General features: G+C 43.1%; 1 long non-coding RNA gene across 1 annotated transcript; it reads right to left on the reverse strand.

Annotated features, from left to right (window-relative positions):
* Positions 1-43,136: 43,136 nt before the first annotated feature.
* Positions 43,137-60,049, reverse strand: LOC125619467. The gene is made up of 3 exons (XR_007351026.1): positions 59,890-60,049; positions 57,757-57,817; positions 43,137-43,447 (listed from the first exon to the last, which is right to left on the reverse strand). It is a non-coding gene; the product is annotated as an uncharacterized LOC125619467 (long non-coding RNA).
* Between the last annotated feature and the right edge of the window lie 956 nt (positions 60,050-61,005).

Raw genomic sequence — 61,005 nt, forward strand, 5'->3', positions numbered from 1 at the left:
TGATACACAGTGTGCTCTTTTGATACATATATAATCATATAATGATGAATCAGAACATAATGTCTTCTAAATTAAACACTTTACATGTAGATATTTACAAATTTAAATGTAGTTATAAGAAATAATAGCAATCGCATGTATCCNTTTTTTTTTTTTTTTTTTTTTTGACAAATTGACCCTTTTATCATTTTATAATGTCCCTCTGCATCTCTGGTAATTTTCTTTGTATTGACATCTACTTTAATATTAATATAGCAGATTGGGCTTTCTGATAAATGCCTGTATAATATATCCTTCCTGTTTACGTTTTTGCCACTTCAACCATTTTACATTGTTGTACAACCATCACCACCATCCACCTCTAGAATTTTTCATCTTCCCAAACTGCAATTCTGTACCCTTGAAATCATAGATGCCTGTTTTCCCCTTTCCTCAGCCCCTGGCAGTCACCATTCTACTTCCTGTCTCTATGAATTTGATTACTGTGGGTACCTCAGGTAAGGGAAACCATGCAGTAGCTGGCTTAGTTCACCCAGCACCATGTTCTCAAGTTTCATCCATGTGGGAGCAAGTGTCAGGATTTCTTTCCTTTATAAGGATGAATATTATTCCATTGTATGTATATGCCATATTTTATTTGTCCCTTCATCCATTGATGGACTCATGGTTTGCTTCCACCTTTTGTCTGTTGTAAATAATGCTATTATGAAAATGAATGTACAAATATCTGTTCAAATTCTTTTGGGTCTGTACCCAGAAACAGAATTGATGGATCATATGACACTATCATGTTTGATTGAGCAACCACTGTTATTTTCCATTACAGTCGCACCATTTCACATTACCACTATCTGTTCAAAAGAGCTGCAATGCCTCCACATTTTTGCCAATATTTGTGAATATCTGATGTGTGTGTGTTTCCTGATAATAGCCATATTCATGGGTGTAGGGTGGTTTGATCCTTTTACTTTCAACCTGCCTTTATCATTATACTTGAAGTGAGTTTTTTACAGACAACATACAGTGTTACGGTTTAAATTTTGTATCCCCTAAAAAGTTCCCATGTGAGACAATGCAAGAAGGTTTGGAGGAGAAATGATTGGGCTATATCCTTAAACTAATCATTAAATTAATCCCTGATGGGATTAACTGAGTGGTGACTGGAGGCAGGTGGGGGGAGGCTAGAGAAAGTCGTTCATTGGAGGCATGGCTACGGGGTATATATTTTGTATCTGGGGAGTGAAGCCTCTCTCTCTACATTCTGCTGCTTTCCTCCACCGCACTCTCTGGCCATGATGTTCAGCCTCATCTGGAGCTTCGAGGAATGGAGCCTGCCTTCTATGCACTAAGACCTCTGAAATCATGAGCCCTTCAACTTTCCTCCTTTAAAACTGTCTGGTCAGATCTTTTAGTCACAACAGCAAAAAAGCTGACTAAAATATAGTTAGTTGATGGTTTTTGATACATTCGTGTAACCTCTGTCTTTTAATTGATATTTTTATACCACTTGTGGTTAATGTGATTATTAATGTTAGGGGCTGTCTGCTTTTTAATTTTTTTTTCTGTTTTCAATTTCTTTCTCTCCTCCCACCCCGTCCTTCTAGTGAGTTATTTGAATGTTTTATAGAATTCCATTTAGATTCATCTATAGTTTTGTAGTGTATCTCTTAGTATAATTTTTTTAGTGATTGTTCTAGGTACCACATTATACACATAATTTATCACAGTCTATTGGTGTTATTTTAGCAGCTTGAAATATAGAAACCTTACTTCCCCTTTGATTACACTCCTCTGTTTTTCAATATTACTACCTTAAATATTTTCTCTATGTACATTTAAACCACCTTACACAGTATTGTGATTTTTGCTTCAACCATCAAACATAATTCAGAAAACTCAAGAGGAGAGGTAAGGCCTATTGTAATTACCCATATTTTTGCTCACCAGGTTCTGTCTTTCTTCCTGATATTCTGAATTTCCCCCTTGTCCATTTTTCCTTCTGTGTAAAAAGTTCTTTTTTTTCCCCTCTTTTAAAGAATATGTTTGCTTGCAACAAATTCTATTAGTTTCCTTCATCTCAAAGTGTCTTTATTTACCCTTAATTACTAGGATATATTAGCTGGCTATAGAATTCTGACCATTCTTTTCTTTCAGCACATGTTTGTTTGTTTGTGGTGCTGGAGGTTAAACCCAGGGTCTTATATTTCTTTCAGCACTTAAAAATTAAGGCAATTCCTTCCGGCCTCCATAGTTTCTAATGAGAAACCAGTCATTCATATTGTTTTTGGTTTTGGTTTTTCCCTATAGGTAAGGGACCATTTTTCTCTGGATGCTCTCAGATATTTTACTTGTCATTAGCTTTCAGAAATTATTATATATGTTTTGGTGTTTCTTTCTTTGGGCTTATCCTATTTAGTATTTGCTCCGTTTCTGGAATCTATAGCTTTTTATTGCTTGGTAAACTTAGGAATTTTCCAGTAATTGTTTTTTAAACACATCTTTATTCCAACCATCTTTTTCCTCTCTTCCTGGAACTCCAGTGATATCAATTAGATCTTTTGTTATAGTCCCACAGAAGCTGTATTCATTTTTTGGAGTTTCCCCCCAGTCTATTTTCTCTGTGTTGCTCAGATAGGGTCATGTCTGTTGTTCTATCTCCAGCATACTCTTTCTTTCCTTTGCCCCCTCCATTCTATTGTTGAGCCCATCCACTGAGTTTTAAATTTTTGATATTGTATAAAAAATTCCACTTTGTTCTTTATATAATCAATGCCATTGTTGAGATTATCGGTTTCTTTGCTTAAGCTTTCTATTTTTTCTTTTGTTTCTAGCATGTTGATAATTACTAGTTGAAGCATTTTTATCATGGATGTATTAGAAGCATCATCAAATGATCCCAACATCTCTGTTGGGATCATCTGTGTTGATTCCACCAATTGTCTTTTCTTATTCAGTTTGAGATTTTCTTATTTTGGAGTATAATGGGTAATTTTCAATTGAAACCTGGGTGTCTTCATATTATTTTTTGCTTACCTGCCTTTCTTTGATACCATTCAAGCAGGGAGAAAGGGATTGTTCTGTCTTGTTATTGCTCTGTGAAGGTAGAATCCTAGGTTCCCCACGTAGCCTCCATTGACACAGGGGAATAGGAGGGCTCCTGACATCATTTCCACTGGCCCCATTGTGGGTATGGCCTCATGACCACTATACATTGGTGAAAGTCCTGACTCTCCACTAGGTCTCCCCTAACACCACCACAGCAAGGGGTGGGTGTGGGGAAGAGCATACATTATCAGCCTTGGCTAGGGTGGAAGTTCAGTCTTGCTTTGTGATTCACACTAATACTGTGGGGCAGTTGGGTGCACACTGCCAACCAACAAGAGTTAAAGTCACAGCTCCCTGCTTGGTCTTCTTTGATGCAGGGCTGCTGGAATGTTGGAGCTCCTCATTATGGCAGTTTGAGGGCAGAAGTCAGGGCTCCCTGCTGGCCTTTGGTAGCAAGGGTGGCGATGAGCCAGATTTTTTTCTGTGGCATTGACTGTAGTAGAGCTGTTGTTGTCTAAAAGTTTCTGTATTGCAAGACTACCCTTTCTCAGTTCTTTGGAGAAACAGCAGACTTTTGTAAGAACCTTCTTGTATGTATTAATTGCTGTTCCCAGGGTGCTGGCCTCTTTAGCTGAAAGTCTTAAATATATGCAGTAAAAAGAAAGCCCAGAGATCTCATCACTGTGTCATTCCTCAGGTTCAGAGTTCTTAGCCAGTCTGACTTCTTTCTATCTTTCAGAGTCATCTTTCATTTGTTTTATATATAATTCCCATGGTTTTAAGTTTTAAGGAGGAATAGAGAAAAGTATATCTTACTTCATCTTCCCAGAAGTCTGAGAAAATGACTTTTAGCAGGAGAATTTTTTAAAATGAGATTGATATCAAGAACAGCATAATCTTGTTTAGTCAAAGTCAATCAATACTATAGATATTTTGTATAGCCAAAGGCATAAGAATGAACAAACGCATTTTGCACTTTGTTCTATATCTGTGACATGTGAAAATTATTCCTCTGTGATCAAAAATGTCAGAAAAGCTGCATTTGATCCCCTCTTGAGACTCTCAAAGAAATTGTAGTTAATGCTCTGAGAAGATCTGTAGTATTAAGAATGTATTTAACTTTTTAATCTAGTGTTTCCAAAAATTTAACCAAACATGAAACATGCTTTTTTTATAATATCTAATAATATCCTGTAATAATGTGCACTTTGGAAATACTGAGCTGCCTAATCCAGAGAATTAGCTCAGGGCCCAGTCTCTGCAAGGGAGGGAACTGGCATTTTACTATAGCAGCTGTCCTCCTAGGTCCCCAAAAGGGTAAGACAGGCACAGTAGAGTACTGGGGGTGGGGGGAATACAGTCATCCTTCTTTTTACTTTTTTTTCTTTTAACTCTGTACACACTTCTACAAGGTAGGAAAGTATCACTGTCTCCATTTTTCAGGTGACTGGCAGAGGTAAGAAATGTAAGGAAATACTCCTAGAAGAACCAGATCTAGAACTACAGTCTTCAGACTAAAAAAGCCTTCCATAATTATTGAGTCCTTGAAATTACAGACTGGAGCTCTCTCTTGCCAGAGCCAGTGCAGTCTGAACTTCTGGGTCTGCCTTCTAGGATCCTGACTCTTCTCTGGACCTCCATACCTAAAAGACACCTGAGGAGCTTCTAGAACATTGCTTTCTGCTCACCTCCTCACACAGGGCTCTGCCAGGGATGGCCTTCCTGCTTTCCAGAAAGCTTTGTTCCTTAGAAAACAAGTGCTGTTTTCCAGAACAAAGCCTCGAGGGAGGTGAAGGGAAGCTAGAATCCTAAATACAGGATGAGGATCAAAATTGCTCCCTGACCCTTATTTCCTTCTCAGCCATCACAGTCCACTGTGTGACTCAAGAGAGGAAGTGGCTGGGACTTCAGAAAGTGGACTTACTAAGAAGAAAAAGGCAGCATGCCCCCACTCCAAGGACTACACAATAGAGACTTGTCTGCCATGTTGCTTCAGGGAATAAGGAGAAGGAAATGACCACTCTTATTTTGAGGAAGGTTCAGAATGAGGGCAAAGTTAGCACATAAAATGAGGCATAGGGTGATGCTGTAAAAATGAAAATTTGTTCCAGAGAAGAACTCCTTCTGAAAGATATTCATCTGCCTCCATGATTATGTCACAGCCCCCCTTCTCTCTACAAAAGGAGAGAGGAGGGCAATTCTTTGGAAAGGAAAGAGGTAAGAGAGACAACAGGAATTTCGTGGTTAACATTACTGGACTTTCCAGAAAATGGAATTTACTGTGACCCTGCAATTAGTTCTTCCTTCCTGTTTAGCAATTCTTCTTGCTACTAAAGGTATTAACTAAGTCATTACATTCTTAAATAATTCCCCCACTAGCCAGGCCTGGTTACTGCAATAGGAGTCATTGATGGCCACTCTTAAATTCTAGCTATAAACCCTAAGAGGGAAAATAGTGTCCGTTGTTTATTCTTTAGCTTAGATTCATTTTTCCAGCTTGACCAGATAGGCCTAAGGAATCAGATGTGGTCATACTGGAGTCATATTGGATTGGGAGGGATATCAGAAGTAAGAGTATGTCTTGGGAGAGACTCAGAAAGTCCCTGTGGTCAGTCTGGGGCCAGCAGGAGAGCCCTGAGTCCTTGAGGCAGGCCCTGGAGTCATGGTGAGATGAAAGCATAATTGTGAAGTCAGGTGAAGTCACCTCTCCCAACAGCGCTGGATCATGCTGGGCGGCAGCTGATCCTGCATAAACACTGCCCTTGGGTGGGGCCCAGAGGAAGGAACAAGGAGCGGCCCAGGACCCTGTCTAGACCCCGCCATCGCCACCTAGCGGCATGCAGGGGCAATTGCAGCACTTTCAAGGCAACTTCCTCCTGGGACTAGATCGCGTTTCCAAGTCCACCTTCAGCTCTAACTTTTCGTGATTTAAAAAGGGGGGGAGGGCATCTTTAATTTTTACATGCCTGTCTTTCTATTATATATTCATATCAACCGATTATAGAAATGTATGAAGTGAAAAGTGAAACCCGCTCCACGCAGATCATTGCTACCACTCCACCCCCACCCCGCCCACCCCTGCAGACCCAGGGTTTCATTTACAGACAATTGGAGCAAAGAGTTTAAGATCTTGAACTCCAGAACCAAATGACCCATGTCAAATCCATGCTCTGTTCCTTCCCAGCTGTGAGGCCTTGAACTCAGCTGTCTCAGCCTGCCTGTTTCCTCATCTGTAAAACTAGGCCAAGGATAGTATCTGTGATTCTGTGAATTATCACAAAGGAACGTGACCGTGTCTGACATGAGGTCCACGCACGCTTGCTGTTTGTATTGCCTCTGACCTCTGCTTACAGTAAGGGAACAGTAAACATAGCAGACCTGGGTGCTACCTTCAAGGTAAATTCAGCTCCTTGAATTTCCTTGACCTACTTGTTTGTTTTGTGCATCCCTGTGCAGACATTTCACAGAAGGAAAGAGATGCTGGTTGGAGCAGACGATGGAGAAGGAGCCACAGAGAACTGTATACATAGCGGTGTGCTGTCCCTTCAATGATGTGAATCCTCAAAAGGAAGCTGGAAGACCTGTTTTAAATGAATGTCTTAAAGAGGCATTAGGAAAGGGGGAAAAAGTAACCAAAGACAAAACTGAATTTCGTATTAATAATGATGTGTGGTTTTTTTTAAATCTGTTTCATGCAGATATTCTCAATCGGGCATTATTTGGCACTGAATATTTTATAGCAGAAAAATGTTTTGTGTCTGAAAGAGCAAACAAAATTTTTCTGCCCCCATGGCACTGTCTCAGATGGATTATGTTCTGCCTTCTTCACCCACATCCCAAATTAGCCAATGATATTTCCAGGCTCCCAGCAGCATTCTCACCTGAATGCATCCTATGGGGCCTCTTCAGTACATGATCTCAACAACTCAGCCCTGAGCTGATAATTTGGTGTCCTGTGACCTCAGATTTCTAGTCACTCCAATTAGCCAGGCCCTACAGAGGCTTTCCCTCCTATCTCTGAATTCTGGTTGCTCCTTCCTCTGGTTCCTCAATGCTTTGTATATATTACAGAGGGTCATGGGGCTGGAGAAACCAGGGGCTGGTTGGAGTCAGAACCTCACCTAACTTCCATAAGGGCTCAGCATCCTCATCTACAAAGTGTCCTAATACTAGTATGAGCCTCATAGGCTTTTGGCAAAGTTTAAGCAAGATGATATAAATAAAATGCCTAGCATCATATCTGATACCTGATGATTTTTTTTTAAATTCTCGTAAAATTTAACAATTCCTCTTGTTACTTCCCATTAGAATACATGTTAGTCAGGCTGTCAGTCTGCAAACTTGTAGATTGCAAACTTCTTAGTGGTCAGAATTATGTCTTTTCCATCTGATTTTCTATGGTTCTAGACTCCAGAACAGCAATAGTGTATAGTAGGTAGCCAGGGTATCCATTATGTACTGCCACAATTATGCTATGAAGTAAACCAAACTTAATATAGTAATCTCCTTAGTGCATGATTCAGCAATGAGGCTGTTTAAACCCAGCTCTGCTGGGTGGTTCTTCTAGTCTTGGCTGAGCTCAGCTATGGGTCGTAAATTACCAGCTCTGCTTCCAGGATGAAGGCAAGTGGGGGAGGGATAGGGCGTGTGTATCTCATCAGCCATGTCTGAGCCAGTTTACCAGAACCCAAGCCTGACAGGTTTCCTACAGAAAGTGGAAAAGCAAAAAGCCAGACAAATCTGGCACATTGTCACAAAATCTGGTACAGCAGGTCACAAAGCCAGCTGAGGTTCAAGGGAGAGAAAGACTTCATTTCCTACAGGGAAGGACATATTTTTAAAGGGCATGGATTCAGAAGGATTGAATTGTCACCAATTTTGTAATTTACCACACCATTTTTTTTTTTAAATAAAGGAGGTTAGTTAGAGAGAGAGAAATGAACCAAAAGGGCACTAAGAAAAAAAAGTCCAATTTATGTCCTCACATTCATGGGCAATGACACTTAGATTCTAAGTTGCTCAATACCAGCAATATGAAAATTGACCTCTCAAACCATTAAGTAGTTGAAAGTTCTCTAAGGTGTAGTAAAGAGAATATGTGCCAATTGGGGGACAAATAAAGACACTCCTCTCCTGGTGTCTTGGGAAGGCAGACGAGCCTGGATTTATGGAGGACACTCAGCCTCCTGACAGCAGGATAATTACAGACTCCAGCATCATTAATCAGCAATCCGCTAATAGCCAAGGGAGTCTATAAACCTCTAACTTGCTCCATTCCAAAATTGATTTGACTGAAAAACAATTATTCAAATTCCACATATCTGAGCATTTGGTTTAGGAGAAAGTAGAAAAAAAATATATTAAAGAGAAGTTTGTGTGTTTTTTTTTTTTATTAATCACCAGCTCCGAGCATCTTTTATTAGCCTTTTAGTAAAGTAATGAACCTTCTTTTGCATCACACAGACACACAAACACACACACACACACACACAACTTCTATCAGAGAGACTGTCACCAAGGATTCTACAGAATCTCAGACAATTCAATTCAAGGATGAACCAAAGGGCCCACTGACCTAAAAGATATGTTGCAAAGACACATGCACACAGCTAGGTGTCTTTCATGAAGCCAGTTTCCCAGATAGGTTCAGTAAGTCTCTACCTTCACGTAACCATCTTTTCCACAGGTTCTCCATCCTTCTGGGTCACCTTTCCCTTCACAGCAAATACAATAACACTGATGCTAAGACAAGTCCCATTGTACTTAATGTGGGAAGTCCAGCATCCTCCAGTGCTTCTGTGGACTTCCAGGGGCAGGGGCTCACATTCTTCTGGTCAGTGCTTGTTTATAGTCTGATGCCTCAGTGTACCCCACTTTCTGCAGTGCCCATTTCTTCCCTTTATTAAGGTGGTCTGCTATGACACAAAACCTCTTTTCCTTTTTTCCTGAAAAGTTCTCTGTACAAGAGTCACCTGGAACAGATTTTACTGAAGGTTTTGTGGCTGAAGTGGGCCGTTACAGATAGACGAACCGTAGACCCTCTGGACCACTGGGCCATCTGTTGGCCTGATCTGTCCTCTCATCTTCCCTTCCTGCTGGATGCCAACAAAACTTCAACATTTCTTCATTCCCAGAATCAATTTAGGCTTCCTTTCTTTTGTCCTTACCCATTTAGTTTAGGCCCAGTATCCTCTCCTCTCAGCAGCAGCGGGTATCTGTCATTCTGTTTCCCAAGTAAATGTGCAGTGTGCCCCTTAAGAACAATTCTTTCTTCCAAACCAAGAAAAATAATGCACTAAAATAATGTAACAAGTGTGTTCTATCATCAGTCTGTTCTTACTCAGGTCCCTCTGAGTAAGAAAGCTCAGAGGGACCTGTCTCACCCGATGCCTAACACCCATACCAAGAAAGTCATCCCTTCAAGTGAAGGGATTATATCCAGAAATATAATCAAACATTGTATCTGGGAGAAGTAGCCCACTAGTTCTCAAACTAAAAGTTCTCAAACTTTTGTATATATGAAAATCTTCTGGTGCACATGTAAAAATACAAATTCCCTGGTAGAATCCTGAGACAATTGAATCTGAAGACTTAGGTAGAGCCTAAGAATTTGAATTTTTATTTATTTATATATTAGTTGGTTTTTTGGGGGGAGGGGGTACCAGGAATTGAATCCAAAGGTGCTTAACCACGCATCACACCCCAGCCCTATTTATTTATTGGTACAAGGGATTGAACTCAAGGGCACTTAACCAATAAGCCACATCCCCAGCTCTTTTTTGTATTTTATTTAAAGACAGGATCTCACTGAGTTGCTTAGGGCCTTTCTAAATTGCTGAGGCTGGCTTTGAACTCACAATCCCCCTGCCTCAGCCTCCCAGACTGCTGGGATTATAGGTGTGCATCACCCCACCCAGCTGTATGTTTTTTTTCTTTTGAGACAGGGTCTCACTAAGTTTCTTAGGGCTTTGCTAAGTGGCTGAGGCTGGCCTCAAAACTTATGATCTTGGGCTAGGGTTATGGCTCAGTGGTAGAGCGCTTGTCTAGCATGTGTGAGGCATTGGGTTTGATTCTCAGCACCATATAAAAATGAAATATATTGTGTGACCACCTACAACTAAAAAACATTTTTTAAAAAAACAACTTGCGATCTTCCTGCCTCAGTCTCCAAGTTGCTGGTATTATAGGCATGTGCCACCAAATCAGGCAGAAATTTGCATTTTTAAAACATGTCCCACCTCCACCTCTTTCCCAGGCAATTCTGAATAAGGATCACCTGCCCATAAGGTTCGAAATGAAGCAATGGGAATCAGATTGCCATCTCTTTTAGTTTCCTAGGGTTTCTATATACAAATCACCACAAATTTGCAGTGGTTATTCACAATGGCTAAAAGGTGGAAGTGACCCCAAAGTTCATCAACAGATGTGTGAATAAATACAATGTGATACATCTATACAATGGAATATTATTCAGCCTTAGCCCATTATGTCCCATCTTCCTATGTAAAATAGAAATTTTGAGACTTAACCAGTTAAAGTAGAAGAAAATTCTGATACATACGATAACATGGACAAACCTTGAGGACATTATGCTAAGTGAAACAAGCCAGAGACAAAGGGATAGATATTGAGTGACTCCATTTAAACAAGGTACCTAGAATAGTCAGATTCATAGAGATAGAGAACATAACAGTAATTACTAGGAGATGGAGGGGAGAAGAGGGAAGGGTGGAGAGTTTAGCTTAGGGATGAAGAAAGTCTAGAGATGAATGGTGTGATGGTTACACAATATGAATGAGCTTCATGCCACCTAATGATATTTTAAAAAATGGGTAATATGGTAAATTTTATATTATGCTTATTTTAACATAATAATATTTTAAAACAAGCCCCAGAAATTTATTCTCCCACAGTTCTGGAGGTTAGAAGTTGAAAACCAGTATCATTGGGCACCATCAAGTGTCAGCAGGGCCTGCCTTCTCCAGAAGCTCCAGGGGAGATTCCTTCCTTGCCTCTTGCAACTCTGGTAGCCGCCAGAATTCTTGGTTTGTAGACACGTCACTATAATCCCTACCCCCATCTTTACATCACCTTCTCCTCTTCTCTCTGTGTAAAGTCTCCCTCTGCCTCCCTCCTGTAAGGACATTTAGGATGGGTTCACCCAGATAATCCAAGATAAGCTCCTATCAATCACATCTGCATAGTCCTTTTTCACCATACAAGTAAGTCACTGGTCTTATGAAATATGATGTAGGCATCCTATGCAGACCATTATTTAACCTATTATGCCATTTGTCAGGGTTCCCAAGAAATGGGGCCAAGAAGCAGGGAAAAGAACCAGAGAGAGTCAAGAGCTGGGATTTTGGCCATGGGGAAGCAGGTCCAGAGGAAGACAAGGCATCCTGCTCAGGTGAGGGCAGTCCTTTGTAGCTTCCTGGTATTAGGGGTGCTTCCCCAATTCAGGGAACAGTCTAGCTCAAAATGAGGCCACTTGTCAGGGAAGAGGGTGGCAAAAATGCAGCCAGTGTGCCAAGGTCCCTGCCCAGCCTCACAAATACTCCATGGCTGACCTGGTGAGAACCCAGGTACACCCAGCATCTCAAGCTATGGGATAGGAGGCAAGCTGGATATGACTACATCCCCCCTTATGCACACGTGGGTCCTGCTGACAGCAACCCACGTCTGAAGAAGGAACAAAGAGTCAAGTTTAGTTCCTACTTGGTGCCAAGCACAGGATCAGGTATTCCCCATCCTTAGTATCTAATCGCCACCCAGCTCCAGGAGGGTCACATCAGGGCTGCTTCCCAAATGAGGCACCCACTGCTCAGAAAGGAGAAGTAATTTGCTCACAATTATGTGTGTCCACATTCTGAGTCCTGGGAGTTCTGTTAAGGTGAAGGGCTCCAATTGGAGTTGGACAAACGTGAGGTCACTTCTTGGTCCTGCATGCATTGGCTATTGATCTCGGACACCATCTCACTGCCCCTATTACCTCATCTCTACACCAAAAAGCAATATAGTGACATGGTCTACCTGATAGGGTAGGGTTAAATATGAGGATAAACATAGATCTGAGCAAGAGTTTGGCACCAAAAAACACTCAGATAACTAATATTAACATTCCCAGTCCTGCTCAGGTGCAGGGGCATGGTCTGTGCCAGCCAGGCTCCTCCCTCCCCTGCCAGGTGGGGAGAACACAGGAGGGATACCGAGCAGGGCCTGGCTAGAAAGGGGAGTTATAAACAAAGGCACTCTTGGGTTTGGAACAACTGGACTCTGCTAGTCCCTGCCCCTTCTCCTCCATAGTGAGTCCACCATTAACCCTCAACAAAGTAGAGAGCAGGGAAGCCCCAATATAATTCCCCATTTGTCCTCTACCACCAATGCTGACATGAGTCTCAATGGGCTTGAAGGACTGTGTTGTTCTGCTTGCTCAGAGCTCTCAGCAAGCCCAGCCTCATGCCCAGTGCCAGCTGCAGCCATGGGGCTGGCAGCCAGACTGCAAAAAGCAGGGGTGACCCCATCCATGCCCTTGGCTGGCTAGGGGATTCTGCCTAGACAAGAAGTCCTTTCACAGCTGTGAGTCTAATTGCAGGACAGGCCTGTGGTTGTGCAAGTTGTTTAAAAGAGCTTTAGAAAACACAACTGGTCCAATAATCGCCCAACTAACATTGACTCTGGAGGTCACAAAGCCCTGGATGTCCACAGGGAAACCACTGTGGCCCTGCCTGAGGCATCTGAAGTCTGGCAGTGGGTGGATAAGGGAAGTTGCACTTCACACTCACACAGGAAGGAGGAATCTGCTCTTCATTGAGTGCTATTATATGCCAACCTCTGTCCTCCCCATCATAGAGGAGGGGCAGAGCCCTATAAAATGCCCTGTGACTCTGTCCAAAGGCCTCACTGAATTTGACCCAAATGAATGTTCTCCCCTCAGAAACAAACCTACCTGCTCCAACCTGGTATCTATGGTTCTCACTCTGAATCCCCTAACTTGCTTCTGTTTCTCTCCCCAGTCCTTCAGAGAGGGCAGTAGGAAGAGATCCAGGCTCCCCAAGAGCTCCTATGCTGTAAGCACATTCCTGTGTGCCTGGCCCAGATGTGAGTGGCCAGTGCACACTGGCCCAGCACTCACCTCCCAGCTCACAGCAGCTTGTTCTCTCTATTTATCAAAATTTTATGCATCTTAATGCTCATCCTTTAAAAATAAAAAGTCCTGCAGACACAGCAATATGCCCTGGGCCTGCTTTATCTTTGACATCAGGAACAAAACAGAATAAAAAAGCACTTCTGACTAATGGGCAAACTTTCTTCACTTTTATTAGAATTTTCTTAACTTCTTCAGACTATGGAGCTGCAAAGGGCCTTGAGAACATGAAGCCAATTCTTAGTTTTATAAATTAGGATCTGGAGCAAGGTCACCTCCCAAGATCTGCAGCTAGGACTGGAGCGGTAAATCTGCTCTCCGGATGACAGTCTCCATCGCAAGGTGCACAACTGCAGTCTTCTCAGAAGGACTCTCCTTCAATGAGGATGTCAGCCTTCATTTGGAGAAGTGGGAGTTTGCAGAACGGACTCCGGGGCCTGGGCTGGATAAAGGTGATACCTGGAAGAGGGTCAGGAGGCAAAACAGAAGTCACAAACATACCAATTGGAATAGCTTCACAGATACTGGCAGAGGGGAGAACCCAGATTCCAGCCCTGGGATGGCTCCGGACTTAGCTTTGAGGTTGGGAGGGACTCTGAGACGGGACCCTCCATTCCCACAGGGCTGCAGTCATGACAATGGCTAAGTGCCACTGTGTCTCTGGTTTCCCCTGTTCTTATGAAATTGGATAGCTGTCCAAGTTCTCAACTCTACCAAGTTCAGAATCTGCTTTTTTCCCCCTATTAATATGGAGTAGAAACTTATCATCTGGACCAAGATTAATTCTTTTCAAAATCAACATAAGCAGGTCTATTTTTGTATGTTTAATGATATGATAAGAACTGTTCCTCCCAAGCCACCCAAGGTTCTTCCCACCAAAGAAGTTGTTTACTCATGCAGACAAACTTTGTTAAAATACACACACACACACACACACACACATATGCTGGGCCAGTGTGCATATGTATTTTTTTTTCAACCTATCTGTGTTTTTCCCTTTCTGGTTTGGCCTGTGTAAGTGAAATAAGAAACTGCAAATTTAACTAATTTTGTAAATCCATCTAGCTCCATAATAAGCTACAAATCCTGCACTGGGGAGGGATAGGTTAGTCAATAGTCCTCACAGGTGGCCCTACTACTCTGGGCCTCAGTTTCTCCAATTATAAAAATCGATAGAAGATGGAACGATTTATCTAATGAAGCTTGATGTTCAAGGGCCCCACTTTCACAAGAAATTTCAAGGCCTGTAAGTAGTATATTTATAATTTTGTATTTTTTTTTTAAAGAAGGCACCCGAATTGCATATGCCTAAGACTGTAAAACCTGATCCATTCCCAGATGGTATCATTAAGCTAATTCAGAGGCACTAAAGATTTACAACATTTTGAAGAAGAAAAAAACTCTCCTTAAAAGACTGAAAACCATGCATCCTTATCAGTTTTTGAAACTATTTTTTTTAACCAATACTAAAGAGTTGGAGATGTTGGTAAGGCAGCAGCTAACACCAGATATTCATTAACATGATTCTATTGAAAAGCTACAGAGCTTTCGGTTACAATGGTGTCTATTATTAATGAAGAGATAAGGAGTTTCCACTGTGAAAAATAAAACTAAGCTCATACAAAATTCAATGTAGCTAATTTGAATTGAAGGTTGCAAAGCAGGAGGAAGCCAGGAAAGGTAGAAAAAAGAAGTAGGAAAGACTGTGAAGCAGTGAAGTATTGGGAGACTGGTCTCTAGAGAAAAAAAAATACTATCCCCTTATCTTGGGGCCTCTGCACACTATGGAGAAGACACTACCTGACCCCAGCTAATGTTCTATGTAGCAACTGAGGACACAATACAGAACAGACCCCCTTCTTTGCTAAAAAATTACAATGATGTGGTATAAGAGGATTCAATCATTCATTGTTCATTCAACAAATATTTTCATTATTTGTAGCTTCATGCTGGGGACATAATGATGAGCAAAGTAGACATAGCCCCTGTGTCCAGTCTGGAGGGAATGTGGCCCTGCAGAGGCTAGTGCGATTTAGTGTGATATGTGCTTTAGTGATGGAGACAGAGGATATTAGGGGAACCCAAAGAGGGGCATCTAATCCACTCAGGATCCAGAAAATCATGTGAGACCTGCAAGATGAGTAGGCATCCACTAGAAAAAGGAATGAGAAATGTGTTTTTGGCAGAACAGAAAGGGAAGCCGTGTTCTGAAGCACCATGGACTGTGTGTGTTGGTGTCGAGGGAGGAGGGTAGAGGAGGCATTATTTAAGCAGCTGCTAGGTCATATGGGTTTTGAAAGCCTTGGTAAAAAGTATGGACTTCACCTCAAATGACAGGAGACTGACTATGATAATGCCCAAATGGTGTGGGGGACTTTCTGCAAGATTGGGAACAAGGAGAGCCAGCTAGGGAGCCACAGCAATTGAGGCAAAAGATGATCATAATCCAAACAGAAAACACAACCACGTATGAAGGGATGGATATGGATTCAAAAATTATTTAAGAGGCACAATAGACATGCATTGATAGTTGGTTAGAAATGAGGTGTGAGGTGCCCAAGGAATCTAGGATGACCTCAGATGCATCTGACTTGAACAGTTGGGTGGCCAGATGGTAGGACCATTTGTGACTCCAGGAGGAGCCTGTTCAGTGCTTGCGAACTGAATCACCATTAGGCTAAAAGGAGGCTTCAGATTCCACAGCAGAAGGTCAAGTTGAAATGCCCAAGAAAGATGGACTTACTACAATATTGAGGTCAGGAGAGAGGAAGAAAAAGCAAGAGGTTGAGAAGTTCAGCTGAAAAGATGTTCAGATGAGAAAAGCAGGCTACAAAACCATATGTACACTAAGATACACACATATGCACAGAATGTGGACAAGGAAGAGATGGAGATGTCTCCATCAATGTTGTAGTTAATTTCTTAGATCACTGGTGACTTGTAGTTTTTATTTGTTTTGTTTTGTTTTTATTTTTCCGCTTGGCTGTATTTGAGAAATTAGAGATTACACAATAAGTGTGGGGTATTTTGTAATAAAAAAAATTATTTTTTGAAAAGTGATTATGTAGGTGAGTGAAACATTACTGAAAGGCTAAAGGCAATCCTAGCCAGGTGGGCGTAGTGGTGCACACTTAAAATCCCAGCTACTGGGAAGGTGGAGGCAGGACAATCACAAATTCATAATTTAACTTAAAAGAACTTAATTGAAAAGGGACTAAAGGAGGTAACATGATTTGCTGCCTCACAAACTTGGTTGGAATCATTTGCAATGTTTAAAATATACTGGGCCTAAATCCCATCTCCAGAGATTCTGATTCAATTGGCAAAAGGTGTTGCCTGAGCCCCGGAGATATTTTTTTTGAATGCTCCCCAGGTGATTTTAATGGCAGCAAAGGTGGAAAACCACTTAAGTAATTATGAGAAGTAAGAAGGATAATGTTTTAGACTGGCAGCCTGAGTTAATTAAAAATAAGCAAGAATCTTGAGAAGGTTCTCGTGGTCAGGCCCTGAAGCACAGTCTAAGGTTATTCATGAGACAGCATCCCAAGGCTGGGCATGTGGTTCATCACACAGCATGCTCTCAAATGACCGGTAAAGTGAGCTGAATTCAAACTAACATAAATAAATAAATAAATAAATAAATAAATAAATAAATAAATAAATAAATAAAGGAGCTCCAAGAAACTCTGCAAAAAAAAAAAAAAATGGACATTTTACAGGGAAAGAAAATCTGAGATCCTGAAGGCTTCTCCATAGTTCAGAACAGGTGGGAAATGTTAACGTATTCAAGGCAAGCAGCTGGAATATCCCTGGGTGTTAACTCAGCAAAGGGCAGCAACTCAGCTGAACACCTTCAATGCATGAAAGACAGCACATGGATTACTCACGAACATGAAGAAATGATTTTCAAACAATCTGTCACCAGAGTGTTAGCAGTGGTTGTCCATGCCAGACTGCAGTTTTCCTGGCAGGATCACCCTTCCAGGGACACTGGAGATGATGCCACCTTTGAATTCAGTTTCCTCCACAGTCTAGCCTTGATTTCTCAGGTAAGGTATCTCACACTCGGCATCTGTGAAAGAATACTGCTACTTTTTTTCATAGGTTTCCCAGGTTTAAATACTCAATAATTTGTGAAAGCAGCTAATTAGGCTTTTCAACATTTCCTGATTGCTAGAGTTTGAAATAGGAAGAGAGACTACAGAGCTGTTAAAGTCAGCTTGGGTGTGGGTGGTGGCTCAGTGGGAGAGCTTTTGTTCCGTGGGATTGAGGCCCTGTGCTCCATCTCCAGCACTGCAAAAGAAAACATCTGTGCGGGTCTTCTTGTCTCTCTTTCTTTCGCCTGTCATCTTCTTTTAATCTCAAAGGAAGGTGGCTAGAGTAGAATACTTCTTAGTAAATTAATGGCATAGAGTAGGTGGGCCTTTGAAAAACATAAAAATTTAAGACGCAGAACCAATGAACTCAAAATTTTATGTAAAATATCTTGATGTTAATAATCTGCAGACTGTTGACAATAGTTATTAAAATTGAAACTCTACAGAAAGGCTAACGGCAATCATAGCCAGGTGGGCGTAGTGGTGCACACTTAAAATCCCAGCTACTGGGAAGGTGGAGGCAGGACAATCACAAATTCCAGGATAACCTGAGATATTTTGCAAGACCCTGTCTCAAAATAAAAAGGGCTGGGGATGTAGCTCGGTGGTAGAACTCTTGCCTAGCACAAAGGTAGGCCCTAGGTTTGATCCCCAGTGTGAAAAGGAAAAAAAAAAAAATTGTAGTGATATGGAGAGAAGGGTTGCTTATATGTCATTAAACCTGAAATGCCTTTATTATAAGGTACACCATTTTATACATGATTAAGGAAAAGTGAAGTTCCTAAACTATGACATGATGCTTTCTTTACTCATATATTTTTTTCCTTATTGAGAGAACTTTTAGATTTATTTAAACATCTGTTGTTACATGTACCACTCTTGTATCTAAAAAAAAGAAATAAGCAAAATGAATTGGTTAAGGTGTTTCTCAAAACTTTGTCATTCCCATTCTTCTGAATCACTTTTTTGTCATCGATACCCACATTTTTTACACAGTGATGTCTCTAGGCTTTCGGGTGAATTGATGACATGATCTCATTTTCTCCTGTATTTTCTTATGAGCCTTTGAAATTTCTCTTTGCACACTTTTTTTGCCTAGTGTTTGATAGACAATGTCTTCGATATATCTTGATAACAAAACATAACTCAGCTTTATCTACTTGTGGCCGTCTTCCCTTCTGAAGTCCTGTAAAGCCTTGCTTCTCAAACTTCTGTGTTCATACAAATCACTTGGGAATCTTGTTACAGCAACTATAAGTCTGGGCTAGAGTTGCAATTCTGCCTTTCTCACAGGCTCCCAGATGAGGCCAATAGTGCTGGTCCCAGACCGACTTTAGGTAGCAAAGCTATAAAGCAATTGATCCAAGTGGTTGCTTTTTTTGTTTTTTTTGCAAGGAAATATGGGAGTGTGATTATTCCTCCGACAAATGTTTGTTTTGCTAATATCAAATTTATGCCCTGTTCCTCTGTTTCCAGTACTCTTCTGTGTGTGCAATAATTTTTCATTTCAATGCCAAATTGTAGTATAATCTTTTAGAAATCACTTAAATAGCAATGAAACTCAAGATGTATAGCATTAGCAATGCACATAATTCATTGAGGTGATGGCAGAGTGCAGAGTTAGGGCCAAGTTAAGGCTGCACAGTCAACGCTGCACCCCAAGGCCAACTGTAATGCACAACTGACTACAAGCTGCACCCCAATGTCAGATGCTAAAAAAACAGAAAATATATGGCTTCAGATCAAGGCAATACGGAGAAGCTGTTGCAAACCTCTGTACTATTTTAGCTTCTGCTCTTTGCAGTTTTTTTTTTCTTTTTCTATTTAAGAAAGTGCTGAAATCAGCATTAGGAAGTATGAGTGTATGAGTGAAAGCAACAATAACTCTAGCGTGCTTCTCACTCTCTGCTTTTAACCTTTCGGCTTCACCTTTGTGAGTAGAACACACAGGATGAAGCCTCTGAGGGTGAGCACCAGGAATTGTGTTTACAGATGACTTCCCAGCAGGCAGAGACACCTGAGCACTTCTTGAAAATTCCTAGCTCTGACCCAGCTGACTGAAGCAGCATCTCTGGGCCCCATCCAGGAAACCCTTCAAGTCCCCTAGGAGAGGCCGAGGCCACTCAAGATTGAGATCCACTGGTTTAGAGTCTTTGGACCTTTCAGCAGGATTTAATTCCTTCGTCTTTCATTAGAGGGCACCTACCATGTAGGCAACACTGCCAGGTGTTATGGGGTCCCAGCAGCACTCCTCCCCACCTGACGGAGCTTACACTCCAAATAGGATAAAAGAAAGAGAACACTATGGGCACTCAGAAGGGGAGAGGAAGAGGGTTGTTTTCAGTGGATATGATTTAAAACGGTTTTTGGAAGAAGGTGGGAAATGTGCACAGAATGAGAGTGAGACAATGTGCTTCAGGCAGGCGGCAGAGCATAAGCAAGGGCAAGGAGGCCAGCATGACAGAGTCCTGCGCCATGGACAGTAGGCCAGGTGTTCTAAAGAGATAGTTCAGGTAATAGAATCAGAAAATAGATGCTTAGAAAGTTAACTGAGAGTAAAATGGTGCCCCAGGAGAATTTGCCATTTTGTATCAATCCTTCCATCATTTGATTGGAGTTAATTTGTTATTTTACTTACTTTGCTGCTTCTTTTTCTTCCCTCTTCAAGTTCAGAGAGAGGAGACCCAGAGCCTGTGGTTTTTCATCAGGGCCTCAGGACACATCCCAATCTTTTCCTTGGTGCAGGCTTTCCTAAATGTACTTCTAAACGGCCTCCTCTGTCCAACTCCCCTGCCGTCAGCTGGTGCACAAGGAGAAATGCAAGCTCATTGCAATAGTAATCTGAGCAAAACACAACTAGAGAGGAAATTTTGCTGCTCTGTTGCAAATAGCATATGGTACATCCCAAAAGCCAAAAGAAATGATTTTTTAATCATCTGCTGTTCAGGATTATCCACGCTCCTTTTCCTTAGCGTGGATAATTGAAGGTTGGCTGTATTTGGATTTCAAAGTACTTTGGACTTTATTGAAAACCAAGGCGCCCAGTTGGCTCCCTGCCCCCAGTGGGTATCCATGCCTGTAATTAAATTGATCTGCAAAGGGAGGGCAAGGAGGTGCCTCTGACGTGAGTAGTTACCAGAGAAAGACAATTGACATGTTTGTGTGTTGCACATGTGTCCCACATGTGGGAACAAAATGATAGCAACTGCTTTCCTTCAGGAAAGAGGCCCCCTTGTGCTGTGGTCCTATGGTGCTCTTCTCTCTGGATATTTCAGATCTGCCCTCCAAACAAGGCTGCACACCTTTTAGAGTAAGACCTTACTATGGCTCCCATGGGTCTCACAGTGGTACAAGCAGAGACATTAGAGGGGATTTGTTTTTCAGATGGGCAAAATTAGCCAACACATGTACACACACATTCTGGGAGCTGAAATTTTAAGTCAAGGGAACCAATGAATTTAGCATGGTTAGAAAAACCCATTTTTTTTTCCATGCAGGTGTGTGCAATTTGTGTGTGAGAAGGAAAGTGGGCAGCCTCTTCAAGGATCTGTGGGCTCAGGAGCAGGAAGTATGTTGCTTCAAACAGAGCTCTCCCTAGATTCAGGGGACAGACGGGGTAAAAAGAAAAGGTGTGAAGCAGCCCTTCACCTGGATGTGTTTTCCATCTAGGCAAGAAGGAAGAACATTTTTAAAATAAAAACATAGGAGTCTGGGGTTGTGGCTCAGCAGGAAGGCGCTTGCCTAGCACGTGGGAGATGCTGGGTTCGATTATCAGCACCACATATAAATAAATAAACAAACAAATAAATGAAATAAAGGTATTGTGTCCAACTACAACTAAAAAAATTAAAAATAAAATAAAAATAAAAACATGGGAACGCACACAAATCAAGCAGTTGAGGATGTTCTCGGCAGCTGCAGGAGCTCCTTATGGATTGGAGGGTGGAGATATTGGGAGTGGGTGAGGGGCCAGGTTGTCACTGGTTGGGCTGCTGGCTAAGCCAACTTGGGGGCTGTGGAATCAAAGCATAGATATGTCAGAGCAGGGCTGGAACCCTGTTCTGGCTGGCCAGCTCAGGAGATGCATCAACTAAAGCGTCTTGGGCATTGTCAATGACTTATCTGCACCGTATGCCTCCCAGTTGCCAGTGGCCATAGACAGTGTTATTCTGCCTCACAGAGCCAAACTCAGTCCCCTGTTGAAAAGCAGAAGCTGGATGTGGGCATCATGTTTGGCCCCACTTTTTCTTTGCTGCAGACAGGACACACACACACCCCTTATCACTATCCCCCAAATCAAGCCTTAGCAGCCTCTCCCCACCATGCTCCCACCACGCTCCCCACCATCAGCATCCTGCTGCAGCCACACCCACATCTGGTTTGCCATCTGGCCCCAGCTGGCCCAGGAGAAAGGGCCAGAGTCCAAGAAGGCACAGCACATGTGCTGTGGCCAGGCCTGCCTCTCGCTTTCACTTCTCCAGCTCCTCAACCCACTTTCCTGCCGCACCCCTGAGACACTGCTCCACTTAACTTTATCATGTCACATGCTCCCATCAAGATTCCCTGCACTTTCTGGAGCTTATTACTGAATATTTATGCCTCTCCACTGTCCCTTGGCACCACACAAACACTGAGAGACGGCAACCCTGCACAGCCAGCTGGCTCGCCACTGAAATGAGAATGAGCGTCTGGGCAGGAAGGATAGCCATCCAAGGCGTCATTTTGTGCCCTCCTTGGAGAGGACAGCCCTGCCATTTTCATGATTAAACCCACTAACCACTCCCACCAGCCTCTGTGACAGCTTCTCCTGACCATAGTGGTTACTGATTAAAGAGAAGCTGGGTTATTTTTCTTAGAAGATAATTAAAACCAAACACACAGAGATAGAGAGTTCTGTCCACTGCAGTGTTCTTGATGGGAATTACAGATTGCTCAACCCATCTTTGTTGTGACACCAGGCATCCCTGGTCACCTAGGAGATGGTCCAGGGATATGTGCTAAGTCCAAGCAAGTGCGCATGTCATAGAGGTGCAGCCACTATGGTCTTGCCCTTCACTGAGCATATGTATTGAGTCCCCCGGAGCATCAGGCACTGTGCAGGTCCCTGAGTGCAGAAGCAAGATGTTCCCAGGCTCCCTCTGCACAGGGACCTGGCCAGTATGCATGGAGTGGCTAAAGGAAGGATTCAGGAAGTCCCCTCTCAGGCTGCTATATGATGGTTGGTTCTGCTCCAGACAAGGAGCCATCCATCAGCCTCCAAGGCACTCACTGTCCCTCTGGTTTGGGAACAGTGAACTGTCCATTGGCAGTTCTCCCACAGGAATAGCAAATCTGTGCTTCAAATAAAGTTTCCTCTTAAAATAATAATAATAATAATAATAATAATAATAATAATAATAATAAGGCACTACTACCCTGGTGTATGAAAAACATATGAAAAATGTGTGCCTGCCTTTTATGGCCTGGACTTTGACTCTCATTCATGCTGCTAAAGAAACGCTAGTGAGTGCACCCTGGATGGCTCAAGGATTTCTGCATGGAAGGATGTGGAGGCAGCGACTTGATCAGAAATTCTGGCCAGGTCTCTGCTCATTGAGCACACTGGTTATTTGGGAGATGCTGATGGAGGCTGGGAGGTTAAACCCTCTCCCATTGCTTCCAGCAGTCTTTGGCAGCACCCCAAATTGAGCATTTGTTTTGTGAACAAAGACAGCACAAGAAATCAGAGGAACCACTTTTTGGTTTTGACTATAATCAGCTGGGGGACTTTGCACCATCCCAGAATTTTTCTAAGCCTCAGGATTCTCATCTGTAAAGAAGTTGGGATTGGGCCACATCATCTGTTGGCCTTTGGGAAGCAAAATAAATTGGAGATTCAGTCCCTAAACCAGAAAAAGCTAATGATGGTGAACATATAGCACCAAAAGGAAAAATTGTACCTAACTGTAAATGGTGGAAGTAATGGAAAGTTCTTGCATTTTGTCCACAGGCATCTATCACTACTGCTTCTAGCAACAGCCCCAACACATTGCTTAAGCATTGTCTATTTAATCCTCACATAACACCAAAGTAGCTCTGCTTCCATGTTTCCCAGATGATTGCATTAAGGCTAAGGGGAAAAATTGAGTGACTTAGCCAAGGTGATAGTCCGTAAGGGTCATATGAAGGCTAAACTTAAGGTGGTCTGATCCCAATGCTGCCTTCAGTATTCATCCCCAGGGCCCCCAGAGGCTTTTCTCTGGGGAGGACAGCAGCCTTGCTGACTTGACAGAGCCTAGGTTAGGGATGGGTTAGCCTGAAGGCAGAGCAACCTGCCATTTGCGTTCTTTCTATTTATACAGGACTTTTTCTTCAAAGTACTCCACCTGTTTCTGCAAAATTACTATTACAAACCTTTACCAGGCAAGTCAAGAAGAGACAAGACACACAATGACAACAGATGTTCTCCAGCCTGAGGAACTGACGAGCGAGCGTCCCACTTCATCAGCTGATGGGGCTGACAGGGCCTAGGATTCACAGTGCGGGCCTCTGTGATTTTTCTGCAAGAAGTCATGTGGTGCCTCACAGATGTTTAATCCTTACTGTCCATTGGCCACAGCAACAGGGTACAAGGTGATGAAGCTCGTTATGTTGTGAAGAGTGGCGAACATCTTGCCCTGGTCCCTTGGGGCTCCTCCCCTGTGAGATCCACTGAGGAAGGCTTTTCTGAGCTGCATTCAGTCTCAGTTGCCTCCCCAACCCTGCCCCAAGGTGGGGCTTCATTTCTCTGAGCTGGGCTCACACGGACCTAAGTCCACCTCCTGGGCCTGAGGTCTTTCCGGCAGCCAGCTGCTGACTGCCCAGGTGTTTGTTCTCAGGAATGAGCCATGTGTTCTCACTATGCTAAGGCTTCCAAACGGCATCCAGCGGGTTAGTGGTAGAGGATGCAGGGAAAGACCCAGGGATGCCCTGGCTCCCCTGCAAGCCCAAGCTCTTAGTGAGGGGTGATGCTCCATTCATCCATGGTGGCATGCTTAGTAGTCCACCAGGAATCCTTTCTAGGCCTAGGTTAATGTCTTCCGCACCTCCCTGTCAGGCCATGGGGTTGCTACCTCACACCAGCCTACTCTGCACTCCTCCACCTGGACATGCAAAAATCCTTTGGATGGCGCTGCAGAATGGAACTTGGGAAACCACTCAGTGTGGAGTCTGAACTTAGCTACAAAAGATAAAATGACAGTATTCATCTGATAAAAGTATTGACTACCTTAAGCTGTTCTCAGACAAATAGTGTCTGGACATGCCAGATTTTGTCTGGCTTTTGACAGCACCCCTTAGGCTTGTACTAAATGACGATCTGGCTCCTGACCTCTCAGGATCAGAATTCCCATAACTCCTTGGTCTTCAAGGAGGGAGGCGCATCAGAACCAGGGAGTTCTGTGGGACAGGACCACACCCCAAAGTCTTTAATTAAAGGAAGGTTCTGCAGAATCAAGCATCTCAGGTTATCTCAGTTAACGACGAAGACAGTTTCACCACACAGCAGACTGTCGGCCAGCAGTTCTCAGCTGAACATCAGTGGACAATATATACTGCACAGCCAAAAGGAGCAAGAGACCAATGCTTCTCCCTGTTGTCTCTATTTTCTCCTTCACTGAGATGGAGAATCCCCTCATTATGTCTCTCTAGGATGGTCAAGTTCTCACCACCTGGGAACAAAGCAGCCCCTGGCATCTATAGGTGCCATTCATGGCCAGGTGACCATAGTGTTTGGCCAGGCTGCAGTGATGCCCAGCACACCCCCACTTCCGTGTTTGGCTCTGTGCCAGCCAGACCTCAGTAGCAGCTACCACCCTGAGACCAGAAGGACTCTATGCTATTGAACAGGGACCCCTCTCAGTCCCAGTGAGATCCAGGGGCAGGGTGGATATCTTTGGGAACAGCCTGGCTCTTGCAGGAAGAAAGTCATGCATCTATTCTCCTTGGACTAGTTAGCTCAAAGAAAGCAATGATAATCTTGCTATACAATGTTGTTTGAGGTATAAGATATGAATGCCATAATCAATATCTGACACCTTTTAAGCACTATTCTGAACACACCTGGCTATTAACGTATTAATCCCATTACAACTTTTTCAGGTAGATACTAAAATTATGACCTCTTTACAATTAATTGAGGCACAGAATTTGTACGTAATTTGTCTGTGATCACATGGCAATGAAGTAGAAGAGCTAGAAAGTAAGCCCTATTGTGGCCTGCTTCCAGAGGTCTCTGTAGCTTGGACATGAGAACAGGGTACCAGATGGAACTGAAGTTCTGACAGACAAGTCAGTGCTCAGGGATCTGTCCAGTTGGAGAGCAGTGGTGACAAGGGCACCATCTGCCTAATAGGATGGCTAGGGTAGTCAGGACCTCTGGGGTCAAGGTTTTCCTAACTGAGGTCATAGATATGTGATTGGGTGACATAAAAGTACCATCAGAGTGTTCTAAACAGGTGTACCTGGTAAAGCAGAGAGAAAACCCACCAGCCATGGACACCTGAAGTGTTGGGGTAACTTTAGCTTCTGCTTCCCATAGACACCACATCTTCTCTCTTCACATACACATAATGAAAACACACCTGCAAACACAAGCACACCACAAACACCACACAAACACACCTGCAAATAAGACAGCAGGAGAGAGGAATCAGAATCCAGCTCCAAGGAGCATTCCTGTCAGCCATCTCCTGCTCCAGGGCTGCTGGAGTGGTCTTAGGGGATCCCTGGTGCCTCTCACCTCTCCTTCAGCCAGGGATCTGGACACCTGGACAGCAGGCATTGAAGCCACAGAGGAGAACCAAACAAAACCTGCCTGATATAACCAAAGTTGGCGTTGTCTGCGTGTAATTCATAAGTGTGCTCTCACTGTGAGGCAAAAGCCACCCACCTTCTCTAACTGTGTGCATCTATTGGTGACAGCCCAACCCTGCTGAGACCTTCTGTAAGGGAATGAACTGGATGCATTGTTAGGAGTCACTGAACTGGATGCATTGTTAGGAGTCACTGCTCCTGCTGTAACAAGTGGGGAGTGGGAGACATTGAATGGTTCTGCTCAAGCAGAAGAGCAGAAGTAAGGGCAGAGGGCAGCTAAGGGAGGACAGAGGGAGGCAGGGTTTAAAGGAGGTTCAGAATGGGGAGGAGGTCAATGCTTCCCAGGAGGCTGAAAAGGTGGAGGCACAGCCACTCCTTTGGGTGGCCAGGGAGCAGTGGTAAAAAGGCAGCCTGACCCTTGGATGATAATGAGTAAAGCAGAGAACAGGAACTTCTCTAGGAACCAGGACATGCAGGGCCTGAGATGGAAGTAGGTAGACTCAGCTGACTGAGCAAGGAATCAGAAACTGGGGAAAGAACTCTGAGGAAGAGCAGTGTCCTGGGCTGGACAAACACATCTGAGTGAGCACTTACTGGGAAGGAGGTGAGAAAAAAAATGGAAGACAGTATTTCTGAGTTTCCACCCCAGATGGGGGCTGTGGAGGGAGGCTCCAGTGTCAATACAACATGTAAATGCCCCTTCCACAAACATACAACACGCACGCGCACACACACACACACACACACACACACACCCCTCCTGCAAAGATGCAACATATATGTATGCAAACAGATGGTCACACACATGCACAAACACCGTATCTGACTATGACCACATTCTTGAGGCCTGATTCTGGAACCGCGCCACCGTCTTACAAGGAATTTTAAAATTGCAGTGGCTATGTTCTGTTGAATAAAGTCCAATAAGGCTTCCTTGTTCTATTCTCCATTGAATGCTGGTGCAGTGAGGTTTTAGCTATTAGAATCACAAGCCATCTCAAATGACCATCTAGTACCTAAGGGAACAGGCCAGACCCCACCCAAGTCTTCCTCAGTGACTTGGTTACCTCATGAAAATTCTCTCCCTCAAAATCCCAGGAGAGTCGATGAGGTCTTCTTAGTGGGGAAATGGTGCCAGCTACAGAGATTTATAACCAGACTTGTAATCTTCCCCTCTTTGTTTATATTTATTTATCAGCACTTCAAGCATGGATTTTTATTGGAATCTATCACTTTAGATTCAACACCGGTCTTCTTGCTCCCTCATCATGGGAGAGAGAGCCACTATAAGGGTTGTATGTGCAGAGTGTAAACTCTACGGGGGCAGGCCAGGCACACTGCGTATTTTAAAAGAGAAATTAAAAGTTCAACAATCCAACAGTAGTTGGCCCAAAAGTTCAGAAAAGCACTCAAACCCCAAAGTGTCTGTCACCTACAGACCTCATCTCCTACAACCCATGTCTTTCAGGTCTTCATGTACAATGTATTAAGGACATGGGCTGGCAAGCTTTGGTCCTTTATTTGGAGAAAAATCAAACCCACTAATCAGCGAATGCATCCAGGATTCGCTGTCACAATCCATGTGTTGCTTTACTGAGTGGGCACCTTCCACCTCCCCAGGCCTCTCCTCTGGTGCCGTTGCCAAGCGGAGCAGGGAAAGATGATCCCTTTTAGCCATGACCTTTCTGCTAGGAAATCTCTTAGTTGATCAGTGCCTGATATGTTTAATGTGATATTTGCCGGATGACCTTCATTAACTGCTAAGGTCAAGTACACTGTTGGAGGAGGGAGCCAGGAGACATGGTAAGAGTGGTAAGGAGACCATCAAATAAAACAGAATTTCAGCCCTCCTCTGGGTGTGAACTGAATCCAGAAGAATTGAAAACAAGTCTCCAGGGCAATGACCACAGCATCCTGACACTAAAACTGCTGGTTCACTTGTAGATGTGTAGTAAACAGAGGTGAGGTCTGGCTGCCTGGGAGCAGCCAGAGTACTTTGGGAAAAGGCATGGAACTCAGCAATTCTGTCTAGGAGTTTCCCACCCTTTCTTAAAAAAATAAAAAAAATCTTGTGGTGTTTCCTGCAGGCCCAACCAGGAAATAGAGAGGACCCCCAAGTGTAATTGCCAGTAAATTTTTTAAAGTCTCCATATGATTTGCAAGTGCCTAGAAAACCAGGCTGTCAGAGCATTCTCAGGTTAATATCCAAGTTAAAATATTATTCTTGTGACCTCAAAGTGTCATTTCTTGGGTCTTGTCTTTATAGGCTCTCCCCCAGATCCTTTGCAATGGAGATCTAGTTCATGTGAAAAAGAAACAGACTAAAACAAAAAAGCACGTGCCTGGGGCCCAAAGCTTCTGCATTTCCCTCCTGACTCTGCTTCTTACTAGACAGGTGACTCTGGGCAAGTTACCAAGGTTCTCTTAGCCCAGGTTTCATTGTCAGCAGGAGATAATCATTTGGAGTTCTTGGAACTACACGTCACAGAAAACAATGCTAAATGCTGATGCAATCAAGGGATTGACTGGCTGGCAACTGAACCCCCGAGGCTGACAGCAGCTCAGCCCGAAACTCCTGATCCCTTTTTCTGTGTGTGTCTTGGCTCGTGGAAACAGCTGTAGCAGTTCCAAGTCTATATCCATCCACAGCAAGGTTGGTAGAAAGAGAGACCATCTCCTCTAGTAACTCTCTCTTAAAAGAGAAAGCAAATGTGTTTTCCAGAAGCCTGTACCGACCTCTCCTTGTTTCCCATTGACCCAAAGGAGTCACATGTCATTTTTATACTAATTGCTGTGGCAAGAATGCCACACTCCCATTGGCCCTGAGCTGGGTTCCTCAGCCAGAGATGACAATTACGCCCACCACAAAGCTGGGGTCAGAATCCTGTTACTGGGACTTCTGAAGGCTGGGGGCAGGGGCAGCAAAAGTACTGTGTGGATCTACTGCTTGGGTAGGCAGCAATTCCAGCAGAGTATCCAACTCATAGAGGTGGTAAGAATTAAATGAGATGTGTAAAATTACTTAGCCCAGTCCTGACACACAGTAAATCTCAATAAGAGTTTCTCAAAGGTGGAAGCTTGGAGAAAATATAGTAGATGAAGTAAATCCAGAAATGAGTCCCTTGCGTATCTGAGGGCTATAGTTTAGAAAGCGTGCTCTGGATAAGTTCTATTCCAATGACTAGACCACAACCTCACCCTAAAGACAAATATTTAGTGTATTGCAGTTAGAACATCCTCATAATCCTTCCAAACTCTGGAGTAGGAATCAGAAGACCATTTACTCCCTGAAAGACACAATTTGTCTGAGCCTTCATTTCCTCCTGTTAATTCACTCGTAGTTATTTGCTGAACTGTAAATGACCTTATATCATTTCCCCAGATGCCCCCAATGCCACAGTACTGTCCAGTAGAATTTCTCTGCAATAATGGAAATCTTTTGTACTGTCCAAAACGATAGCCACCGGCCACACGTGGCTATTGAGCACTTGAAATGTGGCAAGCATGACTAAGGAGTTAAATTTTTAATCTTACTTGTAATTTGAATTTACACAGCAGTACTAAATGGAACAGAGCAGCACTAGACCATATCTTCCCAAGGGCTGAGACAGAAGTTTCTGCTGCCTTTGCCAAAGCCCTGAGCCAAGCACAGAGCCCTTGGCAGGTTCTCCCTAAATGCATCTGATCAACTGGACAAGTGATCCTAGTTTGCACAGAATCCTGAATAGCCCTGTTAAGTGAAGGTGAAGTGACTGAGCCCTAGCAGCCATGTGGTATAGCAGAGAGACACACAATTAACCAGGGTGCTGAGAGCAGTGCTGCTTGCTCCGTTCTTTGCTACAATGGATTGTCACATTATCCAGGTTATGGTGGAGCTTGTCTTTGCATGTCTGCAGGTGTACATGTCAATTGTTTGTGTAAGTGAAAATGGCCCTGGAAAGGGGAGAGGAGCTCACCCTCCTCCTCTTCCCTGCCACTGGCCCTGCCTTCCAAGTGCATGGCTCCATCCTGTCTCCTCCCACTCGTGGCACTTATTGAGATGACATAGGCTTAAAACTAGGAAGCTCCAAGAGCTCAGGGCCTTTTTGTATCCCTGTCTGACAGCTGAGAGAATCACCCCTTCTTCCATTGTGTTCAGCAAATGCCAAGCCTGACGTTTTCTGGGGAGTGACAACAGCCAGGTCTGGCCTTTTCTCAGAGTGCCGATGGCTTTCATGAGTGCACGTCAACTCTGTCCTGGTGAGAAGGCCAGACCAGTGGGTCCACAGCACCCTCAGGTAGACGTGACGCCTCCCCTCCTCAAGATGATCAAAGCCCTGCCATTTTTAAGTGAAGCCAGAGGTTGGATTTAGGGGCTGTCTTTCAGCTGGGATGGGGAGTAGCACCCGTAGGAAATGCTCTGCTTCTGAGCCCAGCCATGAAGCTCAATTAACTGATGAAATCGCTTCCTCTTCTCTGGCATTTATTACGGTCTGGGCACCACCTAGGGGCCACTGTCTGAAATTCAGATTCTGAATTCCAGCAATCAGCCTCTTTTCTCTCATCAAACAAAAGATCTCAGAAAACCCTTCCTTGCTGAGTAGACTCCACTTTGCACCTCCCTCCCCAAGGTGGCTTCCTATGATCCCACACCTTCCTCTCATGCATCCCTGGGCCTGAGGGAGGCCTGCACAGTCAGAAGCCTTTCCATGGGTTCCAGCCTTTCCTAATTGTCTTCACACTTAAGGAAGACATTGAAGAAAGATGGTGAAACTTCCTGCTCCTGTCCCAGAGCTACCTGAGCTCCCACAGTGCTAGGAGAGGCTTGCAGGCACCTGAGCAGCATTTCTGCCCAGGTTTTTCCCATTAGTCCTGAGAAACTGATGTGACTCCATTTTTGAGAAACCAGCCTCTATCTCAGAGCAAGCCTGTCCAAGGAAGGGAGCGTGACCCTTGTCCTTGGAAAAACCCACACAGCACTCCTAAGCACATACCCACCCTGCTGAGTTGTTTGTCTACAAATAACAGGATAGATCTGCGGTGCCAGGTGTCCCTGACTCAGTTAGTCTAGGTGAGGATCCAGAGCAACCCCCTAGCAACCTCCAATCAGCATGAGACAGGGAAAATCCCTGGGATGCCAGATGACCCCCCAGTAGTTTATGGTGGTTGATAACATGTTGGGAAACCATGTAGTTTAGCACGTACACCCCTCATGGCTTAAACCAAACAGTTCAAAGGAACCCCCCCTCTTGTACTAACCAATCACCCCAACCCAACTTGTTCCCACCAGTGAATGTGCTAATGAATGTTAAGAGTTGTTGTTTGATTTTCCCGTGATATAAAATGATTTGCTGTGTGATGTTGTGATGCAGAGAGTATCCCCCCAAAACCTATAAAATCTCACTAAACAAAAGACCGGGCCTCACTTCCTGGGACTGCTGCGTCGGGAACGGTTGTGAGTCCAGGCTCGAGCTTGCAATAAAGACTCTTGTGTGATTGCATCAGATCCTGGAGGGTCCCACGAATTGGGGTCCCAAGAATCTGGCATTACAGTCCCATTTACCCAGGACTAAAGATCCAGTCTATTCTATCCTCCCAACCAGGACCATGTCTCTACTACACAGCATGCCCCAGGGAAAGACCCCATACTAGAGGAACCAGACCAAATATTTGCTTGTCATTATTATTGTGCTAGATTTTTTTATTGTGACAAAATATATATAATATAAAGTTTATTTATTTATTTTCTTCGTGGTGCTGGGTTAACCATCTTTAAGCATACAGTACAATGACCGTAAGTTCCAAAGGCTGAATAGCCCTCACCGCTATCCATTCCCAGAACTTTTCCATCATTCCAAACAAACCTCCATCCCCATGAACCCTTAACTGCCCATTTCTTGCTGCCCCCCAGTCCTTGGTAACCGCTATTCTATTTTCTGTCTCTATGAATTTGCCTATTCTTGATACCTCATATAACTTGAATCACAATGTTTGTTCTTTTGTGTCTGATTTAGTCAAAAGAGTTTTTTTCGTTGTGGCCAATTTACTTAAGCAAAATGGACCTGGCTTTTCTGTTTTCTCTGAAGCAGAAATGGAAAAATCAGCACAATAGATTTCGACCATACCCAGGCCTTACCACCAGCTCTAGCCATGATGTTTGGTGGGGTGTGACTCTGACCACTGCCATGGTTGTGTGGAAAGAAGGAGCTGGGCTCCCATGTCTCAAAACAAGGAAGAGTGCCCTGTTTTGGGCCTGGGTGAATCAGGCCCTGGCTAATGAACGTCCCCTTGAAGCAAGAACAAAGGTCGGCTGTCAATGTAGATAGATGAATCAGGTGTGGGGGTGGAGGGGATAGGACTGTGAAGATGGTAAGATAAGACTGGGAAGCTGATTCAAAAGAAAATGGAGTAATACCTTCAGGACACATCCCCCTCACTCATGGCCAAAGTCACCTGCTTCTGAGGTTTGGAATGTTAATACCTTCAGGACACTTCCCCCTCCCCTAACCAATGGCCAAAATGTCACATGCCTCCCAGGAGACTGTCTCCCAGCAGGGAATTATTAATGAGTATTCCTTGAATTGCTCCTCTCCTGCCTTTTCACCACATGGGCAGGATAAAGGGAAGGGACATGAGAGGTAAGAAACCTGGAAATTATAAAAAAGGAAAAGATTCACCCCCATCTCGTGGGCACCCAGCTCTGGGTCCCCTTCTCTGCAGAGAAGTTTGTGTTACTATTCTTTAAATAAAACTTGTTTTGTACACTTGCCTTGGCATTTCCCAGATGTTCAATCTTCACATCTGGGGAAGTGGAACTCGGAACTTGTCGTCACCTGTAACCGGCAGTTACAGTTACCCTGCAGGGCCCTGTTTTAAAACCATCCAGAGAAGATTGCCACTGTGAAATATGAGGAGAGGAGCTGCCACTGTACAGAAGTGTGTAAAAAAAAAAAAAAAGACCTGGCCCTGGATGCAGGGGAGGGACAGGCAGGAAGCCACTTTGAGCTTCTGGACATGCTGGTGTGTGGTTTCTGGTTTGTGTGTCTGGATATAACCTGGGACCTCAAGGGAGTGGTGTGTATATTTCTCCCTGCATCCGAAGAACTGACTGTGGTCTTTGCAGTCTTTTTCTCATTGCACCACAGAAGGGATCCTTTGGTAGAAATGGCTATTGCTATGTGTGTAGGTTTCAGTTATTTTTATATTATGAAATCATAATTCTGAAAATGCCACTTCCTGAGGAAAGGGGGTTTGGAGCACTGGAGTAAGTCATGGTAATAGTAACAAGTAACATTTATGCAGCACTAGATGTTTCATAAAGCATTTTTCATAGACATGATTTCATTTCTCAGCCCAGAGAACAGAAGAAAGCAGGCGAGTTCATAGTGAGTAGCACCAGGTAAAAAAAGAGACACCCTTTATTGGTTTCAAGAAAATGATGATGATCTCAGATCTGAATTTGAGATTCAAACCTGAGACATCTCCTTGGATGAAAATGGGGACTCAGAAGGAGTTCCCTCCAGAACAAGAAAACATCAGAGAAAAGCCTATTTAACAAGGAACTCTAGGAGACTGAGATGTGCAAGATCCAGGCTCCTCAAGCGGCCAAGGCTTCTTAATCACTAAATGGGAAACACCGGGTTGGTTAACATTAACTTTCCCCCTCACAAGACTTCTCAGATATTTTAAAATGCCAGTGTGCATTGTAACTCACCAACATGGGTCTGAGGTATCCAGTATAGGATTTCTCACACATATTTGATAATGAAATGGTGTTGGAGACCAATATTTCTTAGGACCCACTTTGGGAAATGCAGATTAAGAAGTGGCATTGGTGGTTCCTGGACCCTCAAGATAGCAGGACCACTTCAGTGGATGAATGGATAAAAAAAAAAATGTGGCATTTATACCCAATAGAATATTACTCAGCAATAAAAAAGAATAAGATCATGGCATTTGCAGGGAACTGGATGGCATTAAAGAAGATGATGCTAAGTGAAGTTAGCCAAACCCCCAAAATCAAATGCCGAATGTCTTCTCTGATATAAGGAGGATGACTCAAAATGGGGTTGGGAGCAAGGGAGGAAGATTACCTCTAGATAGGGAATAAAGTTGAGAGGGAAAGGGAGGGAGAAGGGGAATAGCATGGATGGTGAAAGGAGACCCTTATCATTATACAAAATACATGTATGAAGATGTGAATTTGGTGTCAACATACCTTACACGTAATCAGAGATATGATTAATTATTGTATAATGGTGTATTAAGAATTGTAATGCAAAAAAATTAATTAATTTTAAAAAAAGATAGCAGGACCACTAAAGGGCACATACAAAGAACTTTCCAGAAGGATGAAGATGGCTGAAGATCTAAGCAGAATGGTGGGAAGCCCAGAGAAGAAGAACAGCAGCAGCACAGGGCTGACTCCTGGAATGGGTTGGGGACAAGTCTGAAGGCAGACAGCCAGCTACATCATAGTCTGGCCGGTTCCAGTGGGGTCAGTTCAGCACCTGCCTTTCCACCTCCACTGACTTAGCAGCTAAGAGGTCAGGGAAGGCTCAGGTCCCTCCAAATGCATAGGGAGTCTCAAACTAGTCAGATGTCATCAGGCGGGAATGCAAGGACACATCAAATCACTTAGTTTTACTGGAATGAACAGTACTGACAAGGTTTGGAATTCAGCCCCCCATTACTCTTCAGATGAGGTTTACTTGAGTGGAGTTTAATTTTTATCAAGTATAAACATGAAGGCTGTCAACTTTTTGTTTTCCAAACCCCTTAAATCAGATTCATGGTGAGAGCTACTTAGGACTGCTTTCAGCGTACTAAGCACTCAGTTTCCACGGGACACTCTCACAAGACATCAGCAGAGGTTTTATTACTCTATTTTATCGGTGATGAAAGGATAGAAGAAATCGAAATTGAAATGTAAAGAACCAGGTTTTGTAAAGTTTCCAAGCTGCACTCAGAACCTGAAATTCCTGTGGCAGTTAAGACAATTCCCTGAACTGCCCATTAGATGTGTGTCAAAATCTTCCCTGACCACCTAGTTACTTAACAACCCCTTCCCAGAAACCGTGCAGCTCAGCACATATACATCTCAGGGCTTCAACCAATCAGCTTGAATGTATACCCCTCCTTAGGACTGACCTATCACCCCCTCCCGACCTGTTCCCGCCAATGAATGTGCTAATCATGTTTTAGAGTTGTTATTTGATTTTCCCGCGGTATATGATGATTTGCTAAGGGAGGCTGTGATGTATGTAAAGTCCCTGCCCTCTCTAAAGAATGTATATAAACTCTGCTCAAGTTGTTCTCGGGGCTCTTTGTTCTTTGCTCCTCTGAAGTGAGCTCTGAGCCCCAGCATGCTGGACCCCCAATAAACCCTTTGCTGTTGCATGAGACAGTCTCTTGGTGGTCTTTTCCTCTGACGTTCGCCCGACCTTTTCAGTGAGAGACCTGCATCTTAGATATGTTAGCTGCCTGGTCATTGGTCATACAGCTGGTAGGCGACAGAGCCCATGTTAATCCAAGGAATCTGGCTCTAGAAGCTCAGCACTCATATGCCAACAAGATTGCCATCTGCCTCACCTTCCTGCTCATTCTCTCTAGCCACCTCAGTTTTATTCCAAGAAGCCAAGACCTATCCCCAGCCTCCCATTCAGCTAGGTGCCTTAGATGAAGCCTAAGTTGTCAGGTGTAGTGCCTGGGAAGGATACTTACTACCTTGCTAGCTGGGCCTGGTGGCACACATCTGTAATCCCAGCCATTCAGGAGGATGAGGCAGGAGGATCACCAGTTTGAGGACAACCTCAGCAGCTTCGCAAGATTCTATCTCAAAACAATAAATAAATAAATAAACAAACAAATAGGGCTAGGTATGTAGCTCAGTGGTGGAGGACCTCTGGGTTCAATTCCCTGTACCAAGAAGAAGGAAAAAAACCTTACTGAAAATCATACCTGTTAACCCTTTCCTGCTTCCTCTTGCCCAAGGTTTGGTGGTGATAGCTAGAGTTTCAGCAGCCATCTTGGCCTTGAGGTGTCCTTGAGGACCTTACTTCACTGCTAAGGTTAACAAAGCAAGAAGTTAGAAATCTGGGTTTTTAATAACCATGGAACAACATGTCTACTATGGACTACATACCTTCAGAGACACATTAGCCTGTATAATATCTAACGGACTGTTGTTCCAGTTTTCTGTTCTGTGTAGATAAAGTTAGTGTTAACAGATGCACCACACTGTATTTCACATTGCTTTCTGGATTTGATTTCTAGCAGCCTCCCCCTCCCCCCCAACAACCCTGCAATGAATAATTTCCTCCATTAAGCTCTGGTTCCCTTCCACACCCCGTTCCCCAGGGACAGATGTTTCCGCCTGTCTGACTCAAGTCTAAAGTCCCAATGACCTTTTCCACACCCACCCAGCCTCTCCCTTTCTGGATCTAATAATTAATGCCATAACCCGTATCTGGGCTTTGTATTCCTTTTGACACAATTCAAAATAATATTAGGAATCTTTTATACTAAAAACTATTTGGGGCGGGGCATGATTTGGTGTAAGAAGCACTGGCCTGCTACAAGGCTGAAAGGGAGAAGAGTAGGAGCTATCTCCCTCTACATGTGCCACAGACCACTGACTCAGCCATCAGGACTTTCCCATTTTACAGGAAGCAGATGGCACTTTCATGGACTTTAAGGAACACACACTAAAATCAGTGTGCCCCTTAGTGGTGGAAGGCACAGTCACAGAAAGGAAAGTGACATTCACAAATCCCTCCTAGATCAGTTCCTGTAGAAACTTTGCTTCTTTGCTTTCCCCCAACCCCTGCCCAAAAACAAAAACAAAAGGAGACACGGGTACTTCGACATTCTAGATGAAGCAAGTCGTGACTGGATAACACCACAGTGTCACCTACTTTGTCCTGAGGAAAACAATAAAATGGAGCATGTCTAGATTCAATAAGTATTGAAGGGGAAGGAAAAAAGGCAATGAAAGACCCCTCAGGTGACTGGCAAAGTTCTCTCCTGTAACAGATATTCATTATAAGAGTTTTCACCATGTTTAGTAGTGACTGAAACTAGACACTTATTTTATGTTGTGCATTTAGGTTATATTTAACGTAAAAGATTAAAAGGTAGGAGAGGTCACCTCTTCCCACCTGTAGATAGTGTTATGCTCGAATTCGGGATCCCCAAAAGACCACCAGAGACCAAGATCCATGTAAACAGCGAAGAGGTGTTTATTGCGAGCTAGCTCGATCCTCCGCGCGCACACACAGCAACTGGTGATGCTGAGAGGCCCCGAGCTCAGGGTTTGCAGCAGTTTTATACATTCTTTGGAGAAGGCAGGGACATACATCATAGCATCTCTTAGCAAATCAACACACAGAGCGGGAAAATCAAATAACAACTCTAAAACATGATTAGCACATTCACTGGCGGGAACAAGTTGGGTAGGGGTGATGGGTCAGTACAAAAGGGGTTGATTGGTTTAAGCCAAGAAGGGTGTTCGTGCTGAACTACATGGTTTCCCAACACGTTATCAACCACCATAAACTACTGGGAGGGTCATCTGGCATCCCAGGTATTTCCCTGTCTCATGCTGATTGGTGGCTGCTAGGGGGCTGCTATGGATCCCCCACCTAGCCTGACTGAGTCAGGGACACCTGGATCTCTCCTGTTATTTGTAGATAAACAACTTAGCAGGGTGGGAATGTGCCTAGGAGTGCTCTGTGGGTCTTTCCAAGGACAAAGGTCATGTCCTTTCCTTGGACAGGCTTTACTCTGATGTAGAGGCTGGTTTTTCAATAGCAGAGGGACTCTCTCTGTCTTCCACCCCATCATCAAGGAAGCAATAGCAGCTCAAAAGAAAAGAAGATGGAAGTATCGTATTTTTGCAGATTTAAATTTGACAATAATATTGTTCACCTTTTGAGTTCCTACTCCTGCTGGTTAGAGTTAAAAAGTATTCCCGTGTATGCATATTATTCTTTCCTAATTTTAAAGTGACCCCATGGGACAGTTACTTTCATAAATCCCATTTTACAGATGAGGAAACTTAGGCACAGATTGGTGAGGTAACTTGAATTTAGTCAGTGCCCAGGTCAGAATTCAAATAAGGCAGTTTGTATTTTGCTAAAAGTCCATTTGACTGGAGGATGAGGGGGACATACTAGAGTGATCATGCTGGGGACTTCAGGGTTTCCTATGACATGGGACCTCCAATGCAAAAACTGAAAGAGTACCAGGCAAATTGAGGCAGTTCATCATCCTAGTTGGGCTCTTCCTGCATATCCCAGGTACAGGAAGAATCTCCTCCAGAGCAAAACTCAGATGACAGTAGGTCTTTATGATGATTTCTATGCAACAAATCCCCATCAGTGCACACAAAGAAGAAAAGACTCATAGCTCCTGGCTTGGCTGGAGGGGCCTTCCTAGGATTGAGTCAGCTTCCTAATACAGAAGGTTCGATTCATCCTGACACCTAGAAAATAAAATTCATTGGTAGCCTGGGAATGGTTTGAATGAGAACCAAAAAATTTATATTTCTTTATATAGGGCCATAAATCTCCGCTGAATCTCCCATTAGTCTAGACCATGTTTAATTCTGTCAGGCACTCTGAGACACAACCGTGGTCTTAGCAGACAAGGATGTGCACACTGCTATAATCCCCTGCTGTAGATCAGGGTTTGAGGCTCCACAAATGTCACACATATCCCTGAAGCCGACTTGGGCATTCAGCTCCCTATTGCAGGGCTTATGATTCAGTAGAGGACACACAATTTGCCACCAGCACTATTTTTCTACTCAGTAATGAACAGGAGAGGCAGACATGGAACTGTAGAGTCACAGAGGTGGAAGGGACATGGTGGAGATGTGTAGTGGGGAGGAGTTTGATGCTACAGTCAGGGTATGGGGAGGACATTAAAAATGACGATCTAACTACATTTCATTCTTATTTTTCGCTGTATGTCCTTTGATATTCATTCAACAAACATTCATTATACATTTTCTGGGTGTGTATTCTAGGCACTCTTGATGGTCCTTAGCTGTGGAAGCCTTACTGCAATCTCTGCCTCCATCTTCATGTGGTCGTCTCCCTGCATGTCTGCCTTCACATCTTCACATGGACACCTTCTTATGAGGACACCAGACATACTGGAGCAAAGTCCCTTCAACTAACTGCATCCTCAGAAGCCCCATTTCCACATAAGACTACATTCTGAGGTACTGAGGGTCAGGATTTCAACATACCATTTTTAAGGGGGCACAATGCAACCCATAACAGATGTTGGGCAAGTGTTTTAGTTTTCTTATCTGCAAAAGGGAGATAACAACAGTAACAACCTCGGAGGATCAATGAGTGCCTAAAAATATAAATACAAAAAACGGAATTATCAAACTCTCAAAACAGTGCCTTGGATATAGCAGTCACCATTTAAGAAGTTGCCATTGATTCTTTTGAGATGTTGGTTATAAACCACTGCGTGAATTTCACCCCCCACATTTTAAAGAACGTTGCCGTAAATGTGCCTGATCCATTGCTGGCACAAAGGAACGCCAACACAGTCTCCAAGCCTCTGTGACTGAGCCCTGCTGACCAGCTGGCCTCCTCTATCCCAGGTGAATGTCTTTTAGTTGCCTGAGAAGGCGATCACACGTGTTCCCAGCTTCAGTCATGCTCCTAAGCCACTCCTACCCCAGTCATCTGGGAAACTCTGTCTTTACCCATCCAAACAGTACCTCCTCCAGTTAGTCCCCCTGACCACCAACTTTGAGTTATTGCCTTTCAGATATCCCTGCACAGCATGTATACACTCCTACGTTGAAGTCTGGCCATTAACAACTCTGAGCCCTAACCAACTCCAGTGCCTGGAAAGCACTCTTGCTGCCTTCCCCACAGCTAACTCTCCCTTTTTCCTTCCAAATGGACCCTGATTTTTCTTTGGTATCAACTACTCCAGAAGAATAAGGGACAGATATCTTAGGAAGAATCATGCTTCATCGGTCCCAATCATGGAAATCCATTCACCTTCCCAGGACTGATCCAGGGATGGGCATCATCCTTAATGGTAAAGGAGACATGAGGGAAGGGCTGCTGGGGTGACTTCTGGGATAGTTTCAGGAAAATTCCAGAGTCACAGGAGAGGAAAGAGACCATGCTTTTCCCTCAGTGAGTGGAATGGCAGCTGTACCAAAGCCATAATAATGGTCACAAGGACAAATGTCACCCTGCTGAGGACAGCAGAGCTGAACTATGGAGACAACCTGAGTTCTTGATGATTTTGCTAAGATTCTACATTAACCAGCACTGGCACTGTGCCTTACAGGACTTCTTGTGATGAGATATCTTTTCACTATGCTGCCTGTATAATAATACCATTACCTGTGCGGTGATAATATCTCACTGCAGAGATATTGTTTTCCTGATTGTTTATTTATGTAAAGTTTTGTGCCTCTTGCCGCTGCACATAACCTAACTGATATAAGCACTCAGGAAACACTTTTGAACGAATAAGTCTGTAGACTCAAAACGTCGTAAAAAGCGAAAAGAGAAACAAGAACTAAAAGGTTGACCATCTACTGCAAGCCAGGCACGAGAGTCTTCTTTTATGTACATTATAATACAAAATCTTCACAATAAACACATGGCCATATAAATTGTACCTATTTTAGAGATAAGGAAACAAAAGCTCAGAAAAGTTCATGTATCCTATCCAAGGTCCTGGCCCTAGTAAGTGCTGAAACTGAGCAGCGTTTAATTACTATTTTATGAGGACTCACTTCAGCATTTCGTTCAGATGTTTCATTTATCGCATAGGATTTTATTATTTTGTTTTACTTCCACTTCCCATTGAATTTTCACCTGCTGGCAAGTGAAATTAGGATTCTAATGTAGACCTTATCCCGCTCTCTCCTAACTTTTGATCCATACTGTGTTTACTTTCCTCTCATAACTTCTCAATGTCATCACTGTCTCTATACCATGCCTCTGAGATCAGAGTCCAGGAGCTTTCTGAAGAGTCCTTCCCAAGGGTCAGAGCACATGTCACTGGTCTCCCTCAATCTCCCCATCACCCATCAAGTTCATATGGGAGCTTCTCCAGGTTAACTTAGGAGAAGGCCCCATCAGCCCATGCTAGTCCACCATCTTGGCAGGAAGCCTGGGTGTGGGAGATAAATCCCAGTATGTCTAATTACAAAATATTTCCACTACACCACGAGACCCAAACAGACATGTGTAGCCAACAAGTATATTCTCTTTAGTGATCTCAGCAAGAATAAAACTAATTTGTGCAGCTTTCTGCAGCTCTTTTCTCTTCCCCTTGGTGGGGTGAGACATGGGAACTGAGAACACAGTCCTTCCTCCACCCGCCAGTATGTCTGTTTCTTGCAGTCAGCATTTTGCAGAGGAATGTTATAAAAACGTCTTAGCAGCATCCAGGGGATTTCAAGTGATTTATTCCTGTTTCCGAGGGAAAACAAACAAATGAACAAACAAAAACTGTCCTCTTATGCAGCAAAAACCCCAGGAATTGGCTGTAGAAAGGATCTTGTGAGCTGGAAATTGTGTGCCCTCTAGTGGTCATCTATAGGAAGTCCCACCCAGAAGATCATTTTCACTGAAAACAGAAGGAACCAGGCAGAGAAGGTGGGAGACAAAAATTTTTGAGAATGTCTTGAATGAGTAACAAGCTGTAAATGGTACAAAGACACCTGCTTTCACCTTTTATTGAAAGAACCAAATATAGGTCATGGGTGTAAAAAAGACATCCAAGCTCACAAATCCTGGCAGGCTTTATTGAAGCTACCCTGGAATTCGCCTCCCAGCACTGAGCCCCAAAGGCTTGGATGGGTTCCCAACACAAGGGTGCCGAGCTGGAGAAAAGTCACTCACCAGAATTCCTCCTGGGAAGGGAAGGCTGTTTCTGATGGGAAAATATTTGGTAGAAAGTTGAGACGTGTGTGGACAGAATGAATGGTCTGTACAGATCACAAGAAGAGTTTGTAGTTTATTGCTGGCTGAGAAAGGGAAGATGAAAAGGATGGAAGAGAAAGCCAGTTGAGAAAAGGCCCCTGATCCTCCTGGATGTGTGAGCTTGCCCAGGACGGGCCCTACCTCCACCCCACCAAGTCTCCACTACACTCACATGTGTGAAGGGATCCTCAGGGGCACGGAGAAGAACTGAGCTCTGTGTCAGGGTTGATGCAAGGTTCACAACAGCATGTGAGCACAGGGGTGAGGCAGCCTGGAGAAGAAGGAGGAGATAAGCCTAGGAATTCACAGGTGTCAAGGAAGGGAGTGGCTATAACTAGATAGGGCCAAATTTAGCCAGATCTTTGTGGGGGAGGAAAACTTTAGCCGACAGAGTCGCACAGAGATAAGCATGGCTAAATTAGATGTTGGGGACAGGTGTGGCTCAATGGTACAGCACCTTGCTTGGCATGCCCAAGACTCTGGGTTCAATTCCCAGTACTGAAAAAAAAAATGGTGTTTCCCGAGGGATGCAAAGGAAAGACAGAAAAAACAGGCCCAAATGAGCAATCCAAAGTTCAAACGCTTGTCCCATGGAACATGTCGAGTTAGAAGCAGATCTAAGACTCAAACCCAGGTCTTCCGTTACAAATTGCACATTCTTCCTATCTCCTACGCTGCCTCTCCCAAGCAGAAAGCCCCTTTTTTTTTCTTGTTTTTATTTCTATTTTTTATGGTGAAATAACTACAACTGAGAAAAGCTCATAGTTAAACACTTCCCTCTGACCTAATCTACTGCCTTTCTATCGCTACTAGAGAAACCAGTATTATAAGAGCCCTAAAACTGCCAACACATCGGAAAAATATTTAGCTCTTTGTCTAAGGATGGGACCCAACTGACCAAATAAAACCCAAATAAACAGCAAATAACAGCTCCTCCTCAGATCTTTCATGTGTGTCTGGAAACAAATTTTATATTCCTTGCCATTGAGACTTCTTTCTCCCAAAATAATGGAGTCTGTGGCTTCGCAGTGTATGGACACATTGAGAGCTGGGTAAGGTTTTATTTATCTTGGCTTTGCTGGTGCCGGGCACCTTTTTGGCACCTTTTGGTAAAAGGGACATGGGCAAATGTCCTTTTATCAGCAGCAGGAGGACAGACTTGAGCTTTTCCAATTTTGCAGCAAGAGACTACATATATTAAAAGAAAGGGCTTAGTCACACAGGGACACAAGTCTCCCCAACATTAGCCTACAGCCCAGCATGTCAGAGGCACAGTTTACCCAGAAGTGTTACATTTATTGCAGGATGATTCATTCAGATTCCACCAAATGTCTTTTCCATGATCCACATTTTTCACTTTATCATGCCTGAAAAAAAAAAGACAATGTGGAGTCATTTGCCTTGTTTCTTAAATCAAAGAAAGACTTGGATTTACACAGCCTCTTTTCTCCAAAAAGCCCAACATACTTGCCCATCTGCTAGCTCATTTGTCTCCGGTTCTTCCTTGTAAAGTCAATTGAGTGTTATGCTGGAGAAACAGACCAGGGAAGGTGACAGAGTAGGTAGGCTTATACCTACTCACCACAAGGGGGAGCCCACGCACCCTCCTATTGTACTCCTTTCCACTGCAGACACCTATTGCCCACCTAAGTAGCCAGAACTGTTTCTAAAGGTATCAGACCTCTGTCTACAAGTAGCCCCAGCCTGAAACTGTGAGTCTAACAATGAACAGACACAAGAGGCCAGAGAATTACAATATAATATTAAGAGCAATGCTGCAGGGGTGGCCTGGACATGAGTGTAGAGAATCAGAAATGGGCACAAAAGGAAAGTATGAAAGGCTTTTAAAACTAAAGCTTCAGCATAAATTGTAGTAAGTGAAATAATTGGAAAGAAACAGCTTTTTTTTCAGCACAGGGATTGAACCCAGGGATGCTTTACCACTGAAAGACATTCCCAGTCATTTTTATTTACATATTTTTATTTTGAGACAAGGTCTTGTTAAGTTGCCCAGGCTAGCCTTGAACTTGTGATCCTTCTGCCTCTGTCTACTGAGTCACTTGGATTACTGGCATGCACCACTGCACCTAGCTGGAAAAACAACATTAAATCCTTTTTGATTATTAGTCAAATTAACTAAATCAGACTTTCCACTCACCAAAACGACTATACCTTATATTTTTTTTTTACATTTGATCAACAAATTGGGATGAAAAGGATTAAGCTTTTTTTAACCTCAAAAATCACAAAATAAACAGGGAAAAAGCCCTCCCCCCAAAAATTAAAACTTCAGATAACATTTGTTAGAAGGATGTGGAGAAACTGGAACCCCCACATGTTGTTGGTGTTAATATAAAATGACATGGCTGTGGTGGGAAGCAGTTTGACAGTTCCTTAAAAGGTTAAATCTAGAATAACCATACAACCCAGAAAATCCTCTCCTAGGTATGTATTCAAAAAAACTAAAAAAAAATTCCTTCCATATGTGTGTTTATAGCAGAACTATTTATAAGAGTCAAAAGGCAGAAACACCCCCTTGGTGGATGAAGAATTAAACACATTGTGGAATACACATTTGGTGGAATATTATTCAGCCATAAAAGGACTAAAGCACTGCTATACATGACCACTTGGATGGACAGAAAGCATCATGTTAAGAGAAAGAAGCTAGACATAAAGGTTGCATATTGTATATGAACTAATCAGAAAGTGCAAATCTATAGAGACAGGACTCAGATTGGTGAGCTCAAAGGAGAGTGTTAGCCAGGGGGGGCTATTGCTTAAAGAGTGTGGGTTCTTATTTGGGGATGAGGGAAATTTGGGACTAGATAGAGATGGTGGCAGCATTATATAGTGAATGTGCTACATGCCGTGGAATTCTTCATTTTAGAGTGGCTGGTTTTATGTTATGTGAATTTCACCTCAATAAATGAAAAAGAAAAAAAAAGCAAAGCTTTAGTCAAGAAGTTCCTGGGAACAGGAGGACAGCAGGGTTTTGACAGGTGCCCTCGAGGAGGTATTTGAGTCAGAGAGCAATGCACATAAGAGGAAAGCAGCACAAGGTGGGCAATTTCAGGGCTGCGTGGGGGGACTCATGGGGACCTAAGATAGGAGAGGGCTCTACCATGGGCAGAGACAGTCATCCTTTCCAGGGACCCTCTCAATCCTTTAAGCTATTGTCTGGGGCACAAGTTCTTTACATTCATTGTGCCATTGACTGCTACATGTGTCTTTGTTAACAAAAATAGTGAAATAATATAATCAAGTGACAGTCTAATCCTTATGCTACAGTGGTTAAGTATAATTGATGTTTTGAGTTATTGCAACAGCTCGAAAATAATCTTAAAATATCCATGACTTCTCTTGCTGAAGAAGTCACAGGCATTGTGACTTAATAATAATCTATTATGGTAGATTATTGCCTACATTCACGATTAAAGGAAATGCTAAATTTCAGGTACAGGTTAGTAAAAAATAAAGATAGATTTTTTGCAGACCCCAGCTTCAGAACCCCTGTATTACAACCTGGAAGAGAAGTTGCAGGGCAGTAGCTAAAACTCACCTTACACTGCTGTTGTCTGGCAAAAGGAACTGAGAAAGGAAAAAAGATGGAAGGCCAAATTGTCTGAGATCTGTTCTCAGCAAGGATGGAGACAGTGACTAGGAGAGATGCCAGGCAGCTGAAGGAAGGTAATATCAAAGGTATGGGTAGGAGGGGCTAGGCAGTGTCAGCAGGAGGGAGCCACCTAGGTGGCACTTAGGTTTCCCACATGCCAACATGGATGAATGGGAGCATGGTGGTGTCTGAGGTTTTCTTCCCATAGAACTGGTCAAGTAAGTGATGCTCAGGGAGTTTCACATACCACCTCCTTAGTAGGGTTTTATTCTTAAGTCAAGCACTCTGTTGCAGGGGTGGGGATAAGGGGCAAAGAGGATGTATACTGGGGGGAAAACTCTCCAGAAACTGGTTATCAAGCACAGAGTAGAGGAGGGAGAAAATCCAACTCAATGTGCTTTGTCTCTTCATTGTACCCCAAAAGCCATAAGGCAAGGACACTCCTTCTTTAAAGAATCCCATTTCCTTGTAGAGACCACAGGAGGCACCAGGAAGGAGCAGTTATTAGATTTGTGCCTTACTCTCCATCCATACCCCCCCCCCCCGATCTTTGAAACTGCCTCCTCAGCGGGCCCCCAACCCCTATTCCCCACCATAATCCTTCTGCATATTGTAATTAGGGAATTCTTAAAATAAAATTGGATTACTCCACCCTGCCCAAAAGCCATCGCTCTTCAACTTAGCCTTCAAGTCCTGACATTTCCTGGCTCTTGTGGCCCTTCAGCCTCCTCATTAGCCATGCCTGTTGTCACATTTGACCCCCAACAGGACTGGGTCTACTGAATATGCCAGGCTCTCTTACCTCTAGACTCTTCTCTGCTATCACCAAATGAGGGCAGGGACTGAGTCATGTTTATATAAGTATAGTCTCAGTGCCAGGAGTGAGCTAGTGCTTGTTTGTCAAATAGATTAACATTTGACAGCAAATCAACACTGAATGCAGTGGAATCTAGCTGTGTAGGTCTTGTATTAATCTGCTCTGGCTGCTATCATAAGATACCAAAGACTGAATGGCTTAAACAACAGAAATGCATATTCTTACTGTTATGGAGGCTGGAAGTCCAAAATCAAAGTGTCTGCTGGTTTGATTTCTCCTGAGGCCTCTCTTCTTAGCTACCAAACACCTACCTTCTTGTCCTCACATGGCCTTGTCTCTGTGAGCATAACTTTCTTTCTTCCTTTTCCTGAAAGGCCACCAGTCATATTAGCTGAAGGCCCCACCCTAACAGCCTCATTTTAACCTAATCACCTTGTTAAAGACCATATCTCTAAATTCAGTCACATTTTGAGATACTGGGGGTAGGCCATCTGTAGCCAGGAAGAGAGTCCAATCTTGATCTTGGCTTCCCACCTTTTAGAAATAGGGGAAAATATATTCCTGTTGCTTAAGCACCCAATCTATAGAATTTTGTTAATACAAACTTGAAAGAAATGCCAGATCCCAGATCCTGTCCCAACTCTACTGAGAACCCATATTTTAATAAAGATTGGTTTGCATGCACACTGCTGTTGGGGAAGTACTCTCCTAGAACACCTGTTGTCTTAGAATTCTAGTCCAATCTTAAGAGTGGGTACTCATGAATTTCAGCTTATACAATGAGAGATAAAAGACAAATTGACTGAAATATATTTTAATGAGAAGTATAGGAAATACTATCCTAACACCAAAACATGCAACTGGAGTGGATATCTGATGTTCTTGTCTGTCCAGTGCTTGTCTTTCTGTTGAGAAATGTCCCACCCTATGTCATTCCTGCAGGGCTAGCTATTCACAATGCTTCATGTGACCCAAGCCTGGCCAGTCATGGTGCTTCATCAGCCTGTCATTATAATTTGTTAGAGCATCTAAACTAACAGTTCCAAGCAGACCTGCAGTAAGAGTTAGTGTATAGATTCTAAAAGGAAGGTCTCTTTCTTTTGTATCATACTATAGAGTCATGGGCTTAGAGCAGCCAGGCTTCGGTAGAAAAAAATGAAACCAAAATGCAAAGAATATGAGAGATGAGAAATGGGAAGCGTACTTCGATGGAATTGTCTGGGGCCCTCAAATCCATCTATACCCTCATATTTACCACTTTTGTAATACAATTTGTGGCTAAGCTAGCTAAAGATGGGTTTTTATTACTTGCAACCAATATGAACAGGTATTAAGACAGTTTTCCTTAGAAACTGTGTTTGTGATAAAGCAATATTCAACCCAAAGTTTGATCAGTCTAGTACCCATCTACTTTAGTATCATGTTCCAGGCAGGCATTATGCTGAGTGCCAGGGATACCTATGTGAAGAAGGTGCACCCCTGCCTTCATCCCAACAGTCTAGAAGCTGAGGCTGGTGGAGATTCCCAGATGTAAGCAAACCATGCTATGCAAGGTGGCCAGTGCTGCCATGGAGCTCTGAACAAGATGTCGTGGGAGGGTGGCAGAAACCCAGAGAACAGGCAAAGGCTTGACAAAGGAGTTAGCATTTGTGCTGGGGGTGTAGCTCGGTGGCAGAGCACCTGCTTAGCATACACAATACTCTGAGTTCAATACTCACCACCCCAAAAAACGAGTTGGCATTTGAGTACACCCTCAAAACAATTTGATTCTGAGCATGGTGTTCCAAGCTGAGGAATCAGCATGGGTGAAACACTCAGGGTTTATGACCTGGCAAGAGCCCTGGATATTGACTGCAGAGGTGAGGCCAAGAGAATTGGGAGAGGTCCAAGAGTAGAGAGCAGGTGAATGATATAGTGAAAAGACCTTGGCCAGCCAAGGAGTCAGACTGAATCTGGAGCGGCAGTGAGCTAATAATGTGTGTTTCTGGGCAGAGAAGACTTCTGAGCACATTTGTAATTTAATAAGATCCCTCAGGAGATTAAACGGGATCATTAAAGCTATGAACCCCTGGATGGCAGGAATGTCCCTGGTACATGGTAGTATTTAATAAATATTTATGGAATAGGCAGACAGTGACAGTATTGACAGAGGCAGGAGCAGTGGGAAGGGAAGGTGGACATTCTGAGACATTTTATAGTCAGAATCAATAGATTTTCATACAATTAAAAGAAAGGAAAGCATTAGGAATGACAGAGCAGTTTCCCTCTTCGGTGATCTGATGAGTGAAATAACAGGTTACCAGATTGTCAGGTAAAGATAATAGCCTCACTTTTGAACGTATTTTCTTTGAGGAGCCAGGGAATCCAGGATAACCTGTTTGGAACCGAGTTGGCTTAACAGATCAGGCCCTCAAAAGAGGTCGGAGCAAAGGGAGGAAATTGAGAAGTCATCATCACAGAGAAGCAGTTCAGAAGAGAGGGTGCTAGTCAGGAGAATCCACCTCTGCAGTGACAGAAAGTGTTCAAATCTGTAACACAAAGGAGTGCATAACACTCAAGGTTCTTTATAACCTTTATATACCATAGCAAATCTCCCCACACTTCCATACCCCCAAAAATAAAAGTGGCAAAATGCTCTGCACTGTAGGTAGGAATAGAACAACCACAATTCCAACAATGTGACCCCTTTAGCACGTCTGGGCCACAAACGGATCATAAGCTGTTGGAGACTCAGCCTGGCAGCTGACACTGGACCTTCCATAAGGAGGAATGGCAACATCGTCCACTAAACCAGGCAACCAGGCAGCATTTGAAGTGCATCTGCCAAACCCAGGATAATCACTGAGCCAGGAGGCCTTCCGGTCCTTCCATTTTCCTGCCAATCTGGGCATGCACTGACTGTGCCTTGCCAGAAGCCCATGCCTGCACCTCCACGGGCACCTGATAAGATGCCACAGTCCTTGTGGTAGACATTCACAATGAGTTAGGGAGGGCACAGACAGTGTTGGCCAGGGAGCCACGGCCCAGGGTCAGCTATAGTCTGGTTGAGTTGAGCTTCAGAATGTGTACCTAGCAGAAAGTGGATTACTTTTCTTGTTGTCATACTTCCTTCTTTAAAACAAAACTGAATTATTATAGCAGATATCTTTCTATATTAAGAAAAGCAGATAGCATAACAGTCACAGTAGGCATAAAAGAACCTACTTGGGTCCCCTTGACCCCTGCCAAAGTGCATGAGAGGACAGAGGAGAGGCCTTCTAGTTCTTTCATTTTTCTGCCAATCTGGCCCCACACTGACTCATCCTTGCCAGCAGCCCATGCTTCTTGGGAGAGAGAGAGTATACAGAATATGTCTGAAATAATACACATCCAACACTGGGAATGAGGAGGGGAATGGGGAGCTTTCACTTTTTACCTTCCCACATATTTTTATTTTTTTTAAATAAGAAACTAGTTGATTTTCAAATGAAACCTTGAAAATTGCTAATTTTCAAAAAGCATTGAAGATTTGGATCAATCGAAGAAGGACGGACCAATACTTCATTCCAAGGTCCATGAACCAACACACATCATAGAACACCATGGAGCCAATAGGTACCTCTCCACCAAGTCAGGACAAGTTTCTAAGGACTGGCTGAACAAGAAGGCAGCCTCCTGGCATCAGAGCCCCTCCCTGTCAGCCTCCCTTCTTACCCAGTCAGGTGAGAACTTGTCTGTAGCATACGTGCATGCAGAAGGGAGCCACCACAACCCTAAACGTGGGAGTCGCTGGCTGCAAAGACATGGGTAAAACAAGGCCAGCCCTGGATTACTCATCACAAGCTCATGGAGAATTTGATACTCTTTGCCCAGACTCCCTCAAGTTTATCTTATTTGATCTAGGCTGCCATGGAGCTGATGATCAGGCCAATGATCAAGTCTAAAGCTGGCTTATCCCTGGGTTGAAGGCAGGTGGATGCATGTTCTGGCCTGGCTTCCTTCCCTCCGTGAGACAGGGATTCCTGGCTGGTGGACGTGCCCTCCCTGCCAGCCTGGGGAAAGAAAGGCCATTGGGGGCACAAATACTGAGAGCCTCTACTGTTAAATCAGAAGCAACCAAGAAGCACAGGTGATAACTAGCTCAGATAAACACTTCGTAGAGGCAGAGGTAAAGGATTCCCATCAGAGAATTTAATTAAGATATCGAGTAAAATTTCTTTTAACAAAACATAGAAATCAATTTGGAAAACAACATACTCCATGTTATATTTTTTATGCTCTTTAAATATCAGGAAATTGAATGGATGTCAGTGCTGGGTAGCCCAAACAGAAGAGGTGACTGTTACATCCCCAAAAGGTCAGCTGCAAAAAATCCATCCACCCTAGGCAGGAGGAGACTGGTACCTCAGAAGATGGAGAATCTTCCTCTCTGCCTACCCCTCTCCGCATCCCCACGATGATCCCGGAAGGGTACGCTTCCTACTTCTAAAATTGCCACCCTACCTTGTTCTTACCCGCATCCCTCCTCCTCCTCCACCTATTCTTTTATTTTTTGTGTATATATTTACTTAAAATCAGTGGATTTGGGACCAGATCCAGGCAAGAGAAGGGCTTTTATAAGTAGTTTATGTTGTCTAGCTCTGAGATATGCTGCAGTCTGGAGCAGAGTGAGAAATAGCATCTTCATAAAGAGAAATTAGAAATATTATTCTAGCAAGTTAAGTTGTTTTCTTTCTCTGGGAGCAAGGCTGAGGTACATCTGGCCTCTAGCCCTCTATTCTCAGGCTCCACCAAGAAAACAAGGTACAGACTACCAAAAACAAGACCAACCAATCCACACATGTCACAGTGCAGAAGCCACAATTCAAATCACCTGCAAAGGCAAATTTATAAAGCTTCTGTAAGATGCATGTGCCATCAAAAATGAGATCACTGTCAGAGAAGCCAGCAGCTATTCTAACCCCTGTCACATTTAAGATGCATCAAAAAGACTTATCAAAGATGTGGAGAAATTGGAATCCTTGTGCATTTCTTGCGGGAATGGAGAGTGGTGCAGTCACTGTGGAAAACAGCACAGCAATTCCTTACAAGTCATGCAATCATTCTGTGCTGCAGCAACTCCACTTCTGGGTACATGCCCAGAAGTGAAAGCAAGCTGCAGACACCATCCTCACACCCATGCTGATAGCAGCATGGTTCACAATAGCCAGAAGGCAGAAATAACTCAGTGTCCATTAAAGGATGAACCAATAAAGGAAATGTAGTATCTACATGAAGGGGATGTACAGATTTGAAAAGGAAGGAAATTGTGAGGCATGCTACAGCATGGCCTAATCTTGAAGATATTAGGCCAAGTAAAATAAGCCAGTCATAAAAAGACAAAAACTGTGTGATCACACTTACATGAGGTACCTAGAGTAGTCCAATTCATAGAAGCAGAAAGTGTAAGTGTAGTTTCCAGGGATGAAGGGAAGGAATGATGGGTACAGTTTCATGGGTACAGTTTAACTCTGGGAGGATTTAGAAGTTCTAAAGATGGATGTTGGTGACGGTTACACAACAGCACAAGTGAATGTACTTAGTGCCACTCAACTATACACCTAAGAACAGCCAACATTGTAAATTTTTTATGCTATGTGTATTTGGTAATAATAATAATAATAATGTTTTGTATCTGGCCACAGAGAGCAGCATTAAGTTCGATATATGTTCATCTACATCTAAGTAGATTCTTTTCTACCTTGGAAGTTGGTTTGTTTTTCTGATTATGGAACCAAAGATCAGTCAGTTTTCCTTGAGAGTTTCACTGGTTCATGATTTTCCATCCTGAGCATCACCCTATCCTGTGCTCAGAAGCTCGTCTCCCCTGGTCTCCCTTGGCCACAGCAGCAATGTCAGCAACCTCTGCTCAACTGGCAGAGTCAGAGCTGGCTTTGGTGGACCTTGTCCCTCTATGTTTTAATTCTGAAGGTCCATCCTGATTCCTGATGCAGGTCCATCCTACATCCTGAGGGTTGTACCAAACCTCACCACCATTGTCATTAAAACCCCATAAGCATGCCAGAATGTATGTAGAAAATGAACCAAAGTCTCATCTCCTGTGTCCCGTGTCCTGGAGGATAGCATCCCAAGGATGACAGTGTGTTCATGGGGGAAGAATTTATTTCCCAGGATGAATTTTCAAAATTCTTAGTGGAAGAAGTCCTGCTCATGTGGATTTAGAAATATAACTCAAGATAGTAATCTCCCATTTTTCTAGCTCAGCCTCTGCAGATGAAAAAAAATTCAAAATTAAGCAAAATATTTCTACTCCCTTCCTTAAAACCCAGGAATCTGTGGAGACTTTGGAATCTCAACTTTTGGGCCAAGCAAACTTATTAGAAAATTATTTTTGGACAAGTATTTAAAGATAGCTTAGTGAATAAAAAACATTATCCATCTAGTTATAGATATGCCCATATGTAGACCAAGTACTTTTATAAGCATGATCTGATTTGGCCTTCTCAAGGATCTTGGGATATAGGCAGAATAATCAGGCCTTTCCCTTATAAAAGAGGAAAGTGAGGACCAGAGTGGTTGTGTGGGGACCAAAGTTAAAGCTGACCACTCCAAATCTATGTCTTGCCCTACTACACCATGGGATTAAACAATCAAAGAATGTAACCACCATTTACTTCCTACTGTGCATGAAACCCTGAGCTGACCCTATGGTACCAAACTTAGTCCCTGCCTTCTCTGGAAAGTTTAGTGAAAAAGGAAGAAAGTATTCAAAATGAAGTGGCCCATGCCAATCACCAAATATGCCCTATCAGCAGTAAACACTGAAAAGTCCCCTTTGCTTCTTAGGACATGAGTGGCAGATTCTGAATCTTGAAGGACTGAGACCTTGGCAAGACCTATGGAAAGAGTTTGAGAAATTCAAAACCCTCCAAAACAAGTTGTACTCCTGTGAATGATCTGAACCCCTTCTGGGCACTGACTGAGTTGGTCTCTGTCAGTTGTTTGGTGTGACATGTCTGCACTTGGGTTTTCTCCATGCTTTCCCATGATAGACCCCAACAATGACTTGCCTATTTTCCAAAGCTTGCTATAGCTCAGATATGCTGACAAACCTGGCCTAGGGCTTTAGATATCTTTGCTATAGGTTCTGCTGATTTGGTCACATGCCCAGCCTTGCCTTCCATAATCACCTCTTCTTCTGTAGCTTCTGTTCCCTCTCTCCTGGAATACTGGTACACACCCGTCTCTGTAACTTAGAGGATAAAATCCTTAGACAAAGACTATTCAAAGTTTACTTCAGCTGACAAGTATTTATTAAGTACTTAATATGTGCAAAAACATTCATGATCTTTGAGTTTGAGCAATCTGTAACCATCAATCTCATTAATAATTAACCAGTCATTTATGTCTGTGATTTACTGTACATGTAGGTGGAGTAGGTGGCCAATGGAAACTACCAAAGGCTTCCCCAAATTATCTTCCTATCAGAATGCCCAATTTGGAGCCTGCAGAGAAATCTGGGAAACCAAACACACCCAACTGCCACCATTAAAGAAGCTCTCGCTGACAGAGTACTTTTGTACCCATTAGCAGTGTTGCACTATTAGCTGAAGGAAGGTCTCAGAGGGACACTAGAAAGAATCATTTATATGGGAGCAGAGAAAATGGAAAGTATTAAGCACCAAGTATTGGCCAATCAAAACTGGTCTAAGGAATAAACAACACTGAGTGACCTTGGGCAACTGAAACTTAATGAAGGACACCAAACACCAGAGAAGGGAGTGTCTAAAAAGGGAAAATAGAGCTGAAGGAGTGGTCCTCCTGGCTGGCCCTGAGCATAGCTAATGGAAGTTTGTAGAGGAAGAGACACCGCCTCTCAGGGCCTCCCAATCTACTCTGAGCCAGGAGGGAGCAGATATAGTGGTGCAACTGAAAGTCTTCCATATACTCTCTAAAGCTACATGAATTCCCTGAAAATCAAAACTAAAGAGCCTTCGTATCTGGAGCTCTCAACCTAATGCTCCCCTGAGGCCTGTACTTTGTAAAGAGGACAAAGCTGTCCATACTTTAGAGTCCACAGCCCCTTAGACTCTTCTGGCTAGAATAAAATCCTGCTCCAGTTTTCTAATCCATCCAATTTAATGGCCAAATTATTTTTTTGCATAACATGAAATCTGTGACTAGCCTTCCTTTGGTGGTCTGCCATATTGTTAATATGTCATAAAACAGCTGAGATTAAACTATAATGGAGCTAAGGGAAATAATCTGTAATGAACATTAATAAGCACCAAGTGTGAAACAATTAGTGAGATTGTTTCTTGGATAAATCGCCTTTGTAAATGGTGTGGGATACTCTCTGATACACAGATAGGAGTCCTCTTTTCTTGATATTCTGTCAAATTCAGGAAAGCGTTCAATGTTTGACTAACTCCCAGACATTTTTCCCTTGTAGCTACTCAAGATCAAAATTCTATATTTAGGGACTTTAAGGGCAAAATCATACAGCTATTCCATACTTATAAACTATAATGTTTGTTTTACAAATGTTTTAGTTTTCTTATGACTTTCTCTTTTTTGCACTTGTGAATATATGTACCAGGTCATCTGTGGACTCATTCATATTAGAATTTGCTTAAATGTACCACTTTTGATTTTTTTTCCTTTTTTTTTTGCTATTTGACTGTGGGAATGTGTATTGCATCAACTTGGTTTAACTGGAACTATGTTTGTCAGAACTCCCTTATGGTTCTGAGATAGAGTTGGCAAAAAGAGGAATTTGTACAAGATTTGGAAGTTTGGAAGGTAGATAAGGTAGGTGTCAAGTAACCATTATTCTCTAAAGGTGACAGAGAGGTGTCAACATCTTCCAAGCATATCGTCATTGTTTTCTGCTATGTGTTCAACTTTCCCCAACTGCCCAAACTACTGACCAGCAGCATCACATGGCTCATGGCCAGATTCTTGGCCACAGACCTACAGAAGCAATATTATATAGAAATAACAACTCTCAAACAGCTTTCCTTATGGTCCTACTCTGGCAACTGGGTGTATCTGGTTTCTCAGATTCCCCTGCAAGTTCCAAATTATCTACAATGGGGGTACATTAGCAACTCTTCTCTGATCTTCTAAATCCTTCTTTCAGACCCTTACATCCCCAGCTTCTCCCATAACTGTATAATAAATTTTTTTCTCTATAGCCCTCCTAGTACTTCCACTTCCTTAATTAAACCCTGACTAATTCCCTTGCCTTACCACCTTGGGAGCAGTCAACCAGCAAAATAAATTTCACACTAGAGTCAAGAGTTGGCCTCATACTTCTTATTCCTATAGAAAGGCACACAAAGCTAAACTTAAACATTTACTTATAATTCTCAGAATGAATGAGATGAACCATGTAGGGCAATATTCTATGTATATTCTTTTTATTGTGACACAAAATGGTCTTATACAAGGGCTAAGAAGTTATTAGTTTTAAATTATTCCTTCGAATTTCAGAGATGGTGTTAAGTAGAATGAATGTAAATTTTCTGCAAATGTTGATACCTCAATTTTACTTGCTAGTTCACAATAGTGTGCAAAGAAAAAAATTGGAAGCCATGGTTACCATGCTGTTTAAATGATAAAGCTCCCATCTTTAATCTTGAGCTATGCACAACAACAACATAGTAATCATAAATTTTTTCACCTTCTGAAAATATATTACACAAGAGATCATCCAAGCAGTGCGACTTCCTTTATTATTCACATATTTCACCCTCTTACATACCCTCAAGGGTCTCATCTCAGTCTGTGCCAAGGGCAGCTTCTGATTATCTCCAAGAACTGCAACCTATTCTTGTTTGCCTCCTTGCTTTCTCTGCACTTTCTTAGTTGCCCAAGGGACCATCCTGAGCCCCCAGATCTCTCATCTATTGTGATTTGAGAATATTCTGCAGTGTGGCATTAAGTATGGCAAGAGGACTCACATACAGCATCACAAATAATGCCAGAAAGGCTCCCACATGGGAAAGGAAAATGGTAATCTAAGAAAACCTAGTGAGTCACCAGAGAGGCATCTGCCCATGGTAGAGATACTTATGATATGCTATCCAGTGGACAAAGAAACTAGAGTAAAAATGATACCAGGCAACAAGAAACCTAAGGGAACTGAGTTCTCCTCAATCCTGACTCTGCTCTGCTTTGCTATGTGGCCATGGGCCAATCACATCCGTTAGGACAGAAAGTACTATTTCCCCTCCTAGAGTGTCCCCAGTTTATGTGAGCATTGAACAGCCAGGAATGAAGACTTCATTCCCCAGTCTCCTTTGCCAGTAAGAATAAACATGTGACTAAATTATGGCCAATGTTATTTAATCCATATCAGCTTTCCCACAGCTATGGTCTCCTTAGTCACTGACATATCCTTCCTCCTTGCCTCTCCTGACTCCATGCTCAGACTCAAAATAAGCACATACTTGCCAGGTACACACCTGTAATCCCAGCAACTTTGGAGGCTGAGGCAGGAGGATTACAGCCTCAGCAATTTAGCAAAGACTCCTAAGAAACTCAGTGAAACTCTGTCTCAAAATAAAAAAAATAAAAAGGGCTGGGGATGTGGCTCAGTGTTAAACACTCCTGGGTTCAATCCCCAGTACCAAAAAAGAAAAAAATAAAGAAAGTGTTTCTTCTCCATTTCATCAGAGAAGATGTCCACAAGTTAGCGACCCCTTCACCCAAATGTATGAACTATCTCTCTGTCCGTGTAGACCTAAAGGAAAAACACAAACTCTTCACAATTACAAGAACCCTTGTGCTCCAAGCATTTTCCTGTCTTTACTGAACCTCTATGAGTCCCATGAAGGAGTCAAATCAAAGCAGCACATTAGATATATATCGTTTTCCTGCACCTCTCTCTGGATTGGGCTCTAAAAGGGTTGTTTGTTACGGGAAGGATTTCTCCCCAAGTCTTCTCCCTCCTTTACCCTCTGTCTTATTCCCCACTCCCTGTTCTGTGCAGAGGATTTGAGCTCAATTCTCACTTCAGGTCCATTTGTGCATAGCTCCTGTCTCTAGGCCCAAACTCTCCAAGATGCTTAACCAAACAGAGACCTGTGGACAGAAAGCCTCTTGGGAGGCAATTTACCCAGTGTCTCCTGTGGCCTGACCACCCCCGCAGCTTTCACAGATATAAGCTTATCACAAGTATCTGTTCCAACAAATGTAAAGCCCTTCTCAAGGGGCTGTTCACCAGCAGCTAGGAGAATGTCCCCGCATGTACCACAAACCTTGTCCAGGGGGATCCTCAGCTTGCCCATTCAATTCCTGGTTTGTTCCCATCATGGTCTCCTTGAAAAGAAAGAAATGCTTTCCTTTTGCTTTGCTTTTTCATTAAGAATACAGTTTCTGGTGAGCATAATCTAAAACAGTTCCATGAATGCACTTAAGGGCACATATACATTATCTTTCTAGGAAAATCCACTTTTTGAAAAGGACTTTAATGTTTGCTGCTAAAGAAATTAAATGAGCACTAAACAAAATGGACTTATTTTCTCTTTTCTTTCTTTCTTTTTTTTTTCTTGCGGTACTAGGGATTGAACCCAGGGCCTCACACATTGTAGGCAAGAGTTCTACTACTGAGCTTCCACCCCAGCCCCAGGATGGTCATTACTAACTTTACTTTATCTTGGTGTGTTAGTCATGGTTCTCCAGAGAGATGAGGAGGTGGGGCCCACACTGGCATAAATCCCAGAGTTGAGGGCCCAAGAACCAGAAGCTCTGAGGTCTGAGGTGGGAGAAGATGCATGTCCCAGCTCAAGAAGAGGGAGAAAAATTTGCCCTTTCTCTACCTTTCTGTTCTGTTCAGGCCCCCAAAGGATTGGCTGGTGCCCAAGCACTTTGATAAGGGTAGATCGTTTTTACCAGACTAATTCAAATTCTCTTCCAGAAGCACCTCGTAGACACACCTAGAAACAATTTTTACCAGTTATTTCTACATTCCTTAACGCAGCCCAGTTGCACATAAAACTGACCCTCATACTTGAGGAATTGAATTGAATTGAGAGAGTCTGACCTTTATTTCTGGGCCTTAAACTACACACATAATTCCCAGAAGAGCCCATTAACCTCAAGAGCATAAGGAAAATGGTAGAATGCTTCAGAAGGTCACAAAGGTAAGAAGAACATTCTGTTTGCCAAGGACGGTCCTGACATAACTATTAACAGAAAACTTTTCATTCTCAAAAAATGTTTCCTTTTAGATAATAATCTATATGATTGCCCTCAGCAAGGCACCTATAGTCTGGTGGTTATCGTAGTGGCTGGCCCTATAGGGTTTGACAGTGTACCTATAGAGTTTGTACAGGTTATACCTATAGAGTTTGAAAGTAGGGGCTCTGTAATCCAGCTGCTTTGGTTCAAATTCTTGTTTCCATACCAGAATACCCAAATTAGTTAGGGTCTTAGTTCCAAGTAACAGAAACTGACTCTGGCTGATTTAAGCAGGAAAGGGATTTATTTAAAGGATTGGGGTGGCTCATCCAACATTACCAGGAAAGCTGGAGAACCATGCTTAGAAACTTGTCTTTTATGAGACTACCCAAAGTCACAATGTAGAAGTGGCCTGGCAGTGGAAGATACTATTGTGACATTGTCACTGTGGTGTCTCCACCACCTACCAACATGCAAGCCCTAGACCATGGGCTCTGGTCAGGGACCTCTGCTGCATACAGGATTTGATGCTGCTAATAGCCAACAATGGCCCTGGAGGGCTCCTCATAGCCCCTGCTTCTTTATGCTGCAGATCAGATACAAAATGGAGCTCCTGGCTTACCCCTTCCTAAGGACATTTCACACATCTCTCAGATGTTCATTTTTACTTGCTTTTCTGCATCCCCATCCACCATCCACTGGAGCTCCTGGGTTTCTTTTTTTTTTTTTTTTTAATATTTATTTTTTAGTTATTGGAGGACACAACATCTTTGTTTGTATGCGGTGCTGAGGATCGAACCCGGGCCGCACGCATGCCAGGTGAGCGCGCTACTGCTCGAGCCACATTCCCAGCCCGCTCCTGGGTTTCTGATTTAACCATCTGGGAATACTCTATTTCAATATTTATATGAACATATGAGTTAATGAGCACAAGGCTCTTCTGTGAGGCTATCAACCATCTCTATAGATAAAGAAGAAAAGAGTAGTGTAAAAATTCTCTATTTGATCTGAAAATATGAGAGGGACATGCTCAGACTTTATTTAGCAAAGCAATCTGTACTCACAAAAATCATTAATCCACCCTTAAATCTGTCCCTACGGCTGACTCTGATATACTGTGACTGCTTTTTGATTTATATTGGGCAATTTTTTACAGACATTGTCCAGTCCTCAGGATAATCATGACCTGGAATTACACATTAGCCACTGACCTTGCTAAATCAGCAGATCATTATCTCGGTGTTCTGTACCTTTTAGCTCTCTGGAGAGATTGTGGGCAGAGAAACCTGGTCTCCAGCTCCATTCAGATTTACCCTACTGGTTTGGCAAAGATGCGCAGGCAAATAAATCCATGGGAAGACCAAGCACGGAATCAGCATAAAATGGAGTGGCAGATGCTGTCCAGGCTGGTCTCTCCAAAGCTGGCATTCCCATCTCCAGTGAACAACCGAGATACCATCCATGTTTGCCAAAGTCCAGAATTAGAAAGCTGAGCCTGGGCTACTGTTGTCCAAAGAATTTAATGGACAATAACTAGATTTGAAAGTGATCCAAATGCTTCAGCACTTAAGCATGCCACTGGTAGAGGAGGTTTTCACTGTGGTAAAATTTTCTGTTGTAATTACAAATTACTAGCGAAATGTATTTAAAATTTTGTAAATAATAGGCAAGTCCAGACCTCCACTTTTATTTTGCAGTCAGGTGCTGTGAGAAAATAGTGACAATTATTTCTTCAGGATTTCCATATGTTTGAGACTGTGAGATGCTTATGAAACCAGAAAGGAAGGCAAGGCAGGAAGCCAAGCCACTTCACCTACCTGGACCTCAGTTCCTCTGGCATATGGTACCAGTTTGGTATGCTTCCTTCCCCTGAACCTTGAAATTTTACAGAAAATAAATCTTGAATTGATCATAAAAATGATGACAGTAGGGCTATTTCTGCTAAAAGAAAGGCTGAACATATTTTTAAAATCAAACAAACTATATAGTTTATATATAAATACAAGTAAAAAATATGATTGAATGGGAAAAAAGATTTGTGTTCAGTATAGCTAATGTCCATGAATAAATCAGATATTGACCTCATGGGACTTGAGCCAGCTTGAAAAGTGACTTGGTGCAAATTAAAGGGAAAAAAAAAAGTTCGGGTTACTGAAGCCGTGGGGATCACAGTTCTGTATTGAGGCAGAAGAAGGCCTAGGGTGCATGGTTTGGAGGGTATTACTGGGAGTTTATCACAGGTGCCTGGGCTTATTTCACAGCTTGAGTCTCATCTCAGTTTCTTTCTTTTCTTTTCTTTCTTTCTTTTTTTTTTTTTTTTTTTTTTT

Source organism: Marmota marmota, unplaced genomic scaffold, assembly GCF_001458135.2.
Source record: "Marmota marmota marmota unplaced genomic scaffold, marMar, whole genome shotgun sequence".
Lineage (NCBI taxonomy): Eukaryota > Metazoa > Chordata > Mammalia > Rodentia > Sciuridae > Marmota > Marmota marmota.